Source organism: Lactuca saligna, chromosome 2 (genome assembly GCF_052625555.1).
Source record: "Lactuca saligna cultivar CGN05327 chromosome 2, ASM5262555v1, whole genome shotgun sequence".
Lineage (NCBI taxonomy): Eukaryota > Viridiplantae > Streptophyta > Magnoliopsida > Asterales > Asteraceae > Lactuca > Lactuca saligna.
Window position 1 is genome coordinate 13,452,626 of NC_136418.1, and position 72,089 is coordinate 13,524,714.

The window sequence follows — 72,089 nt, forward strand, 5'->3', positions numbered from 1 at the left end:
CACATGTAACGGATGGACAAACGAGAATATTAAGCAACTACTTAGGAAATTTGGGATGGTCCATGTGGAAAGTATGGGTAGATGTGCAGGTAGTATGGACATGTACTACTGAAAGTAGATGACCCATACTTGATGCAGGGAGTATTCTAGAGATTCTAAGAAGCAGACTGAGAGGTGAAGTCATGGTTCGAGTACCATGATTGGTAGCAGATTGAGAGTAATTTCATGGTTCTAGTACCATGATTGGTAGCAGGCTAAGAGGTGAAGTCATGGTTCAAGTACCATGATTGGTAGCAGATTGAGGGGTGATGTCATGGTTCGTGTACCCTATCGAGTAGCAGCTTAATTTTTGAAGCACCATGGTTCGAGTACCATGCTTTGTAGTGGATTGAGAAGAGATAACATGGTTCGAGCACCATGGTTTATAGCAGACCGAGAAGTGGCCACATTGTTCGAGTACCCTGACTGTGGTGGTTAGTGTTACTTGTTCTTCTAGTTATTCTTTTGTGTTTGGTTATACCGAGACTGGGTGCAATAGGGTATGAAGTCAGAGGGGGCATGTGGAATGAGTTCCAACGAAGCATCCCTTGTGAGGGAAGTTGAGTTAATTCCAAGGTATGTCAGATGAAGTTCCAAGACTCAAGGATGGGTAGAGATGGCATTTTTAGAAGATTGTGACCTGAGTTGGGCAATCAACTGATAATGGAGATGTCACTTTCGGTGACCTGAGTGGTGCCATTTCTGTTTCCTGTGGGAAACGTAAGAGGTATTAAGATTTCAATTTTGAGCTTGGGGGTAAACCTTGCGAGTAAGCATTGAAGGCGATCTCCCCCCAGATTTTATGGGCAGTATGTCTTCCGTAAGGCAATGATATAGCATGAGCAGGTTGTTAGTGGGTACTAAGATAGTCAAGGACTAGGGTGCACTCTATTTGAGTATAGTGGGGCATGTGCCAGTTGCAGCGGCAGGCGATCAAGAGAACTATATCGCGGCAGTGGCTCTTATTGTCTATGATGGGTATTGAGTGTGGTAATGAGGACTCCTCTCTTATGATAACTCGCATGATGGAACGTTGTTTGAGGAGTCGAGGATGAGGGATATGATAGCTTATCATTGTCATATTATGAGTCACCGTTCTACTAGACAGTTGAGATGTCCGATAATGGGATTGAATGAGATTATGTATGATTAGAGGGAATCATAATGAGAAGTTTGTGAGGATGTGATCTGAACTTCGGATATATGGAGTTGCGGGGTCTCTATCGAGGATAGCATCAAGCATTGACTGGTACCTTCGAAGAGTAAGTATGATGTTCCTGGTGGGAACAGTCTGTGGAATAGATTATTGATGCCCCAACTGGCAACTGTTCAAACCCTAAGTAGGGAAGAACCGGGTATTTTATTTGAGAGGATCAGAGACTTGCTCAATAACGGCTAGGGGGATTGATATAGAGACATGCACTATAGATTCATGAGACCAGGGTGATTGGTGGTCGAGGTGAATTGTAGAATGAGTTAATGCATGTTGTACATGTTCAAGAAAGGATGAGTGTCTACACGGCAGGTGGCCGTTGGTCAGAGGCCTTGTGGTAGGTAAAAAGCTTTTGTTGTAATGGTGAATTCGAAGTGGTTGGTTCATGAGAATACTTCAGAAGTTGACAAATTTTGGGTCGATGAATGGATTATTCTGTGATCTTTGGAAAGGGTCAACTTCGTATTTTGAGTCGTTGGCGATTTCTCCATATTTCAATTGGAAAATGGAGTATTCTGGGTTACAAGTAGCATGGAAGGAGCACCGGTTGCAAGATTCCAAGGAAGCAATACGAGTATGATGCCACGAGTATGAGATCAGTGGTAGAGTCAATACATTGCGAGGTGCGGTGATGGTGTACCGGGGTATCCGAGTATAAAGTCCTAAATCTCAGATTATTTTTAGTTATGAGTCTGAAATGGCAAGTGGGGTATGAAGTATTTACGGTTCTGATGGGAGCCCTTCGGCCAGTTGACATCAAACGAAATTATTTGAGAATGTGGACTGCAACACGAAAGGTGTTTTGTTGAGACAAATGTCGTCAGAAAGAGTGATGCATAAATTGGGTTAGTGTGTACACCTATCTATGGTTGGTCCGCAGGGCATAAGTTAATGATCACAGTGTGGCGATGACCTGAGGATGAGATCGTGAATTGATAAGAGCAAGTGCAGTAAGACTGCGGAGAACTGCAGTTTCAGCGAGTTAGTGAAAAGGGGTGTAGCGATGCTGCGGGGAGTTGTAGTACTCACTAGTCAGTGAAAGGTTGTTGTGATGTTGTGGGGAGTCGTAGTACTCACTAGTCAGTGAGAGGTTATTGTGATGTTGCAGGGAGCCGTAGTACTCAGTATTCAGTGAGAGGTTGTTGTGATGCTGTGGAGATCTATAGTACTCACTAGTCAGCGAGAGACTGTTGTGATGGAGTACTCTCTGTTCAGAGCATGACACTAAAGAGTTTTGGCCTTGTGTAGCTCTAATATTTGAGTTTTTGAGAGCCTGGTGGTCGAACCAGGGGTGAGACTGGGGTCTCCATTTTGATGGGAATTGTTATATTCTGAGTTGATTTATGGTTGTCATAATCAAAGGGAATTGAAGAAGTGGTGTACGCACGAGTTACGGGTCATAGCAATTAAACACATAACCAATCTACAGACAACAGATAGATCTTATAGATCACTAAGCATGACATCATCCTATCTACTAAGATACAGATCTAACAGATCATAGCAGCATAATAACATTCTACTAGGAGAGACATCCAACAAGGGCCGGCATTGGTGCCTTCGGCCCTTTATTATAGTGAGGAAAAACTCACCTCTTACTGACGTATCAAACAGAACCTCGGGTCGCTAGTCCATGAAAACCTTGAACTATCACAATAAATAAACCTCCAATTAATAACCGGATTATCACCTCAAATCTCTTAACTTATAATTTTCCATTAACGCTTCCTTAACTGGGCCAAATCCCAAGTCCAACCTTGATCCAAAAAGGCCCAAAATATACAAGGCCCAAAAGTGGTCCAATTTTCCAAATTGGGCCCAACTCCCTAACAGACCTCATCCTAAGGCCCAAATCCCTTAACCGGCCCATAAAACTTCTACTCATAAAGTCCATTAAGGGCTTAATCCCAAACCGACCCAAAGAGGGCCCAAAACCGAAGCCTAACTTTCAAAAACCCATAGAAAGTGTATGATAGGCCTACCTTGAGGCTACACGGGGTGTACATGATCCTTGAATGGACCGCGAATGGGGGCGTTGACTATGTATGTGGGGAGTACTCCATTTACACGAGGCGTACCCTCGCAAAGTTTTAAACTCTAATAAGTGCTTAATGGCATAAGCACTCAAGCCCAAATTCCAGATCCTTCAACCAAATGCATCTTAGAACTATAAAGTCTCAAACTTTAAGACTTTAGATGTCCAAAAATTCCTTAATACATGGTCTTAATCCATTAAGACCTTTCCACCATATTCATGGGACACTTCTAGCCATTGGGACTTCATTTTTATCACTTAGGACCCTTCCTAGGGCCTCAAAGGACAGCTTAAAACGTCCAATACATAACATGCACAATAATGGGATTTTTGGGACAAGAAGAGTGCCAAAATTTTAACAAAACAAGATCCACACAAACAAGCACAAAGGCAAAAGCTTTTTACCTCCTGGAGTTTCTAAATGGTAAGATGATCTCAGATCTACAAGCTTGCTTCACTCTCCAAACACCTTGGTATAACTTCTTCTTCTTTAGCCACATAAGAACACACTCTTAGCTTACACACACACACACAAACACACACACAAAAGAGAAGCTAGGGTTTCCAAGAAACGATCTAAGGACTTGGAGGCTGAAAGGATGGAGGTAAAGTGTCACACCCCAAAACCAAGAACAGCGGAAACGTTCTGGGGCGGAGGACATCATGTACAATATCACAACAATGTAAAGTAGTAAAGAAGAAACAACATCATCCATTGCATTAATAATATAATTATTATACAAATGTGTTCTGTCAAATTTTGATAAACACTAAAGCATAAATCAAAATGAAAGATGGGTCTTGAACAAGCTCCATCTTCCTTAGTCCTTGCATCGGTACCTGTCTATCATGACCTGAGGATACAAGAAATTTTGAAAGCGAGTATTAGCTTTAAAGCTGGTGAGATCATAAGTATTTAGTATCTTAATTTGTACGTAAGTATTTGTATGTAAGAATTTGTATATGAACTATAAGTATGAAGAGGTTTGTAAAGCAACTGTAAACGTTTGAAAAACCCTAGAAATCCCTATGATTCCTATTAGTAATAAAAGGAATCTTCTACCAAGACTTAACTATTCTCAATGTAGTTTTCTATCAAGACCTAACTATTCTGAATGTAGTATTCTACCAAGACCTAACAGTTTTGAATGTAGTCTTCTACCAAGACCTAACTGCATTAGTATCACCCTTTGGAACAAGGGCAACTAACAATGTTAACTGAAGACATCCGTAGATGTACATTTACCTTTGTTGGTAACTCTGACAACCTGATATTTCAACTCTTTATAATGGTCTGATAGGTCAAGTATTGTAACCATTTTTGAGTTAATAAAAAACGAACGTTGATAATAAAATGTCCAAAAAGTTTCTATTTAACTACCTACTATGTTTTATATCATTAAGCCAGGATCGTACGTAAAAAGAATGCCCAAACCCGACTTCGTATATTGAAATTAAGATTTTTCCAATTTCGGCATAGCAACAGTCAACCGAAAACTCGAATCAGAGATCGAGCGACCTTTGGCCAGAATGACCTAAACGAGAATCGAAGGTCTCGACAATGGTTATTGAGCGGTAAAAAGTCTGGCAAAAACCGACGTCAGATAAAGAAGTTATGAATTTCTAAAGAAATTCCTTAATCACGTCATTTTAATAAATAAATAATAAAAAAAATAATTTCGGAATTTGCCGACGGAATCTAAACGAAAGTTGTAGAGCGTAGTCTCACCCTCACGGGGATATAAAGAACGTCGAAAACGGAGTTCGTATGAAGAAGATATGAATTTTTTAAGTTTATTAAATAAGTTATATATTTATTTAATTATAAATTCTTGGTATTATCCGAAGGAGTCAGCACCTAGGGCCAAAGTACGCGCCGCGTACCCTCGTACGCCCCGCATACTCAAGGCCAAGGCCTCAGATCATCCACGTCCCGGTCTATGCGAAGCCTAGCCTGTCCCATCCGAAGTCCAAGGCAGTCGAGGACTCGGTCATGCGTGACGTACGCATACGCCCCGCGTACGGAGGCGGTTCCAGCATCCTATAAATAGGATACGAGGGTTCCCGAAAAATTTGCTCATTCTCTCTCACTTTTCTTGTGTTTTACCTCATTTTCCGTGCTCGCACTACCCCGAAGCCCTGGTCATTTTGTGCAAGTCCCGAAGGTCGATTTTACTCCCGAGATTCCCGACAATCCCGAGGAAAATCCGTTTCCCGAGACGAAACTCTGCCCGGTTTTCCATCTCGCTATCTTCAAACTTTCAAGTGAGTTCATACCCCTTAATTAAACCTTTTAATATTCTAAACGCTTTTATATGCTTTCTAGGGGGCGGGGGGGGGGGGGGGGGGGGGGGGGGAATACAAGTAAAATACACGACTACTATCGGGTGTTATATATAACGATTATTATACACTTTTATTAAGTGGAATCATCTGTGATTTAAAAACTTTATAGGGAACTCCCGTATACAAAAATATATTACAATAGATGCTATCTTTAAAAACTATAAATGGTTGTAATGCATGTATAAACTAAACATTTTCTTAGATTTAAAGTATTTTGTGTCTATCTTAGACGCTACGAAAATCTATGTTTTCATAACAAGTGATTCTTTTCTAGATATTCTAAAAACAAACGAGGCGCACTTTTAGAAAACTATAATAGATATAGTTTATGAGGACATTGCTAACTTTTACATACTAGAAACACGATTTTCGAGAAATCACTTTCATGTACGATAACAAACGAACATTTCAACACCTAAATCTGTTTTTATACTACGGTTCTGTGAGACATTTATTTCACGTACGTTCGAGTACACATTTTAAGTCCTGTATTACATACCAGAATCCCTTGGAGGGGGAGCATGGTGTTTGTGTATAGATCTATACGGGCTTGACAACCCGCTCCCTGACTGTTAGCTACAGTCCACCATTTGGGGTGACAAACGTCATAACATTCCAACGCTTGAAGAACGTTGTGTATAGGCAAATCCGAGTCAATAGTATGGTTATAAAGCTCACAGATGGTATTAAAAATACATTGATTTACGAGGTTTTCAAATGTATTGGTTACTTTTACACTTACAACATTTTGGAAACAAACTTTAGTTTGGAAGGAAGACTACTTTTATACTAGTAGAAAATACAGGATTTTCTAAACACAAACAAACAAGGACAAGATATTTCATTTCATACAAACATTGTCATTAAATACTTATGAAACTCACCAGCTTAAATGCTGATCTACTCTTTCAAAATTACTTGTATGTCCCAGGGATTCAGTAACTACAGGTATCATATTGCTTTTGATGAAGAGATGCTGCGGCGCCAGTTTAATCTCATATTTTGAGATCATATTTGTAATTGATTTTGAACATGTAACGTTTGACAAATGTAAAACTTTCAATTATATATATACGATGGTTGTATTGCTTTATTTATTATGTATTCACTTGTTACGGTACCACATGAAGTCATCCGCCCCCGAACGTTTCCGCCGTTCAGGTTTGGGGGTGTGACAGATTGGTATCAGAGCAATGTTTATAGTGAACTAAGTATATCGAACCACATAAGATATACAAACTATAAATGCTTAAGGGACTAATACTCTCTGACAAAACGATTTTATTTACACCTAAGCTGCGTTTCGTATAACTTAAAAATGTTAGTTCATTCAAGTACAAATACATGCATACAACACATTATTTTCATGCTTATTAACTATACAACAAGTATTTAGACAAGTTGGACACTACGATTAAGACTCGATATATGTAATTAGATTTGGGACAAATATAGCGTGATCAACTATATTTGTCCGAGATCGGACCAATGTATATCGAGGAACGTTCGTAGTGAGCAACGAGTCAAAACTTACCAAAAACATCACAAAGATCGAACACAAGAATTTAAATACTATAGGAGTATTTGGTGCATACGCTAGATTAATTAGTATTACATGTTTTAAGTTTTACTCAAATCTTATAACCCTATTCTCGTATAGTAAAATGGCTGGATTTCACCCGTATGGAGATCCCTACTACCCACAACAAGGCAACGAAGGATGGATTGAAGAGGATCCGGAGGAGGACGAGGAGCCCATTGAGTTGGATGGCGGGGACGACTTCGGGACAGACTCAGAACCGGAAATAGTCAACCCTCCACCCATTAGGAGGAACTTTCAAGGACCGACTCCCGTCTGGGGAAGTCACCTCGTCCACTGGAGCCAACAACAAAGTATACGCTCTCCCTATGGCATGTGCCGAGATTTCTACGATGTCTGAGGTGGAGGTTCAGCCGATCGGGCACTCCCGGTTATGGTGGGAAAACTCGCCAATCAGTCTTACCAATCGGGGGTTCAAGCAAACCGAATCCGAGAGGTAAACGTGGAAGTACAAATCCACACGGCCGATATCAACCGCCTAGAGATGTTGCAGAACGACATCCACATCCGCACCGAAGCATTCCAAGCACAAGCGAATGCAGCCTTCGCAGAATTGAGGGAACAACAAGCCGCCCTTGATAGGCATCTTATGGAGTCGAAGCAATCAGATGCAGAATCGAGCTCCAAGCGCAACACGCGTCGCAAGTAGTACTTGTGAAAATCCTCAAATTTTGTTATAACTTAGGACTTCGGCTAAAAGTCTTTAAATTCCTCGAACTTTGTAATCGGAGACCCTTATAAGGGTCAAATTTTTCATGATCGTTCTATCAACTTTTATATTAATATAAGTGACACTATTATTACTACGTTGAGTATTTCGTTCAAACCTTGAAGAGTCATCGAGAAACCAAATACTTGTTTCATACTTTCAGTCTTACAAATAACTTTCATTTTTATGCTATCATCTGTTGTTGAACCATGTCAATTTGGTTCATGAGACACATTCATTTGTCACTTATTCTTATCCATATCATCATCTTTTAAACGTATAGTTAAAGATGCCGCCACGCAGGAATACAAGGCGTAACCCTATCAATGAAACACCAATACCACCACCTTCACCTTCACCTCCTCAATTTGATGTCGTCATGTTCCAAGCAGCAGTCACCGCAGCGGTAGCAGCTGCCATGTCACAAATAAATAACTCGAGTACCAATGACTCGAGAACTGGCACACACCTTTCCAACCATGGCGAGAGTCATGGGCAACCCCGAGAATGCACTTATAAGGACTTTACTAATGCCAAACCCTGTATGTTTTATGGAACTGGAAGATGAATAAACTTACTATGAAGAACCGTTATCCTCTACCCCGCATTGACGATTTGTTTGATCAACTTCATTGAGCAAACTACTTCTCGAAGATAGATCTACGATCCAGATATCACCAATTACGAGTACTTGAGGGGTATATTCCTAAGACAGTCTTCCGAACTTGTTATGGGTACTACGAATTTGTCGTAATGCCATTTGGATTAACCAACGCACCAGCAGTATTTATGGACCTAATGAATAGGGTATGTTTTCCCTACTTAGATCAGTTCGTCATCGTCTTTATCGATGATATACTTATCTACTCCCGAAGTAAGGAAGAGCATAGTCAACACCTACAAAAAGTCCTAGAAACACTACGATCGGAGAAACTCTATGCGAAGTTCTCTAAATGCGAATTTTGGATTCGAAGAGTTGAATTTTTGGGCCACGTGGTTAGCGAGAAAGGGATACACGTGGACCCCTCCAAAATCAAGGCCATCGAGAACTGGTCGGCACCAAAGGCACCTACAGAAATTCATCAATTTCTAGGTCTCGCTGGCTACTATCGCAGATTTATAAAGAACTTCTCTAGCATTGCGAAACCTCTTACTACATTAACCCAGAAAGGCGTGGCCTTTGACTGGGAAGCAAAACAAGAGAAGGCGTTCCAAACACTGAAACAAGCCTTGTGCACCGCACCGATACTATCCCTCCCCGAAGGGATAGAAAACTTCGTAGTGTATTGCGATGCGTCAAATCAAGGACTTGGTTGTGTTCTTATGCAGAGAGGGAAAGTTATTGCTTATGCCTCCCGACAGCTTAAGACACACGAAGTGAACTATACGACACACGATCTTGAGTTAGGAGCAGTGGTATTTGCTCTGAAGATCTGGAGACACTACTTATACGGAACAAAGAGCACTATTTTCACCGATCACAAGAGCCTTCAACACATTTTTGATCAGAAGGAACTCAACATGCGGCAACGACGATGGGTTGAGTTTCTCAATGACTACGAATGCGAAATTCGTTATCATCCTGGAAAGGCCAACGTGGTAGCTGACGCCCTCAGTCGAAAGGAATACACTGGTCGGAGGGTCAGATCTCTGACTATGACTATCCATTCCCACTTATCCACACAAATTAAAGAGGCACAAATGGAAGCTTTGCGACCTGAAAATGTGGCGGGTGAATCCCTGCGGGGAATGGAAAAGAATCTAGAAGTCAAGGGTGGCGGAGCATATTAATTTATGGACCGAATCTGGACGCCAAGACATGGCGGGTTCAGAGACGTAGTAATGACTGAAGCACATAACACGAGGTATTCCGTTCACCCGGGTTCAGATAAGATGTATCTGAATCTTAAAAACTTGTACTGGTGGCCTAACATGAAAGCAGAAATTGCTACCTTCGTAAGTAAATGCCTTACTTGCGCTAAGGTTAAGGTCAAGTATCAGAAACCTTCAGGATTACTACAATAACCGGAGATACCAGAATGGAAATGGGAACGGATTACTATGGACTTCATAACCAAGTTGCCCAAGACGACGGGTGGACTCGATACCATATGGGTCATCGTCGACAGGTTGACCAAATCCGCGCATTTCCTACCCATCAAGGAGACTAACAAAATGGAAAAGCTTACAAGAACTTACTTAAGGGAAGTAGTGCGATTGCATGGTGTTCCGATATCCATTATCTCCGACCAAGATAGTAGATTCACTTCAAGATTTTGGCAGTCACTACAAGGTTCCCTGGGGACTAAGCTAGACATGAGTACAGCCTACCACCCACAAACAGACGGGCAGAGTGAGAGAACGATACAGACTTTAGAAGATATGCTGAGAGCCTGTGTGATTGACTTTGGAAAGGCATGGGATATCCATTTACCCCTTGTCGAATTTTCATACAACAATAGTTATCATACAAGCATAAAGGTTGCTCCGTTCGATGCCCTCTATGGTCGAAAGTGCAGATCCCCTCTGTGTTGGGCTGAAGTTGGCGATACCCAGTTAGCTAAAGGAAGAGTTCCTGAAAGCACTCTCACCGTTCCGGAAATCATACGAGAAACAACAGAGAAGATCGTTCAGATTCATGAACGATTGAAAGCCTCTAGAGACCGACAGAAAAGCTACGCTGACCAAAGGAGGAAACCTTTGGAATTCCAGGTAGGAGACCACGTTTTATTAAAGGTCTCACCGTGGAAGCGTTTAATACGCTTTGGAAAGCGTGGGAAACTAAATCCAAGATACATAGGGCCTTTCAAGATTCTTGCCAGAATTGGCCCTATGGCTTACAAGCTTAACCTACCGCGTGAACTTAGTAACATACATCCAACCTTCCACGTCTCAAACTTGAAAAAGTGTTTGTCCGATGAGACTCTTGTTATTCCACTCGACGAAATCGAGATCAACGAGAGCCTCAACTTTGTGGAAGAACCAGTAGAAATCATGGACCGAGAGGTCAAACAAACAAAACAAAGTCACATACCCATCGTGAAGGTTCGTTGGAACGCCAAGCAGGGACCTGAATTCACATGGGAACGCGAAGATCAGATGAAACAAAAATACCCTCATCTCTTTCATATTCACTAGTGTCTTTACAACTTTGAATTTCGGGACGAAATTCCCTCTAACGGGGGGATGATGTGAAAACCCGATATTTCAACTCTTTGTAATGGCCTGATAGTTCAACTATTGTAACCATTTTTGAGTTAATCAAAAATGAACATTAATATTAAAATGTCCAAAAAGTTTCTATTTAACTACCTACTATGTTTTATATCATTAAACCGGGATCGTACGTAAAAAGAATGCCCAAACCCGACTTCGTATATTGAAATTCAGATTTTTCCAATTTCGGCTTAGCAACAGTCAACTGAAAACTCGAATCAGAGATCGAGCGACCTTTGGCCGGAATGACCTAAACGAGAATTGAAGGTCTCGACAATGGTTATTCAGCGGTAAAAAGTCTGGCAAAAACCGACGTCAGATAAAGAAGTTATGAATTTCTAAAGAAATTCCTTAATCACGTCATTTTAATAAATAAATAATAAAAAAAAATTCGGAATTTGCCGACGGAATCTAAACGAAAGTTGTAGAGCGTAGTCTCACCTTCGCGGGGATATAAAGAACGTCGAAAATGGAGTTCGTATGAAGAAGATATAAATTTTTGAAGTTTATTAAATAAATTATATATTTATTTAATTATAAATTCTTGGTATTATCCGAAGGAGTCAGCACCTAGGGACGAAGTACGCGCCGCGTACCCTCGTACGCCCCGCGTACTCAAGGCCAAGGCCTCGGATCGTCCACGTCCCGGTCTATGCAAAGCCTAGCCTGTCCCATCCGAAGTCCGAGACAGTCGAGGACTCGGTCATGCGTGACGTACGCGTACGCCCCGCGTACGGAGGCAGTTCCAACATCCTATAAATAGGATGCGAGGGTTCCCGAAAAATTTGCTCATTCTCTCTCACTTTTCTTGCGTTTTACCTCATTTTCCGTGCTCGCACTACCCCGAAGCCCTGGTCATTTTGTGCAAGTCGCGAAGGTCGATTTTACTCCCGAGATTCCCGAGAATCCCGACGAAAATCCGTTTCCCGAGACGAAACTCTTCCCGCTTTTCCATCTCGCTATTTTCAAACTTTCAAGTGAGTTCATACCCCTTAATTAACCCTTTTAATATTCTAAACGCTTTTATATGCTTTCTAGAGGGGGGGGGGGGGAGGGGGGGAATACAACTAAAATACACGACTACTATCGGGTGTTATATATAACGATTATTATACACTTTTATTAAGTGGAATCATCTGTGATTTAAAAACTTTATAGGGAACTCCCGTATACAAAAATATATTACAATAGATGCTATCTTTAAAAACTATAAATGGTTGTAATGCATGTATAAACTAAACATTTTCTTAGATTTAAAGTATTTTGTGTCTATCTTAGACGCTACGAAAATCTATGTTTTCATAACAAGTGATTCTTTTCTAGATATTCTAAAAACAAACGAGGCGCACTTTTAGAAAACTATAATAGATATAGTTTATGAGGACATTGCTAACTTTTACATACTAGAAACACGATTTTCGAGAAATCACTTTCATGTACGATAACAAACGAACATTTCAACACCTAAATCTGTTTTTATACTACGGTTCTGTGAGACATTTATTTCACGTACGTTCGAGTACACATTTTAAGTCCTGTATTACATACCAGAATCCCTTGGAGGGGGAGCATGGTGTTTGTGTATAGATCTATACGGGCTTGACAACCCGCGCCCTGACTGTTAGCTACAGTCCACCATTTGGGGTGACAAACGTCATAACATTCCAACGCTTGAAGAACGTTGTGTATAGGCAAATCCGAGTCAATAGTATGGTTATAAAGCTCACAGATGGTATTAAAAATACATTGATTTACGAGGTTTTCAAATGTATTGGTTACTTTTACACTTACAACATTTTGGAAACAAACTTTAGTTTGGAAGGAAGACTACTTTTATACTAGTAGAAAATACAGGATTTTCTAAACACAAACAAACAAGGACAAGATATTTCATTTCATACAAACATTGTCATTAAATACTTATGAAACTCACCAGCTTAAATGCTGATCTACTCTTTCAAAATTACTTGTATGTCCCAGGGATTCAGTAACTACAGGTATCATATTGCTTTTGATGAAGAGATGCTGCGGCGCCAGTTTAATCTCATATTTTGAGATCATATTTGTAATTGATTTTGAACATGTAACATTTGACAAATGTAAAACTTTCAATTATATATACGATGGTTGTATTGCTTTCTTTACTCTGTATTCACTTGTTACGCTACCACATGAAGTCATCCGCCCCCGAACGTTTCCGCCGTTCAGGTTTGGGGGTGTGACAGTAACAGCTGGGTATAGGAATAGTCAGTCCCCAAAAGTGTACCTGTAATGGTATCAACCGTTGGCATCCGAGGACGTGCTTTTACCTCTGTGGCTAATAGAGATTCTTGGAATGGTCAGTCCCGCAATGTATCCTTGGGTACTAGGTTATTAAATCCAATCTATCTCGTCGATTATGTGATTGAATCACAAGGTAAAGATAAGAATGAGGATTATATAACAGAATCTATACATATAAAAATGTACTAGTAATTCCTGTAAGTGTACTCATGTACATGTGAACATGTGACCATATCTATGTAATAGTATGGTAAGGTACTATAATGTTCTAGTTGTAGTGTACGTGCTCTCTATCTAGCAAGTATAGTAATATACTGTAATGTTCTAGCTATAGTGTACGTGTTCTCTATCTAGTAAGTATAGTAATGTACTGTAATGTTATAGTTGTAGTGTACGTGCTCTGTATCTAGCAAGTATAGTAATGTACTGTAATGTTCTAGTTGTAGTGTACGTGCTCTCTATCTAGCAAGTATAGTAATGTACTCTAATGTTCTAGAAAGTATGACTCATGAATGAACTGACGCATTGTAAAGTATTGCATTCTAATAATAGTTCTAGTATCTTCCTAAACTACCTATATGGTAGCTTACTAGTAATATAATTGGTACGTATGAACATGGATGTATACCCTTGCTACCCAAGGGCATTGGATGAACTGGAAGGGCCTTTATGACTATATATGTACATATGATATATAACTAATATTTAAACGACCTTCGGACGGATACCCAATATCCCACCAGACCACATCTCAAGCGCGAAAAGGAAATAGGGTGGATAGCTTTCCTATGTCTTTTAAACATTTCTCATATAACTATACATATATAGGCATGCAATTTATAATATAAAAGCATAAAGTAAGTTTTGTAAAACCTTTAAACATAATTATTATCTCAAGAAAAGATCGACTTGATGTCAATCTATAAAACAAATTGAAGTAAAAACAGTTTGAAGTAAAACGTTTTGATAACAGCTTGGAGAAAAACAGATCGGAGTAAAATGGTTTGAAATAGGATCATACAGTGTGTAATGAACCGTTTAATAAGGATTTTTAACATATAAAACATTTAAGAAAATCATTTGAGGAACCTGTTTGGTAAGAATGGTTAAAGTGAAGTGAATCATTTGAATGCTGCATATTAATCACATGTGATTGATATAATAACTAGCATAATTCTACTTATTAATCACATGTGATTGATACAATAATTTGCATGATTCTACTTGTATCCCCCCCCCCCCCCAATAAAAATTTTAAAAACATTTAAAACATTAGTTAAGGGGTATGAACTCACCTGTAGTAAGTGGATCGGAAGGAAGTGTCGGATAAGTGCTTGGTGTCAAGTGAAGACTTAGACACGCACAAAGATCCTAATAACATATAAGGATATATGTATATACACAATTAGTCTTTAAACAACTAATAAACAAAGTTAAGACACTCTAGGACATGTTAAACACTTTATACAACTGTTATAAGTCTCAAGGGTTGCATCTAAGTGTTGTAGGGAAAGGCTAGTTTGTTTGGGGTTCAAGGGTAAACTCCCTTGGAGTTTATGGTTTCGATGGTCATGACACAAAGAGTTTATGGAAGTAAACTCTAGAGTTTACGGTCGTAAACTCTAGTCTTAATGACTAGGTGTTGTTTGGTGGTTTAGCATGCCTCTTGGAGCAATCTTGCTAAGTGGTTTAGCCTTTGGAAGGGACTACGGCAACAAAACACCTCCTTTGAGGAGTTTACGACCTAATGGCATTTTCCTTTGGTTTCAAAACCGTAAACCCATATGGAGGAGTGTATGGCCAAGATTTCAAGTCCCTGACACAATTAGGTAAGTGCATGTGCTAGTTTATAAGCCTAAGGAAGGAAAATAACCCATATGGACATACTTTTGAGTGTTTACGGTTTTTGGGAGATCCCAACGTAAAGACATATATTTGCGGGTATTTTGTGATTTTCAAGGCTTAGACACATCAAAGGAAGGTTTAATCATTTCTTGGAAGGCTTAAACAACAAACTAAGGCTTTGAGAAGGACTTATGCACACTTTGGTGCATTTTAGGGTGTTTACGGCCCAAGAACATTCTTGGACCGTGAACACTCATACACTTGTGTTCTTGACAAATTTCCTTGGTATAAACATGCATATCTAGCTTTAAATGACTCTAGGATAGAAGTACTTACATAAGGAAGCTTGAATTGAGCTAGTGTGTTCTTGGTGTTTTGGAAAATCTAAACAAAAACCGGAAATGAATGGATGAATAGATGCTCAAACACTAGATTAAGTGTTTTACTAACTTGAAAGGGTTAAAACACTTACATGATTGAAGATTTGGAATTTAATCTTGGATGATACTTGAGAGAAAACTTGGAGTTTACTCTTTTGGCTTTTTAGGGAGTAAACACAAATGACTAGTTACTTGGGAAGTAAACTCATACATAGGCATGAGTTTCTGGTTTTGATGATTTCTAAACCCAAAACATAAAAGTTTGGTCGGGTGTTTCTAATACGCGAAGTGTTTGCGGTTTTCAAAAATCAAAACTCGAGACGACACTTTCTTACACCCGTTCGCTTAAAAATAATATTAAAATAATCAAACGAACTTTATTTTTCTTAAAAATAAGAAATAATGACATTGACTTATGCTACGAAGTGGTTGACTTTTAGGGTTTGACCGAATGGAATTTTCGGGTTGTCACATCATCCCCCTGTTAAGGGAATTTCATCCCGAAATTAGAATTTAGGTAAGGAAGTAGGTATGAATGATCGAGTCGAGAGGAGGAAACTTCCTAATCGATTGGTTCTAGCGCTCCTAAGTGAAATCGGGTCCTCGGTTGGTATCCCAACGAACCTTCACTAACGGGCAATCGTGTTGCTTCGTCCGCTTGACCACTCGGTCGAGGGTCACTCCGGTTCTAATATGAAGGCGAGGGTCTCAACGAGTGGACTTACAAGAGTCCTATCAGAAAGGTATGGTTTCTAGGTCAAGATGCGAAAAGTAAAATGTACGTTACCGAGTTCGCGGAGTAGGTTTAGTTTGTGCGAGGTATAGGACCGATCCTGGTAAGAATCTCGGAGGTCCTACCTATCTTGGATTTAGCTTTCCACTCTTTACGAAGCGTATTAAGCCATTCCTAGAGTGAGACTTCCTAAAGAACTTGGTCTCTCACTTGGAATCTCCAAGGTTTCCTTTTCTTGTTTAACTTCCCAGTCAAGGGTCACTCCTTTCTGGGTCAAGGTCGTACGGTTTCCAGTGATTTGCGAGGGGTTCTGGATGAACTATGACAGTAGGTCTGTAAGACCTAGAATTTGGCGAATTTCTGTCGGCGTCTCTAGTGCCGATAACTGCTCATCAGCTTTGACAAATTGAAATAGTACTCAAAATTTCCCACATTACTAATAGTGTGTCATAGAAATTTAACTTTTCAATTTCCAAAACTCGTGCCTAGAGAACTTCGCTAAAAGTTCCTCTGTAGGAAATGTTTCCATGGGTTTTCTTCTTACTACGAGGGTAGATAAGTAAGTCATTACATGGAGAAATGACGAACTGATCCAAGTAAGAAAGACGTAACCCTATTCATTCAGCTCCTGAAAACTATTGGCGTATTGATCCTATCCGAAAGGTATCACTACGGACTCAAAGTGTCTGCATCGAGTTCAGGAGATAGTCTTCCGGACATCTTTCCCTAACACTCGAACCGGTGATATTCGGATCTCAGATCCATTCCTGGAAGTAATTCTTTCCTTGCGTTTGTTCAACCATTTCATCTATGCGAGGCAGAGATAACGATTTCTATAAAAATCTTGACAGAGTCCTCAATATCCGAGGCACATACGATGCAATCCGTCGATCTCTGGAAGAATATGACCAGGGTTCTCTAGGATGAGAAACCTGTTCTTCTAATTCTATTTCTGTGTGGTTCGCTAAGTTGTCCGGACTGTTCTTGTATCTCCGTAGGTGTTTAAACTATATGGTGATCTGTTTACGGGAGTCGTATTGGGTTCTAAGTTTGTTCTCATGACGATGCGATTACTCGTAGGCTTAAGCAGTTCTCCGTCCTGAAGTTCATATTAGAATTCATACGTGGTTTCACAATCACAACTACGGGTATACGAGTCGTATATAATTAAGATTGAAAAGGTAGTCGAATAACTGATTCTTCCCTAAGCTCACATCCCATCGGGGAAAAGAAGTTAAAGTGGAATCATCAATTCTAAACTTGTAGAAGCTTGATTATATATCACTCTTATGTATACCTTCCTCAGTGATAGATTCAATCGCATGAATCCTTGGATTAAACTTGACGTACTGCACGAGTGGTACTTTGGGGATTTCTTCGGAAAGAAATAACTAAGAGGTACTCCTGGCAAGAGCACTTCGGTGTTCTGATATGACGGCTTTGCTGGAAAAGTGATCTAGAAGAAAGAGATGTACGTATGAAGCTGTTTTTCGTGAGGATCAAATTGAATCGATTCGTATGATAATGTCAAAATCACACTGGAACTTAAAGACATTAGATTTGAACATAAGACGTTTACAGACAAAACACAACCGTGCAACCATGAACAGAGTTACAGTACTTTAGATTTACTACAAGACTATTGTTGCTACCAAGGTATACTACAAAAGACAAGTATGCGCAGCACGAGCATCCCCATACCGACGGGATCTCGCAAAAGATAAGACTTTAGTTGCACTAGTTTTGGATGGTTTATAAGTCTATTACAACAAAACGCCTTAAATACATTACTTGGGTCCGGAGTAGGTTCTCCTGCAGCTGTGATCCTAAGAATCTTCCCATCAGCGCCCGAGTTCTTTGCTATTGGGCAATCCTTCTTGAGGTGCCCAATTTCACCGCATTGGTGACATATCTGAGCAGCACCAACATTTGTGGTGGAAGTGAAGTGTCGAGTAGGAGTTAGGGGAAGTGTCGAGTAGGAGTTAGGGGACACAGTGGCTTTTGTTAATTTTCTCCTTTGAACAATTTCTATAATAGTGCCCTGCCTCACCACAACTATAACAAACTAGGCTAGCTCCAGTGGTGGTGGTAATTCTACAGAAACGAGCGATGTGCCCAATCTTGTTGCAATTGTTGCATTGCCTTGCTCGGCAAATTCCCGTATGGTGATAGTTGCACCGGTCATACTTCGAAAGTGTTTCCTCATATCGCTTGGCGGGTGTTGGGATGGCAGGGGTTGCCACTGGTTGTTGTGGCATGGCCATCCTCTGAAATCGGTTTCGTTCCACTTTGGCTTGACGTTTTCTTTTCTTGAACTCTGAGTTGTTGTTTTTGGTGGTGGCGACTGTTACCACTTGTTGATTTCCCAAATCATCACCACGATCGGAATTGTCAACTCCACTATCAGTCTTGTTTGCGTTGGCAGCGTTACGGTTTGCAAGGACAGCTGTCACGGAAGCCACCACGGCAGCTATAACTGTTGTTTGAAATGTAGCGGCGTCCATAGGAAAAGCAGAAGTTTCATTGTTCGGCTGGCTTTTTCCGGATGAAGACATGATTCTTTAATACGAAAGATAAGGATTTTTGTGAGCGATTCTGTTTGACTCTCGATGTACTTCGATTGCTCAAGTAAAGAGTAAGACTATGTTCTTGAAAGTTTGACCTACATCTCTATGATGCAGTCCTAGTACTGAGGGGAAGTGTGTTTATGAAGGGTTGACCTACATCCCTATGATGCAATCCTAGTGATAAGTGGAAGTAAGTTTGAACACTGGTCTTAAGACGTTTGACGTTCGAATCGAGGTATCGTGGGTTGGTGAATAACAAGATCCAACCACTGAAAGAGACTTGGAAATATCTCCGGAGATAAATCACTATAGTCCAATGACTTGGCTAAAGCATGTTTCAAATAGACTCCAATGAAAGTATGACGAGAGTACTTGAATAAAGGAATGACACAGAAGTTAGCCGACTGTCAATATCTTTGATATTCACGATGTAGAGATTCGGGAAAATGACCTTGTAAAGGTCTTACATCATATCCAGAGAAGATAGTTCTTGACAGCATAAAGACCTAACTAAAGTACTTACAGTACAAGATAATTTCATAGAAAATACCACATCTAGCATAGACAGAAAAACATTCCTTTTTAACAAGGAAAATAAAGTAAAACATTTATTACTGACGACGGTAATCCCTCTGGTGAACTCTTAGTTCAGCCAGTTGACGTTCTACATCGAGTAGGTGTCTTTCGTACACCCTCTGTCGTACTCGGAGTTCTATGACTTCGGCTTGGGATTCAGCTAGTGCCTGTAGCAGGGTTTCATGGTTTCTCTTGGATCTTTCACGAGCATCTTCTAGACGAATGGTGCAGAGGGTATGCATTCTCGCACTGGTGGCAACTTCAGTGATCTGATACAGGGTTGTCCTGCCTTGAATCTCATTTCGGGCCACTCTGCGGACCAGGATTGGCAAGCTTCTGTCTGCTGAGCCCCCGTTGCTCAGGTCATAAAAGTTTCAATCACCATCAAATGGCATGGGCTGATCTTGTCCTTGGCTCCATGTTTCCAAACATTCCACCCATGGAGGCGTCGGGCCATGAAAAGCCGGACAAGGGTTAGGAATTTGAACAGGAGCTGCCTGGGGTAGATCTTCAACCTCGGGTTCGGAATTAGCATCATCCAAAAGTTCTTCATCATGGTGATCATTCACGGGGATAGGATGATCATTTTCTGGCTCTTCTTCAAACCATCCAGCAATAACTTCGTTCGGAAGGAACAGGTTGTCGTGGGGATGGAGTCCAGCCATGTTATCTATGCGAGAATTAGGGTAAGAAAATAACTATTAGACGAACTATCTAGATAATTATTTAGAAAATCTTCATTAGTTACATTGCTATTTGTGAAGTGCATACCAGTTATATGTAATCGAAACAGGATAGGCCTTCGAATAAGTGACCTTAACTTCAAATTCACATAGAATTGGGGTAAAGTAAAATTTTCACAAATTCTAAGTCTATAACATCCTAATTACATTTAGCTTTAGTGTATCCACTTAGCAACTATCAACTTAGTAATGAAGAATCCCGTTTTAGTTCTCAAGTATAACGTACTTATAGTAACACCAAATACTCCTATAGTATTTTAAAGTTTTAATGTTATGTTCTATTGTTCTCATTGTGGTAGGGTTGGTAAGATTTTAGCATTGTTGCAACCACACAATTAAACTTAGGCACATGCTAGTCAACTCTCGGATAATATAGGTGATCAGGCTATATCTTCCCAGTTTTGACCATATGTCTCTAAGCCCACTTGTATTGCCCAACAATCGTAATTCTTTTGTACTGTCCTAGTAACACTGATTTTAGTATGAATGCAGCACGTATACTTACTCAAATATTTTATTATTTAAAGTATAAACTCTGGGTCAGAGTATTTTTAATCCCTTATGTATTTATAGCTAGTATATCTTTTATGGGTTGATATACTTAATTCACTATAAACAATGCTCTAATACCAATCTGTCACACCCCAAAACCAAGAACGACGGAAACGTTCTGGGGCGGAGGACATCATGTACAATATCACAACAATATAAAGTAGTAAACAAGCAACAACATCATCCATTGCATTAATAATATAATTATTATACAAATGTGTTCTATCAAATTTTGATAAACACTAAAGCATAAATCAAAATGAAAGATGGGTCTTGAACAAGCTCCATCTTCCTTAGTCCTTGCATCAGTACCTGTCTATGATGACCTGAGGATACAAGAAATTTTGAAAGCGAGTATCAGCTTTAAAGCTGGTGAGATCATAAGTATTTAGTGTCTTAATTTGTACGTAAGTATTTATATGTAAGAATTTGTATATGAACTGTAAGTATGAAGAGGTTTGTAAAACAACTGTAAACGTTTGAAAAAACCCTAGAAATCCCTATGATTCCTATTAGTAATAGAAGGAGTCTTCTACCAAGACTTAACTGTTCTCAATGTAGTTTTCTATCAAGACCTAACTATTTTGAATGTAGTCTTCTACCAAGACCTAACTGTTCTGAATGTAGTCTTCTACCAAGACCTAACTACAGTAGTATTACCCTTTGGAACAAGGGCAACTAACAATGTTAACTAAAGACATCCGTAGATGTACATTTACCTCTGTTGCTAACAGCTAGGTATAGGAATAGTCAGTCCCCAAAAGTATACCTGTAATGGTATCAACCGTTGACATCCGTGGACGTGCTTTTACCTCTGTAGCTAACAGAGATTCTAGGAATGGTCAGTCCCGCAACGTATCCTTGGGTACTAGGATATAAAATCCAATCTATCTCGTCGATTATGTGATTGAATCACAAGGTAAAGATAAGAATGAGGATTATATAACAGAATCTATACATATAAAAATGTACTAGTAATTCATGTAAGTGTACTCATGTACATGTGATCATGTGACCATATCTATGTAATAGTATGGTAAGGTACTATAATGTTCTAGCTGTAGTATACGTGCTCTCTATCTAGCAAGTATAGTAATATACTGTAATGTTCTAGCTGTAGTGTACGTGCTCTCTATCTAGTAAGTATAGTAATGTACTGTAATGTTATAGTTGTAGTATACGTGCTCTCTATCTAGAAAGTATAGTAATGTACTGTAATGTTCTAGTTGTAGTGTACGTGCTCTCTATCTAGCAAGTATAGTAATGTACTGTAATGTTCTAGAAAGTATGACTCATGAATGAACTGACTCATTGTATAGTATTGCATTCTAATAATAGTTCTAGTATCTTCCTAAACTACCCATATGGTAGCTTACTAGTAATATAACTGGTACGTATGAACATGGATGTATACCCTTGCTACCCAAGGGCATTGGATGAACTGGAAGGGCCTTTATGACTATATATGTACATATGATATATAACTAATATTTAAACGACCTTCGGACGGATACCCGATATCCCACCAGACCACATCTCAAGCGCGAAAAGGAAATAGGGTGGATAGCCTTCCTATATCTTTTAAACATTTCTCATATAACTATACATATATAGGCATGCAATTTATAATATAAAAGCATAAAGTAAGTTTTGTAAAACCTTTGAACATAATTATTATCTTAAGAAAAGATCGACTTGATGTCAATCTATAAAACAATTTGAAGTAAAAACAGTTTGAAGTAAAACGTTCTGATAACAGCTTGGAGTAAAACAGATCGGAGTAAAATGGTTTGAAATAGGATCATACAGTGTGTAATGAACCGTTTAATAAGGATTTTTAAACATATAAAACATTTAAGAAAATCATTTGAGGAACCTGTTTGGTAAGAATGGTTAAAGTGAAGTGAATCATTTGAATGTTGCATATTAATCACATGTGATTGATATAATAACTAGCATAATTCTACTTATTAATCACATGTGATTGATACAATAATTAGCATGATTCTACTTGTATCCCCCCCCCCTGCCCATAAAACATTTAAAAACATTTAAAACATTAGTTAAGGGGTATGAACTCACCTGTAGTAAGTGGATCGGAAGGAAGTGTCGGATAAGTGCTTGGTGTCAAGTGAAGACTTAGACACGCACAAAGATCCTAATAACATATAAGGATATATGTATATACACAATTAGTCTTTAAACAACTAATAAACAAAGTTAAGACACTCTAGGACATGTTAAACACTTTATACAAGTGTTATAAGTCTCAAGGGTTGCATCTAAGTGTTGTAGGGAAAGGCTAGTGTGTTTGTGGTTCAAGGGTAAACTCCCTTGGAGTTTACGGTTTTGATGGTCATGACACAAAGAGTTTACGGCAGTAAACTCTAGAGTTTACGGTCGTAAACTCTAGTCCTAATGACTAGGTGTTGTTTGGTGGTTTAGCACGCCTCTTGGAGCAATCTTCCTAAGTGGTTTAGCCTTTGGAAGGGACTAGGGCAACAAAACACCTCCTTTGAGGAGTTTATGGCCTAATGGCATTTTCCTTTGAGTTCAAAACCGTAAACCCATATGGAGGAGTGTATGGCCAAGATTTCAAGTCCCTAACACAATTAGCTACGTGCATGTGCTAGTTTATAAGCCTAAGGAAGGAAAATAACCCATATGGACATACTTTTGAGTGTTTACGGTTTTTGGGAGATCTCCAAACCGTAAACACATATATTTGTGGGTATTTGGTGATTTTCAGGGCTTAGACACATCAAAGGAAGGTTTAATCATTTCTTGGAAGGCTTAAACAACAAACTAAGGCTTTGAGAAGGACTTATGCACACTTTGGTGCATTTTAGGGTGTTTATGGCCCAAGAACATTCTTGGACCGTGAACACTCATACATTTGTGTTCTTGACAAATTTCCTTGGTATAAACATGCATAGCTAGCTTTAAATGACTCTAGGATAGAAGTGCTTACATAAGGAAGCTTGAATTGAGCTAGAAAGCCAAGAACACTTAGTATGTGTTCTTGGTGTTTTGGAAAATCTAAACAAAAATCGGAAATGAATGGATGAATAGATGCACAAACACTAGATTAAGTGTTTTACTAACTTGAAAGGGTTAAAACACTTACAAGATTGAAGATTTGGAATTTAATCTTGGATGATACTTGAGAGAAAACTTGGAGTTTACTCTTTTGGCTTTTTAGGGAGTAAACACAAATGACTAGTTACTTGGGGAGTAAACTCATACATAGGCATGAGTTTACGGTTTTGATGATTTCTAAACCCAAAACATAAAAGTTTGGTCGGGTGTTTCTAATACGCGAAGTGTTTGCGGTTTTCAAAAATCAAAACCCGGGACGACACTTTCTTACACCCGTTCGCTTAAAAATAATATTAAAATAATCAAACGAACTTTATTTTTCTTAAAAATAAGAAATAATGACATTGACTTGTGCTACGAAGTGGTTGACTTTTAGGGTTTGACCGAATGGAAATTTCAGGTTGTCACATAAAGGGTCCATAATGTGGTTTAAATACCCAGAAAACCCTAAAAGTTAGGGTTTCACTCGGACATACGCACACCCCGTGTACATACGCGTACACCCAACGTAGTAGTACGCCTAGCGTACTCATATGTATGTCTAGCATACTCCCACTCCGACCAAAATTACAAATTTACCCATCGGGCCTCTTAGGGCAAAACTCAACCAATATCAAGGACCAATCATGACATATTAATTTACTGAAGGAAGGATTTTAAAATACATGGAAACACGGGATGCTACACCATGTGTGGGTTCTTTTGATTCCATGCATAGGTTATGAACTTTTAGTGAGATTAATGGACTTAGGGTTTAAGATCTTGCATTATGGCGTTGTCTATGTGGTTTATGTTGTTGATTCTTCATGCTCCTAGTGTTTGTTAGTTTACTTTCGATTCATGTGAGTCTTCTCGCTATATTACTTATGTAATGATTGGATCATTTATGTGTTGGATGCATGTGTAATACTGTAACATGTTAGTATGTTAGCTAGACCAGTAGGGACTTGTTTATGGAATGTGATTGAGAATGTTGTTTGTTGCTTGTTGCTTGTCACTTGTTAACTAGTATGTTATGTGTCATAATGGGCTCATGACAAAGATCGAGGTAGGTTGTAAGTCAAAGAGTATTCAACGGGTTGATGACAAGATCGAGATGGGCTATTAGTCAAAGAGTGCTCATTTGGAATGATAGCAAGATCAGAATGAATCGTTAGATAATGAGGCCAATACTTGAATGTAAAGTTATCACTATGATGTCTATAGTATTTTGGGAAACTCATTAAGCTTTGTGCTTACAGTTGTAGATTAATGTTTTTCAGATACTTTCTCAGGGAAGGCTCCGGCTTGATCCATTGCACTTACATCATTATTGGCAATTTTTAGATTTCCGCATAAATATATCTAAAACTCTAATTTTTTTGTCACATCAACTTGTCGATTGAAAACATTGGATTTATGATTTGGAATTTAATGGAATGGATGTCATTGTTCTCTTTTAAAAACGGGGAAAATATGATGAATTTTTAGGACGTTAAACTAAAAGGTTTAATTATGTCGAATTAATAATAACTGTGACGTGATTTTGTGCATGAAAAAGTTTTGTATGAAATTCAAGTAATTTTTTTCGGTAGTAACCCCGCACTTAGTTTTCTTGAATTCTTGCACATCACAAAAAAGAGAGGTGTAAAAAAAACTTTATGGTTGTAAGCAACGATGATGAAGACGAAACTTAGTTGTCGTATTGGGCAACGGATGGTGGAGGCATTTGGTTGTCGAAGACGGTCTAATGTCCTTGTGGGTGCTCGATATTCTGAACAGAGCCATGGTAGGAGGTCGGTGTTGATGGTGTTAAACCTAATGATATGGTAGGACAAGGAAGGTGATGGCCTTGGTATTGTTAAGGCATGAAATTGATATACCTATTTTATAGGGTTATTAACTAATTCAATTTTTACTATAGTTATCAAACATTAAAATTCATATTATACCTTTGTCAAATTGATTGATCGAGAATAAGTCAAACTCACAAAATATTTGATCATAAAATCCTTTTTTAGAGCATGGATCATTCTTAGACGTAATATTTCTGGCCCACCCACGGTTTTAGTTTCTATAGGGGCGAACCTACTTGGTGTCTCATGTTAGTAAGGACAATCATTCCAGTTTACCACCAAATGCAAAATTTCGTGTAAATTTGTCAAAAACTATCACAAATCCATCAAAAATCTGTTACGAATCCGTTGGAAATTAATCTGAAAATCCTAAAAGTGTAAAGTTAATATAAGTATGTCCGTAAAACCCTTTTAGTGACAGATTTCATTGGAAAAATAATAGCACAACCCTTGAATAACTATACAGCCCTAATATTTATTTCTGCGTCCGCATGACTGTATATGATGGCAGTAAAGTAAACAATTAACTAGAGATGAAAATGGGAAGCAAAGCACATGAAGCAATGATGCAATAGCAAAGACTAAATCATGTTTCTCACTTTGTATATGAAAGCGATCCCATGTTGTCTTTTTGTAAATAAAAAAATAATAAGATGACGAGATGTTGCCAGGTGTTTGGGATGGAATAGAATATATACACACACCCCATCTCTCCCACCACTAACATCTCTCTATTTCTCTCTCTACACTCGCAAGTAAGTCGAAATTTTTTTATAGAGATTTCTTTTCCATAAATGGAAAGTAATAAACCTCCAAGACACGGCGGAGGAACGATGGTAGCCACCACCAAACCATCCAGATTTAACCGGATCTGTGTCTTCTGTGGAAGTAGCTCCGGCAAGAACCCCATCTACCGCCATGCCGCCGTCCAACTCGGCAACCAATTGGTACACACGTGTCTTCTTCTTATAACGTTAAAGAAATTACTTTTATTTCAGAGTTTTACTCTAACTAGGTTCATCAAGAACTTAACAGATACAGTTGGATTAAAAACAACTGATCATCGAGTCTTGACAATTAAATTACATGTCTAAGAGATAAACTTCTTAATGGATTACAATTGTTCTGTTAAGGGAAAATTTTGTTTAAATGATAGATTTATTATTAGTATTCTTTTTAAATGTTTTTTAATAATGGATTACTCGAAGTATATATTTTTCACTTTAACTCGAAAACAAGGATTTTTGCAATGAAAAAATCATTATATAATTGAAATTCAACGTGTGCGATAGTTAATAAATGGCTATGACCCTTATGGAAGTACATGCACTACTTTTGAACCCCATGCAAAGCGACAAATGGTCTATATTGGCTCTATATATAAATTTCTAACGATGGTATTTGATATTTTATATCAAAATAATCGTACAAAGGTTCATATTTACAAAATTATATGAATATATAAAATGATCATAGTCCATCTTTTATCTTTCAGGAAAGCAAAAGTATACATGTATAAATTTTGACATTGTATTCATGTTTTCCAATTACAATGGCTTCTTTGCGCGTTTTTATCAAGAAAGGAAATGATTTTCTTATAAAATATCAACGGTATGTTCGTCAACCAACTTCAAAACAGAACCTGAAATTAAAATAATAATAATAACAATAATAATAATGATAATAATAATAATAATAAATGATTTATTTGAGATTATAAGTTTAAAACTTTAATATTAAATGAAAATTTTCTAACTCAAAAATTAAATCCAATAGTTTTTAAAAGCTATTAATTTTTAACTGATATATTTATATTGATTTACACATTTCAAAAAATTTATGATTTTTTTGCCTAAACATTTTACAAAAATAACAGTTATAATTTTAGCTTTGAGTTAACTTTCCTAAACATACCTGGCCGGTATGATAATTACTAGGTCAACTATTTGTCATGTGTCTACATGGTGTAATGGATTTCATATTAACCGACATGGAAGGATAAATTTTAATATAAAAGTAAAAAGTGAGAACAAGTTTCATTTTTAGTGGCCTGGTTGAGCTTAAATATATCAAATCATATACTATAATTACTTTATAATAATCTTTTATAAATAAATAAATGCTACTAGTTCATTTGTAACACGTAAGTAAACTTTGGTTCACATGTTTTCATTATTTATATAATAATAATTTAATATACATATAAAAAAAGGACATGGATCAATTACTTCAGTCAATAAAGCTAAAGGCCTTGTTTAATTTATTTAAATACTTACAAAAGAAATCCCATTACAATTAAAACTTGTCTTTTCTATAAAAATATACAATACTTTTTGACACAGTCTAGGAAAGAACATTCAGCGGTTTTCAAACAAAGTCTAAAAGAATTACATTAATATAATTTCAACTCGATACCTTGAGGAGGTGTTAGGTGTATGATCTCATGTTTTGTGAAAGAGCCCACAATTTTAATTTTTCGATGATATGTTACTAATCTGTTATTAATATGTGGCTATCTATCGTTATATGTTACTAATCCATCTTTATCCATTTTTAATCTCTCGTTGATCTAAAATTTTAAGGAACCATTAATTTTACTAATCACATAGGGGTTTCAAAATCAACGGATTAACCGTGTTTACGATAATTAATCATTTTATAATTGTTTTAAACAAACCAAGCATGAGTCTCGACTCAGCTAGTTTGTAGCCCTGATGATACTCATCTAGTTTTTCATCATTTGGTATACAAACCGATGTCATTTTGGCTTTACATTTTGTTAGCAATGAATTTTGGACCTATTTAAAATAATGGTAACAATTGTGTTTTATAGAACTTTAAAAGTTTTTTTTTTTTCTGATAATTATTAATTTATTAAACTGTATAATTAAAATAATTTGGAAATTGCAGGTTGAAAGGAGGATTGATTTGGTATACGGTGGAGGAAGCATCGGGTTGATGGGTCTTGTTTCAAAAGCCGTTTTCGATGGTGGTTGCCATGTCATAGGGTACGAATAAATCACTAAAATATTAAAATAGGTCATATGATCATGACAGAAAATAAAATAATAAATTTGTAAAAATTACTTGTAAAACGAGTTTCATGAATTTATATTAATTTACAAAATCAGATTCTATGTTTATTTGTTATTTTCGTGGAATACCAAGAATTTGTAGAACAATAATATTTTTAAATTTTTTTGGGAATAATTTATTCATTTATATTTTATAAAATACTAATATTTTGCAATGTAGTAGATTTTTTCTGCTAAAAATGACCAGAAACATAATTTTTCAAAATAAAAAATTAGTGGTGATTTTTCAAAATCATGCATATTCCAAACTATGAGGAAAAGGACTGGTATTGTCGTTTCGTTGTGTCAATTTTGTAGCTATAGAATACGAATTTGTTTTTTGTTTAGTCATTGTTTCTAATTTTGCAACTTACCAATTTGTATCTATTTTAGAAAGAAAAAAATTGACAATTAGACCCTATTTCTGATTGATTGGTGCTTTTTATAATTCCACTTTTATGAGTGGGACTTGTCATGTAAATGGTTAATGGTTTGTGGATAATTCCATTCTTACAGAATTTGTTACTTTCAATGGATAATCGTTTTGTATTCATAATTTATGTACATGTATAAATTTCAAGCTTATTGTTTATTGTTGATGTTTAGGGTGATACCCAAAGTGTTGATGCCAAAAGAGGTAGAGTCTCTTGTTCATTAGTTAATTATTAATTTATTTATTTATTTGTTTTTGTATTAGACAATAAAAATACGATATGTTCAGATCATCGGAGAAACCATCGGTGAAGTTAAACCAGTGTTGAACATGCATCAAAGGAAAGCGGAGATGGCACGACAAGCTGATGCTTTTATAGCATTGCCAGGTATCAATTTTGTGTAGAATTTCATTTCGGAAATTATATATATATATATATATATATATATATATATATATATATATATATATATATAAACGTAGTAAAAATTGATGTATTTGCATCTTTATTTTCAATTCGATTACATAATATGAGAATTTGAAAACAAAAAAATAAATAAATAAAACACAAACAAAAACAAATGAGATAAAACTCAAGATGTGTTGTTGAATTTGTTCTTTCCATCGCTTATATTTTAATTGTATTTAATAAGTCGTTAATTTATTTGTATGCATTCTCATTACATTGACCATCTCATATGAGAGGTCGGGAGTTCAAGTCTCGGTGGAGACATAGGTGGTTAATTAAGAGTAGATTGGTTAGTTTGCCGTTTCAAAAAAATAAAAAAATAAAAAATAAAAAAAAAGATTGAATTTGAAATGGATAATTTGCAATATATGATCACAATGGAAAATAATATTAGCCTCAATAGATCTAAATGAATAAATTTTGCTATATTGAATATCACCGGTAGATGATTCTATTAATACTAATTACCCGATTGGAAATATATTAAATGATATAATAAAAACCTAAGAAAAGTTTAATAATATATTGAATATAATTTAATTTAGCAAAACCAAATTGCTTTATTTTATTAATCTAACTCACCAAAGGGTTTCTAATCTAGGGTTATTAGATGTTGTCATTTTTCTTTGAGGTTGAAAGTTCAAATATTATCTGAAACATAAATAAATTTATAAATAATTTAAACTTATATTATATTTTCCGTTAAAACAAAAAAAGGTGAAACTAACTCAAAACAATAAATATATCTCATTTATGACTTCGCAAATTAAGTGTATTAACTTACTATTGCCTAATTATCTTTTTTGTGTTTTTGTTGAGGCAATAAATTTAAAAAGATCCTTATATTTTTTACATTTTACAAATTCAACATTAAACACAAAAAAAATCAATAGGGGCAGGTGTCACTTATTATTAATATTGTATATCGGTAAATATTTTTATAGGTGGCTATGGTACACTTGAGGAACTTCTCGAAGTAATTACATGGGCACAACTTGGAATCCACCAAAAACCGGTGATTAATATTTTTCAATATGAATGATATTTTTTGTAGCACTAATCCTTTTTTATATGTTATAATATTATTTATTTAAGGATTTTCATCTTTTTATTACTGAGTAAAATATTTGGATAAGATAAAATTTGTGTGCATGAGTTTTTGCTTATATATATGACTATAATAGCCCAATTTAGCGCCGATACCATATTATATGATACCATATTCTAGCATAGTCTATACAAAGTACAATGGGCTATAACAAAAGGGGCCTAACATGGGCTATATATAATATAATAATGTACATTAAAGGTGAGGTGAGTTTGAGTCTACTAGATAATTAAGGTTGTTTGATATCATATTTAGAAACAACTGATTCAATCATGACTCCTTTTGACTCCTCAGATATGTGGTTTACTTGGTCAGATTCAATGTTGGTTCGATCAATATTTAACTATTAAACAGTTCTTAACATTTTTTTAAAGCATACCATTTTTCATGATCAATATTGTTAAAAAGATTTAAATGTTTACAGGTAGGGTTGTTGAATGTAGATGGATACTACAACTCTTTGTTGTCTTTCATAGACAAGGCTGTTGATGAAGGTTTCGTCTCCCCTGCTGCCCGTGGGATTATCGTTTCTGCCCAAACTGCCCATGAACTATTGTCCAAGCTTGAGGTATATAATCGTTTTCTTGAACAATTAAGCAAAACATTCTTTCAAAAAAAATAGAAAATATATAACTATACTTAATAATATCAAATGTAAGTAAAAGTATGGTAGTTTTTTATTACATCTTTTAATTCTTTATTCGAATAAAAATGTTTGTCATTTGAATATTTTATTATATATTTAACATTTATGTGAAAATAAAATTTAAATTTGAAGGAATACGACCCAGAGCAGAATGTGAGTGAAGTAAAACTGAGTTGGGAAATGGAGCAACAATTGGGTTATACTGCTAAATCAGAGATTGCACGTTGACTTAATCTCATCCCTACAAACTTCCAACTGAAAACCATTGACAACCGTTAGATTGAGTAGACCACCATAAGTTTGTTCTGATATATAACATAGGATCTTAACTCTCCTTGACTTTGAGGGAGGGTGTATGGATTTGTTTACTTCCATGTATATTTTGATTGTACCGGGTGTACTATTGCTAGGAAAACACGAAAAAGTAATATTGTGTTTTATGTAGTTTTTTTAATATATAATTAAACTGAAATATTTATTGATTTCTTATCTTGTAACTAGACTCACAATATGTTCTAATTTATAAATGTGTTTTTCCTATTCCTTATTCTTATTTAGTTAGTTAGAATCACACACAAATAATATAATTTATATAATCACATTCGCCAATATGTATATGTGTTATCCTTCCAACAATCTCAAACTCTAGGATACCGTCTCATCTCGGTTTCCCTTTAGTATCATATAAGATATAAATCAGGTGCACAATGTCTCAGCTGGTTGACACTGCCACTTGAAGCCCAATTTATATTTAAACTCAAACTCTCACGTTGGACCTTTTGAAACTCGAACCCTTATCTGTTTGTATGAAAAGAGCATGCGATGTTTCACTTGAATGATTTAGGTACCGATGAAACTGACACCAATCCCGAAAGGAGCCCAACAAGAACTGCGGTATTATACGTACTTGGTTCACCTTGCATGGAGTTATTACGCGAATCTATATAGTTATCGGCTTTGGAGGGCCCACCAACAAGTGCACCGGTTGCAACATTAGGGTTTGGTTCCTTGGATTCGAGCCACTTGTAACCATCTTTGCAACCGGTTTTCACATTAGCAGGTATCGAGGCTCCCCTATGGTGTACATATTGCGGGTATTTGTTACCGTATCCGACAAGATAACTCATCTTCATTGGATTGTCTCCCAATACGTAATCCGCCTAATGGAAAAATTGTTGATTATTAGTAGGGATAAATGCATAAAATAGCAATGTACTTTGTATTTATTTGTATATTATAGTATCCTAGTGTCATTTTTTTTTCTATCACAAAATTGTACTTTCAATTTTTTTTTCTTTGCTAAGACATTGTGTTTTCATATTTTCAAGAATATACCCAATATATAATTTCAACAATTTTTCTTATAAGGACATTTTACTTTGAAAAATATACCAAATTTTAGTAATGAATTCGTGGATTATTTGAAGGGATAAATGAATGAAATAAGAATGTACTTTCATTTATTTAAGTATTATAGCATCCTATTTTCTTTTATTAAGACATTGTTCTTTAGAAAATGTACCTAATATTGTAGTTTCAAACTCTTTTATCAGGGCATTACACTATGGAAAATCTAGTAAATTACCGCAATGAAAATTCCCCAATGTGAAATATGGTGATTATTATTAGCGCTAAGTGCAAGAAATAGCAATGTAGAATTTTATATAATAAATAAATAAATAAAAGTACAATATTATTTCTTGCGTTTAACCCTTATTAATACTATTATTATCAAAAACAACATCTCCCATAAGTTATTTGTTAAACAAGAAATGAATGGACAAAACAATACCTGTGACATGGCAAACATGCGGAGATCGGATGGTAAGAAGGAATCTGAATTACATTCGAGTTTTGAAGTATCCGATGAAATCATATAATCGCTAAATAAAACAGCTAAAAATGCAGAAGCTACAGGTTGTTGCAACGAATGCCACTTGCTCACCCATATTAGACCACCTGCATTATCAACAAACACAATGAAACACTTTGCATTGTTCTGTTCTGTTCTGTTCTTTTAAAATATGAAAAATACCTTTTGTTCTGCTTGATGTTGCGGATGAAGAATCTGGCAAAAGGCTGCACATGACTGCTTCAGCTGACTTTCTATACATATCCATGTTTTCTGTTTCTGCTACAACTTCAGGACCAAAGAAGCTTAACCTTGACAACAAAACCTAATATGCCCATTCAAATACTCAAATATTTATCGAGTTTCCTAATAGTTTCATAGGTTGCGTTTGTTACATAGGATATAACACGATTCCTTAATTTTGTCCTTATTAAGACATATTATTTTTTACCTAAGTGTCGAATATATTCATTAGACTATGTACTAAAAATCAAACCTAAGAATTTATTTTGTGACATAAGGGAATAATACATCAAGAAAAATCACCCCCAAAATGTAGCAAAAATGAAACCAATTAAACCCCATTTAGGTCTCCCAACTTTACCTAAGCTTTATTTAGTACAATCTTTAGCTTGTTATACTTTTTTTCATCCATTAAATTATTGGGAAGTCTTCGATAAAGTCTCAATATTTTGGTTCAGTTTACGGTTTAATCCCAACATTTATTTTTCGAATAGAAAAGTCTTGATTATATAATTTTATACGACAATCTGTCATTTTCTGTTGAAAAAAAATAAGAACTGTTTCATTAATTTGGACAAAAATATAAAATAATTGGGATTTTTCTTTAAAAAAAATAACCGTAAACTGGTCTAAAATATTGAGACTTTATTTGGAGATTTCCCTAAATTATTTGGATAAAGTTCAATCTAGATAAGCAATGCTTAAAAGATTGTTGAGAAAACGACACCATGCTTGTGCAAAAATAAGAAAAAAAAAAACACATAATGACAAATTTGTAAAACGTTACGACTTAAAGGGTCTTGCTTAAATCGTTTCTTTCTGCATTAAGTGAAAAAGAAACTAACACCTAAGTCTCTTAAGAGACAACAATTAATGTATCAGTTTCTTGAAGTTATCGATTTAAAAGAGAAAAAAAAAAAAAAAAAGAGAGAAATCTTACATGAGTTCCAGGAAGCTTGTCATCCCAACTAAACCAAGTAGGAGTTTCCCAATTAGCAAACTTTTCTCCATCTTCACCCGTTACAAATTCAAGATACTTTCTATCTTTACTTGCATAATAAAGCCAACTAGCTGCCCACAAAAGCTCATCACCAAAACCGGTTGAATTGTAATAATCTTCAACTTCAGGGATGCTTTCGCTATAACTCCCTCTATTCTCATTAGCAAAAGAAAACAAGTCCTCAGCATGACTCAACAGCAACTTTGAATATTTCAAATTGCTAGACTTGAACACTAGTGATGCGGAAGCCATGGCTGCTGCTGTTTCAGCCGCCACATCTGACCCTGGGGCTGAAGGGTTGACTTTTTTTATAGGTCTTTTTTCAGTCATGTCTTCAGGTCTATCCCAACATTTATGGTCCTTCACTGGATCGCCAACCTGGCAACAATAAGTGCCACGTCATCGTGTTTATAGGTTTTTTGGTTACATATTGTTTGTATTTTTTCATAAATAGATGTAAATTGGTTAATATTAGTTGTCTTTTATTCTAGTATGATGAGATTCGGAAAGGAAAGGAGAGGAATGGAATGGTTTATTCCATTGGAAAGGAATGGAATGGAATGGTTTATTCCGTTCGAATGAGAACAAGCTTTTATTTTGCATGGTGGAATGGGCCATTTTTCGACGAATGTGATTATTTTCATTAAATAATTTTTATTTCTTACTTTTAAGGTGTTTTTTTTTTCATTCCATAATGGTATGAAAAGTTGCAATAAAACCTATGTTTATTTATGTAATTTTTAGTGACATGTATCCTTTTTAAAAAAATTCCACGGTTATAATTAAATTAAAATATTATCTTTCTAAATGTAACTACAAAATATATTTATTGTTATAATCTTATTTGGGTTTCAATATTGTGCTTAATTTTTTATGTTTAGTAAATTAAATCTTTATAACATAAATTAATTATGAACAGAGAGTATAGTAAAAACTCTACACTTGAATAAACAATTCTCATTTTAAACATATTATCAAGTTATAAAACAATCAGTTAACACTTTAGTTACATAAAATATAAAAAAGAAAAAAAAAATCATATAAAACTTAATTCCACTCCTACACGCTACCGAAACATGATCATGGAAAGTAATTACTGATTCCATAACCTTTCTTACTTCATTACCATAACTATTTCATTTATCCTGTCATTCCATTCCATCCAATCAAACAGATCCAAAAATAAGTTGAATTATATAAAACAAAACTCATAAGCAATGATTTGGTTAACATCATCATGGAGTTTACCTGGATATAAAGCTCATTAGATGTAGGATGAGCATTAACAAGGTAATCAGTGATCCATTTAAGTGATTCTTTAGCAGGTTGCAATTGATCCACTACTTCCATTTGATCACCATATTCGAGTATGGCCCACGAAAGAACAGTAGCTGTAAATGCCATTGGGAATCCAAACTTCATATGGTCTCCTGCATCATACATTCCTTTCGAAAGATCAACACCTTCTTCATTCCCATCATTTAAAGCTGAATCTCCCCTCCATATTATCTTATTGTTCTCCAACTTTCCAGCTACAACACAATGGAAATATCATAATTCAGGATAAAGAGGGCATTCACGTCTTTTACACAAACAAGAGATCCAGTGTGAGTCCTTGTTTGCCCTTTTAGGAGACAGTTCTTAATATTGGAAGAACTAATACATAAAATGACCAAAAAGAACAGTAAAAACAAGAGTAATCTTCTTAAACAAGAGCAAAAATCTCTTGAATTGGGTTAAAGAAGAATCAAAAAAAGTAACTTTAGCTGCTATGCAATTCAGAAGTGGTTTTTTGACGTCTAAATTACTCTCAATCCAAAGTTAAAAAGCGATCATCGTAACATTTAGATAAATTGTCCCAAAACACATGTACAACGAATGCTTATGATTCAAAGATTACATGTAAGCTTGATCATAAATGGAAGATAAACTTGAAATAAATCGAGCTAAACATCAAATTAAAGAGATAAATTACGACTAATGTAACGGGTAGCCTTACATTTTTGGACATCGAAGAACTGCATAGCGATCTTTAGAGCATCGCCATATTTCTTAGAGACGATACCTGTTCCATACACAAATTTCTTGGTGTAAGTAAGCACTACAGCGAACGCAACCACCCCCAATGCTATCATCAAAATGAACAATAAAAAGCCTCGAGATTTCTTTCGTTCGCCTATTTTTCCCGTCATCTTTGCCGCGATTAGTCCTCAGATTTGAACAAAATCGATTCTTGAATTGATTGAAATTAGAAATGGCCGATGGAAATCTGTCAAATTGAGCAATTAATTCAACAATGTTTACGACAAAATTGTAGGCATTCACTGGATTTGATCTTTGTATTTTTGACAACGTTGAACAATGAATGTTTTTCTTGTTCATTTTCCACTTTCCGCGCCAATACCGAACTCAGATAACTTTTCTCCTGATGTTGAATTTGTTTTTCTTCTTTTGACCGGCTATTATAAGGTATTGATTATATTTTTGTTCTTTGTGTCACATTAATATACTAAACAATTATTAAATTTCATTAAATGAGTATTATATGTTGTAACCATTTAGTTGGATATGTGGATTTGTAAAAACAAAAAATAAAAGATATTTAATTTCCCTAAGGTATTTTACATAGGAGTTATTTACAACAAATTTTTTAATACATAGTAATTTACACTTTAGATGGTTGTGCAATATGAAGAAAAAAACACATATAAGTATTATTCATGACCAAAAATTGTTGTGTAAGATTTGTTTATAACACAAGATTGTTAAGGGTGAGCATGAGACAACTCATTACATGAGCCGAACAACGGGTTATGATGTGTGAGAGTAAGCACGGAGATGACCGCAACCCGTTATAATGTATCGACGATCAAACCACGTCTGACAAGATCCAAATCTTAATCATATGATTTTACGAGCAAACGATCCTACCTCTAAAAAAATAATATGGATCATATTAGGATCAAGTTTTGTATAATATCGTATTTCATAATATTGTATTTCAGATTGGGATCCGATCCAATCCTATAATTCCATCAAAATTTTAATTCAAGAATTACCTAATAGTTTTGTACATATTACTTTAACCTTTTTGAATCATAAGGATTAAAGGGTAAGGTAAACACGCGTGCACACACACACACACAAAAACTTTCTCACTTCAAGTACTTGAGAAACCCGTCATACCCTCAAAAATCAAACTAAGAATCAAAAGAAAAAAAAAATAAAAAAATAAAATAAAATCAAGAAGCAACTCAAAATTCAAATGGAATATTAGGAAGAAACTAGTAAGATTCAAGCTTATGAATATAAAAAGGTAAGGTTGTGCTCTACCAGATGCTAACTAGTTCCACATGGTCAAACTAGTTCCATATGGTCGATTGTACATAAATTATCCAGTTGGACATATTGACTATTGGTTGGTATATGTGTCGCTAACTAGTTCCATATGGTCAAACTAGTTCCACATGGTCGATTGTACATAAATTATCCAGGTGGACATATTGACTATTGGTTGGTATATGTGTCTGCAAAATTTCGCCATTTATTATATTAGAATAGATCATATAGCATCCGGTATCACTAATGTTTGAACTTTAAATAACTTCTTAATAATCAACAGGGGGATGGTGATGTATTTTTTTTTTGTTTTAAGTTTATAAATATATAATATTGGTAGGATACTAGGATCATGATCCGATCTTACAATCATGATATTGAAAAGCAAAAAAGGATTATATATAGGATATTGATCTTGACAAGATTACCCAACTCATTAGTCATGCATCGAACACTAGAAATTTTCATGAGAAATGTTCATTGTCCCCAAACAAAATAAACACGCAGCACAGAAAAAAACGAAACACAATCTTGATTTTTTTTTACTTGTGTAACATCCCAATAATTAAGACTAAAAATTTCAATTTTTAAATTAATATCCAAAATAACATCATAAAAATCATGATGAATCAAAATGTATCATTAACATCCAAATACATCAGGGTAATATATAAATGCAGAATAATGTGGTGTGTGCACTGCAATCATCTTGAGCTTTTACCCTTCGAAACCAGAAGTACCTGAACCATAAACTTAAAACCATAAGCACATAGCTTAGTGAGTTCCCTAGAATACGATATATACCATAGAAACATACTGTCAAGCATATCTGGGTGCTTACATACCCCTTCGGTCTATTTCAACTAGATACTATCAAGCATATATGGGTGCTTGCCTACCCTTCGGTCTATTTCAACCGGATACTGTTAAGCATGTCTCGGTGCTTGCAATCCCCTTCAGTCTATTTCAACCAGAGATCGGGTCTATTTCACCCCTACTACTACCACATAATATTATAACCAAGGTTGTAGAACTCGTTACTCGGTATCTGTTCGGCCGACTACCGAGTAGCGAGTACTCAGGAGTATTCGGGGAGTACTCGGATTCGGTAATTCATGTTGAAATATTTGTAGGGAACTTATATATGTCAAAATCACAAGTTAAAATCTTATTCTGATTGAACTATATAACAAAATTAGATACATGTGGATACACAAAAACTGAAAAACACAAAATGGTCTCACTTCATGAATACTTACTAAAAATTTAAGATATATATATATATATATATATATATATATATATATATATATATATATATATATAGTAATAATCACATGTGTTTGTGTTAAATAATTAATCGTTAAGTATATTATACATATTAATCACTGAGTTGATCGGGTTTTACAACACTACTCAGTTTAGTAAGGGGCCGATCGGGGAGTACTCGGGGTTCTGTAACTCGCCTCGGTAGGGGGCCGACTAGCGAGTACTCGGAGGAGTAATTGGTCAACTTGGTGAGTTTTACAATAATGATTATAACAGGAATCACAGAGTCATCAAGAAAATACAGGCATAACTAAGAATTGTCATAAATATAATCATCACACTACATCATAAACTGGTGGGCCGACATTGATGCCTTCGACCCATGGATACAGTGAAGGAAATTCACATCTAGCTGCTGAATCTCTCAAATAAATCTCGATCTGCTGGTCTAGAAAATCCCCACGCTAACATCATCAAACAATATCCAACTAATAATTGGATCTCAACCCATGATCAAGAATCTAAGCTACTTGTAACGACCATAGAATTCAAGCCAATTTAAACTTTTCAAAAACAACCCAATTTCATAAAGTTAGTACAAAAAGGTTTTCAATACACTTATTATCAGAGTATTTTCCCATAACCACATCATAAACACATAAAACATGAAGAGCGGTACGATCACACCTTTGCCTTGTCACGATCTCCTGAAGTACCTGAAACATTTAAAACCACAACTGTAAGCCCGAAAGCTTAGTGAGATACCCCCAAAATACCAACCACATATACCATACACATAACATGCCATATCATAACAGAACATAGAACAACCATGCACTTCGGGTCTACTGTGTGACTGGTCCGCCGCACCGGGCCTTCAACCCACGGGCCTTCAGTCCACCTGGTCCACCCTCCGAGTCTAGCCATATCCATCGAGTCTGCAGTGTGGTTGGTTCGCCCGCACCGGGCCTTCAACCCACGTAGTCCACTCTCTGAGTCTACATTATGACTAGTCCACCCACACCGGGCCTTCATTCGGCTTGGTCCACTCTCCGAGCCTCGGCACATCTGGTCCGCCCTCGTGGGGCCTACAGCCTATCCGGACCGCTCGCTGAGCCTTCAGGATATCCAGTCCGCCCTGGGTATGTTGGCCTACAGCACAAAGCAGGACCCACCTCAACCCAACCCCAGTCAACCAACCATGTGCACATAAACATATAACCACTTAACAATTAATCATCAGTCAACCGATCTAGCAGATCACATACACAGCATACTCTAAACAAGATACCGACCTAACCGGTCACTAACATATACTATCCTAACGACCAGGATGCAAACATAGCAAGCAATAACACAACAACAATACCCGGATTACAGTCCAATAAAGGGTCGGCCTTGGTGTCTTAGACCCTGTCGATATAGTGAGGATAACTCACCTCGCAACTGCCGAAACTCTGAACTGAAAAGCAGACTCCCGAATCACCGACTCATCGAAAATCCCGAACTAGCCAACATAGCAGAAATAACCATTAGATAAATCACAATACCAAAGGGCTTCTAGCCCAGCGGTATCCGGTGTTGCCCTCCCTCCTTGAGGTTGAGGGTTCAAGTCCCGTTGTGGACATAGGTGGATTTAAGGTGTAGTTTAGGAGTAGGTTAGATTTGCCATTTCAAAAAAAAATCACAATATCCTTCCAAGGGTAAATTGACCAATTTACCCTTAACTCAATCTGATCTATGACTAAGGCCCACAACACTTCATCAAGTCCATCATCCTCTTATTGGGCCAAGGCCCAAAGTCAAATTCTTATACAAAGCCCAATATTGGCCCAATTTGCTAAATTGGGCCCACCTCTACAAACGGGCCTAGATCCAAGGTCCATAATAATTACTGGACCCAAAATACTCCATCCATACCATACAGTCAAGGCCCAAGCTTTATTAGTCCATAGACAGCCCAATCAAATAAGTCCCAAAAATCATGATCCATACAGACAGATTACGCGGGGCGTACATCAATGTACGCTAAGCGTACATGCAGAATGGTAAGTACGCGGGGCGTACATCAGTTTACGCGGGGCGTAACCTCGCTGATCAACAAATCCACATAAGTTCTTAATGGCTCAAGCTCTTAAGCCCAAACTTCAGATCCATAAGCCAAATATGTCTAGGATCCATAAAGTCTCAAACTTTATCACCTGGGACATCCAAAAAGCTCTTAATCCAAGGTCTTAATCCATTAAGACCTACTTATATCACATATGAGACAACCAAAGCCCTTGGGACCTCATTTTTCTTACTCAAGACCTCTCCTAAGGTCTGAAAGGACAGCTAATCTCAACCAACTTGACTCATGCATCAAGATGAGGTTTTTGGGACAAGAATGGTGTCAAAACTTAACAACATATAGATCTACACAATATGATTGTCAAGCTAGAGACTTTTTACTTCAAAAGGGCTCTAGAAGATGATGCCTTTCCAGATCTACAAGCTCCAGCCACTCAACTTCTTCTTTGGCAACTCCTTCTTTCTTCTTCTTGACTCTCCTTTGCTAAAACAAGCTTTCCAAGGTCAAACACACCCAACAAAGGAGGTGGAACAGTTATCTAGGGCTTCTGAGGATGAGAGAGCGTTTATGGAGGCTAGGGTGAGAGCCATTATGTTCCTTATATAATGGATGGCCCTAAATTTAGGGTTTTGAGACTCTGAGCGTACACTGGGCGTACTCCTTGTATGCTAGGCGTACGCCTTGAACATGCGCGTCTAACTTTCCCCATTACGCTGGGCATAACCCAGCTTACGCTAGGCGTACCCACTCGTGTTCCAACATGCTTGCATGGTCTTCCATGCAAATTGTTTCTATAAGGGCCATTCTTGCCAAGTCTTCAAAGTGTCGTAACTCCTTCATTCTTGACCCGATTCTAATGAACTTTATATCCACGGAAAGGTGGCAAGAAGATCTTTGCTTCTAGCAGTACACCCCGATCCAAAACCTTCCCGAATAATAACCCATCGCTCATGCAAGACCGAAACGCCCTTACTTTTGATCTCAGGAAACCCATCAATATATATTTTAAGAACGGGGTGTTACACTACTTGTCCAATATCCATGGTAAAAGACCATTTTACCCTTTATCTCACTTGGCCAAAAACCAAAGCCAAACCTATTTCTCAAAAGGCCTAAATTCCTAAATGGCATCCCAAGGCCCAACTTTTAAATTAGGCTCAAAATCATCATGGACCTAAAACCAAGAAATCTCATATTCTGTCTATGGCCCAAAGTCAGAAGTCTAATGGCCCAATAATGCCCAAACTCTAAAAAGCCCAAAATAGACACCCTGGGGAGTACACCCTGTGTACTCGCCCATGAAGTACCACATACAAGCAACGATGCATGATACATGCATTACGCTAAGCGTGCTCCTATGTACGCCCAACATACTCATCAGAGCCCAAAAATCCATATTAAGCTCTTATTGGGTTAAGTCAAGTTTTCGAAACACAAATATGATCCCTAGATAAGGTCTTAAACAATAAAGTTGCCAACTTTGCTTCCTTGCATGCCTTAAGGGACCCAAAACATGTTTTTATTATTCTAAACCAATAATATGAACAAAAAATTAGTCATAACTCATTCAATCCCATCAAGATGACATTTTTATGCACCAACAACCTCAAACTTCTAAGATCGTACATTTTAAGCGCTTTGAGTAACTTATACTCGCAAGGATGACTCTAGGGACAACAATAAACCCAAAACATACCCTAGACTAGATATAATACACAAAGTTATCAAGCTAGAAACTTTATGCCTCGTGGAAGTTAATGACGATGATTAGAGCTTGGATCCACAAGCTCCAAGCCAAGAAATGCTTCCAACAAGAACTCCTTTACTAAGGCCCACCAAAATCACAACAAAAACCTCAAAATGCTCAAATGGAAACTAAGGTTTCGAATCTAGGGTTAAATGGGATGGAGGTTGAAGATAAGGGGGATTGGAGTTGAGTTAAGATCATTAAATAGGGTCCAAGACCCTAAATTATGGTTTACATGAGTTTTCAGTATGCCCGGCATACACCCAATACACCCAGCATACTCCATGAAATGCTATACTAGGCTTAGCCTTAAAGTCACCAACTTTCGAAAGCCATAACTTCTTCGTTCTAATTCTAATTTTGATGATCCTTATATCCATGGAAAGGTAATGAGAAGCTCTACACTTATATCAACTCTCCTTAACTTCAAATTTTTTGAACTAAAATCCAAAATTCATATAAAATCCAAACTACCAATTTATGATTATACCCTTGGGCTCTAATTCACCAATAAAACTCCCAGGTCATCTAACTTACATTACCCACACCCAAAGGGATCTAAATCTTTCTTTCTCAAAGGCCTTAAGCCTTTTGATAACCAATCTTCGGGTCATGGCCACAAATTAGGAAATGATTCGGAATAAGGTGTTTCAACTCTCTCCTAATTAAATTAGATTTCGTCCTCGAAATCACCCTTACCACCCCCTAGAAACCAACACTCCGAATAAAACCTCTGAATGTTGAACAAATCATTGATCCTTCAATCGCTGAACCAGTACATTATTGTTGTAATTCTGAAACCCCATAACTTACCTGACCTCCACACAGGTAGAAACTTTATGAAACATAATTACAAGAGCCTCTTTCTACCATCAATACTGAAAACATCCTTTTAAACCTTAACCCTCCAACTGATACCCTTGGCATACATATTCCTTAATACTAAACTTGTTGAAGTAAGGATCTTGCATATATACCCACACTGACATAACCATACAAGCCTTACCTATGGGTCTGACCCAGTCTGTACCAACGAATAGGCCATGCCCACAGGTATTATTCAAACAAGAGCTACACAGGCCTATCCTCATCTTGGACCCAAGGGTCCTCATCCAATAATAGGTAAATACTCTCTAACAATATTGTCCGCCTTGCCATAGGTATGAACTGATCCTCCTTCATACCAACGACCACCCCAACGATGGTCTACCGTAATCTAGAGAATACTATGATCACATCGCAGACTTATAACATTTTCCACAGTTGTCTATTAACTTGGTGAATGTTATGGCTACCCCTAGTCTTACAACACATCCATTGCTACCATAGTGTTGGTTTATTAAATAGATTGTGTCCAGTTTTGTTATGTATCTAGTTAGTGATAAGTTTTTGGTAAAACAAATAAAGTAGAAAACAATTTCTAAGTTCGCATGCAACCTACTTTGGATCTATGTTTTAACTATTGAACATATAAATTTGAATTGCAAAACAAGAACCCTAAGAGAGGATGCTATTTTTCAAATTAACCAATTAGGGTTATAGAGTTACATACCTGTCAATTCTTATAGTAAACAATTGGTAATCCTCTGATCTTGATCTTTTTGGAAGGTTAGCACCACATATGCAATGCCTCTAATGGAATCACACCCATGAGCTAAGAATAAGGAAACTTATGAGGATAGAGGCCAAGTTATGCAATTTTGGGCCTAGGGTTTCTTCAAAGGAAGGAGTGCCGATTTTGGGAGCCAGAGGCCTCCTTATATAGCTGAGGTGGCTAGGGTTTAGGGAAAACCCTAATGTTCCTTTGCTTAGGGCCTAAGCTTATCCAAAGGCCTTATCCAAGCCCCTTGGACGAAATCATTAGGGTTTTCCCTATAGATATCGTCCACCCCTTGCAAGGAGGTTCTGGAACCTTCTATCCGACTATTTACTAATTGCAAACAAGGCCCTATACTTTATAGTTAATACAATTAACCCTAAAATCAATTCTAATTATTTTCTGGCTAACTATTACTTAAAAATTAAGGTTTCTTATTAATGTATTAATCTTTTGATGTATTAATAAATCCTTTATATTAATTTATTAATCTTATAATAAATTAATATCTCTCAGTTCATAAATTCCTTGTCCAATTGCTAGGTTTGATGGCAACCCAAAATAACTGTGTTGCTATCAATTAAAATACATACCAATTATAGTTATAAGCTTAGACACCTAATCCAACAGTCTCCCACTTGGATAAGTATGTAACTATAATTGCTATTATGACTTCTAAATTGACCAGCAAATTGTAGCTTCCAAAAGCTATTGTTGAACTCTTACCCAATCAGTCACGTGTCCTAAGATAAGTGATCATATTATCCTTCGTTCTGAAAGATATCCCTAAACATAAGACATGGAATGTAATCAATCTCTTTGTCCATAATCTATGTTTCCTGATTTCTGATTTGTAATGATATAGAACTTCTAATTGAACATATCAATTTAGTCCTGGTTGGGCCCATCACATAAGTCAGGCACCAAATCATCGAGGGGACCACAAATATCGTTTTTCCCATTAGGGAAAATGGGGCGAATAAACTTTGACTCATATGCTAGAATCTTTTACTAATCATATCGTATATGGAAATTGTTTTTATAACACCAAGTTACTGATGCGTTTTCGTATCATTAATGCATGTCTGAATTGTAAATTACAACTCATATTTCTCCATTTCAAGATTATAAGATATTATCATCTCAGTATTACTTGTGATGAATTCCATGAAGTAATACTTTGAGCGAGGGTTTATCCAATACTTAAATCTCCATTTCTAAGTACATATAAACATTGCGGCAATTCTATTACTTTTTCTAACACCCTTAAACAATCTACAATCCTATTCATGACAGTCTTAAATCACTACTTACTCCTAAAAGTACAAGCGACTTTGGAGCTTGAATAATCATATTATTTGGGAAGTAAGACAAGCAAAATATGAAACATAATAATAATAAATTGACAAAAGGCAGTAAACAAACTCATAAACAATACTTTATTATTTAATCACCAAAAGTCAAGTACATTTACTTTGTAACAAGTTTAAGAATAAAACTAATCTAACCAATAGAAGTAATATCATCTCTCAGTCCAATGCCCCGAGCATGCTGAATATGCTTAACCATACTCATACCTTTGCTGAGGGGATCTGTTGGGTTATCCTCAGATGATAACCTCTATACAACAAGATGGCCTTCTTTTAATATATGTATTATGAAATGGTACTTTCTGTCGATATGTCTGGTTTTACCATGATCTCTAGGTTCCTTTGTTAAGGTAACCACCCCTTCATTGTTGTAAAATATTCCCATGGGCTCCTGGATGGTTGGAAAAACTCGGAGATCTCCGATGATATTCCTTAATGAAGTTGCTACTTTCGACGCTTCACTCGCTTCTATGTACTCTGATTCACAAGTAGAATTATCCACTGTATGTTTCTTGGAACATTTCCAAGTTACTGCTCCTCCATTGAGTAGAAATACCCAACCAGGTTATGAACGGTAGTTGTCTCTATCTATTTGAAAGCTAGCATCACTGTAACCATCTTTTCTCAAAGTATCATTACCACCAAGTAGAAGGACCCAATCCTTTGTCCTTCACAAATAATTGATTATATTCTTGACCATTCTCCAATGAGCTCTACCAATATTTCCCTTATAGTGACTGACCATGCTCAAAGAAAAGGCCACATCAGGGCGAGTACATGTCATAGCTTAGATGATCGATCTGACAGCGAAATCATAAGGTACAAGACTCATGTCAACTATTTCCTAATATGTACTCGGGCATTGATTCTTACTCAATTTTGTATTCCTTTGGATAGGTAGCTCTCCCTTCTTGGAGTTTTCCATACTAAACCTCTTTAGTACCTTATCCAAGTATCTTCTCTGACCAAGTCCAGTTGTTCTCTTCTTTTTATCTCTCAATATTCTAATCCCAAGAATATAGGCAGCTTCTCCAAGGTCTTTCATGGCAAAACACTTTCCAAGCCAAGACTTAACATTTTTCAAGGTTGGAATGTCATTACTAATGAGTAATATCTCATCGACATATAACACCAGAAAAGTTACTATATTGAGACTCTCTCACTAGCCTTGATATACACGCAAAACTCATCTTCACTCCTAGAGAAACCAAACTATTTGACCTTTTCATGGAAGTAAAGACTCCAATTACGAGATGCTTGTTTTAATCCATAAATGGATTTCTCAAGTTTGCACACTCTATTAAGAAACTTTGCATCAACAAAACCCTCTGGTTGATTCATGTAAACATCCTCAGCCAACTTCCCGTTAAGGAAAGCAGTCTTAACATCCATCTTCTAGATTTCATAGTCATGAAAAGCAGCTATGGTGAGCAATATCCTAATAGACTTAATCTTAGCTACTGGCGAGAAGGTCTCATCATAACCAACCCGTGGGGTTTAAGTGAAACCTTTTGCAACCAGTCGAGCCTTGAATATGTGGACATTTCCATCCATGTCTGTCTTATTTTTGAAGATCCATTTACACCCAACTGTCTTACGATCTGGTGCATTATCAACCAAATTCCATACTTAGGAGTCACACATTGACTTTATCTTACTGTCCATTGCCTCTTTCCACTTGGAGCTGCAACAACCTAATTTTTTAAAAGAAAATTTCCACTTTTAATTAACCAAACATTTCCATAAAATGTGTAGTACTATAAATAATTGTTTCCTAAATTCATAATTCATAACATTATCATTTTATTACAAATATCAGAGTGTCCTCTCAATCAATTTCCATAGAGAGAGTGCAGGTCGCGCCATCAAGCATTGCCCTTGCCTTTGGAATCATATGTACCTTAAACAAAATCCACAAACTCTAAGCTAACGCTTAGTGAATTCCCTAGAGCATACCCCACACATAATCCACATAATACATATCACATTAGCTATAAAGCTACATACATCACATAAGCCATGTATACAACATATAAGGATGTCGTAGGCTCGTCCCCAGGGTCTTACTCCAGGATGTCATGGGCTCCCCACGTGGTCTTACACCTAAGTATCATGGGGTCTCCCATGATCTTAATAGGAAATCCATGGGCTTTCCACATGGTCTTACATCCATTTGCCATGGGCTCTTCGATGGTCTTTAGTAGGAAAGTCGTGGGCTCTTTACATGGTCTTATGTCTGGGTGCCATGGGCTCTCCCATGGTCTTCCAGAAAAACATAAAAAATATACAATTAGCATAGTTCCTAGCTCATAATCAACTATCATGCCTTGAATATTGCTTCATCTAGTGTACCATATATCATAGAATAGGCTAGCCTTGGTGCCTTAGACCAATTGGTATGGTGAGAAGACTCACCTCTCGTTAATGTAGAACTGACCGACTAAGATTAGCTAATCCTCCACGTGTTGCTCCAAATCAGCTGCCTATAATCATCATGTGATTAACTCGTCAAAATCCCGTACATGCACATAAAGTCAAACATGGTCAACAATCCATGTTGACCTCTATTCGACGAGTGCATCTAGCAACTCGCCGAGTTAACTGAATAACTCTTCAACTCGCTGAGTTACCTGTGTAACTCTTCGAGTTCCTCGATGACCTAAGAAAACTCAATCAAGCGGAAAACTCTACTCAGGTCAAAAAATCAAACCGAAAACTCATTTGAACGAAATCCTAGTTCTCCACTGAAAACACCCTAGATCCCGAAAATGGGAAAACCCCATTAGACTCGTCGAGTCAGATAAGAAACTCGATGAGTTCCTTCAGTCCCTCTCATGCTCAGTCCTTTTCAGTGGAATCTAAGGTCCCAAACTCCAGATCTAAGTCCTCTTGGCACAGACACCACGTAAAGTTGCAAACTTTACGTGCATGCAAGGCCTTTCAAGGCTATGACGTCAAAACTAAGCTGTTAACAAGGGTTTTTACTAAAGGAAAGGGTTAAAATCAACAAAGTGGGTAACTTTATGCCGTTGAGGACCTAGAGGGGTCCAGGTCTGGAACCATATCCTTATGAGAGGTCCAGATCCAAGTTTGACTCCCTTTTTGCCCCAAAATAGTTATCTACTTTCAAGAAAAGAGATCTAAGAATCTACAACTCAAGGTAATGACTTTCTACCTTAAAATGGTGTCCAATACAGTGTAGATTCCGGATCTACTACTTTCCTTCTTGCTCCTTCTTATAAAACCCTTCTCCAACACACCAAGTTTGTTAATCAAAGCTCTTACTCTCACTTAAGGGGGTTCACAGCCAAAAACGGTTTTCTTTGGGGTAATAAGGTGCTAAGGGAGGCCACAAGGGCATGTTATGATCCTTATATACGGTGCAAACCCTTAGATTATGGTTTTCTCTCTTCATCTCCTACTCGTCGATTCGGTCCTTCCGACTCGTCGAGTAGGTCCTGACCCCCACGTCTATAAGTTGGCATCCAACTTGCATAGTCTATGTGCAAGACCCAAAAAAAATCATGTAAATTACTTAATACCTGAAACAGGTGTTACAAATCTACCCCACTTGGACTAGACTTCGTCCTTGAAGTCTGCTACCCCAAACAAATATGGGTAGTGATCTCGCATCTCGTCCTCCGGCTCCTAAGTCCACTCGGACCCCTTACGGTGTTGCTAATGCACCTTCACTAGCTTCAATTCCTTTTTTCGAAGAACCTTAGTATTCCTATCTAAGATTGCAATTGGACTCTCAATGTAGTTCATCCTCTCATCCACCTAAATGTCGTCCAACGAAACGACTGTAGCCTTGTCAGTGACACACTTTTGAAGCTGTGACATGTGGAAGGTGTTATGGATCTTGCTAAGCTCATCCGGCAGATCCAAACGATATACCACCTTGCCTACCTAGGTCATGATCCTAAACGGGCCTATATATTTGTTGGAATAGTGTCTAAGGCTGCAACTATATAAGGCAAGTACTTGACCCGATTGTGCATGGTCCTTTTGGGTTGCCTTCACCATAGCAACTTGACAGGATGATTTATTATGATGGAATAGATATTATTAATATATTATGAGAATAATATAAGGAGTAATAATATTTTTATTTGATTAATATAAGTCATAGATTAATTAGTATTAATTTGGTGACTTAAAGAGATTAGTTAAATAAGAGGGTATAAACTGTCGATTGTTTGATAGTTACACTTTGGGCTGTAAATCCTTATGGGATAGGGTTTGGACGATTTCTAGGGCTAGTTTAAGCCTCAAATCATCCAAGGCATATCTAAGGAAAGGATTAGGATTGCTTAGAGTCTAAGTTATCCAATCAGGGTTTAAGGGTGAAACCCTAGGAGCCTTACAAGTATAAATAGACCCCTTGGGATAGGGAAATCGGCACCTCTTCTACAGTAAGGAAACCCTGGTCGATTTCCTTCTCTCTCCTCTCTCTCAAATCATTCTCTTTGCTAGTTGGTGTTTGTAAGCCATTAGAGGAGTGACAATTGTGACTATAAAGCTCCAAGAACAAGAAGATCAAACAAGTGTTTCAAGGTAAGCTTCTAACTCTGGTTTTGTATTGTTCTTATACCTAATTAGCCATTAGAAGTCTTGGATTCAATGCATGTTTAATTAGAGAAACCTAGATCAAAGCATTAGGGTTTGTATGTGCACATAGGAATGTTCATATTACCAAAACCCATCAGTGGTATCAAAGCCTAGATTGGTTTCTATTAAATTGTTGCTTGATTGTTTGAATCTTACCTGCAAATTTCAAAATTTGTGATTCTGAGTCATGGTCTCGGCGAGTCCCATAGTGGACTCGGTGAGTTGGCCTGACTCGGCGAGTCTAGAGTGGGTACTCGGCGAGTCCGAGCGTCAGGAAGAGCCAAAATCGGGATTTTTTCATATTTATCTTATGGAAACTTACCTTTATCATATTAGATTAACCCAAATCCGATTTTATGATATATATATATATATATATATATATATATATATATATATATATATATATATGACTATATTTTTTATCTAATTGAAGATATTTATCAATTAATAAAATATTTAATTTCCTTATATGATAATTATTAATTATTTTGATTAAATTGTTAAATTGTTTTTCAAGAAATCAAATATGGATAATTATGTAATTAATTGTTAATTTGAATTATTTGTTGTTTGATCCTTTATGTTTTAAATGTTTAAAAAACTTGCCCTCAAGTTTTGAAATTTATGTTTTGTGATTAAAAGTTTAATTTAGACAATTTAAATTTCAAACCCTAGAATTTTACAAGTTTAAAATCCAACCCTATACTAATATAATATTATAAGATTAATATCTATATATGTGTAACTTAAATGCTAGTCTTACCGTTAGTAGGCCTCATTCACGAAGCTGGTCTATAAGGTAGGTATAAGGTTGCGTCCTATAAAATGGCACTTAATGGGTGTACACTCACACCCACCACTTGCTTGATCGGTGGAGGGTCGTTAGCCGAAAGGGTAGGATAGGGCAACCTCATCCTCTCATTAAAAGTATAATATGAAAATACAAAGTAACTACATGTTTTCTTAAAATTTCCAAATCTTAGTTACTTTAGGAAAAGTGAATTGATGCAATCCCATGAAATTACACTTTGCACCTTGCTAATAAGTTAGTGGAGCGTCTGTGGTTTACCGGCACACTAATTGGTTCTAAGTGAAGGTGGCAAAGGGTGATTCATTGTTTATCATAGTTCGATGGAGCGTGTGTGGTTTACCGGCACATCGAATAGGTGATCGTTACAATGAAGGCACCATGTGAATTTGCATGGTAATTCACACCCGCTTTGTGATCCTCGGTATCCCAGTCACAAACAAGAGGGCATATCGAGATTTAAACATGCCATTGAAAAGTTTCAATGAATCTCATCCAAACCTAGGAATTCTCAATACATTTAGGACTTAAATTTATGTTGGTGGAGAATTACTGAATCGTCATTCACTTACCTTCAAATTGTTTGCATATTAGATTACGACATCCCTTTTCTAAGGTGTAAATATTGTTATTGGATCCTAGCCCTAATTTTTCTTATTGGGTGATAATTAGGGATTCATATTCTAATCTATCTTTGTCCTTTCTATTTGCAGATGTCGAACGCTAACAACGCTGCTGCGAGTTCATTCACTTTGATGAGCCTTTGTCAAAAGGTCACCTTCGATGGGATGAACTTTATCGAATGGATAAGATACATTTGCACGATTGCTCGCTATGAGGATAAGGAGTATATCCTCGATGAGAAGCTCACGAAAATCAACCCTGAAATTGCTACTCCTGCCGAAATGACCGCCTTTGAAACTCACGAGCGTGATGCAACGAAGGTACATTGCATCATGATCGCCACAATGAACTTCGAATTCGAAAAATCCTACGAGGACATGTATCCGTACGAAATGCACCAAGACTTGTTGGAGAGATACCACCAAAACGCGAGACAAGAGCGTTATGAGATTTTCACTAACATGATTTCCGTAAAATGGGTCATAGAGAGTCTCTTACCATGCACCTGCAAAAGATGCAAAGGTATGTCGACCGTCTTCGCAAGTTAAATGTTGACTTTAGGGAAGACTTGGCGATCGACATGGTGCTTTACTCTTTGCCTCCAAGTTACAATCAATTTAGGATGACCTATCACATGAACAAAGAAGAGGTCACCCTAAGCAAACTCCAAGGTCTCTTGAGGGTCGCTGAGAGCAACTTCAAGGACAAGTCTGTTGCACCAACTCCCAATCCGCCCGCCACTCCTGTCTTGGCAACTGGACAAGGAAAGGGAAAGAAGAGGAAGGCTTCGTCTAAAAACTATCGCAAGGTTAAAGCCCGAGATGGTGCCTCTTCTAGTGGGACCAAAGTTGATCCCGTTAAGCCCTGCCCTAACCCAAAGGAGGCAGAGTGCCACCATTGCCACAAGATAGGACATTGGAAAAGAAGCTGCCCAGAGTACCTGCAAGGCATCAAGGAAGGCAAGATCAAGCCATTTTTCCTAGGTATATACACAATTAAATCTAACGATTCATCTCATGACATTTCTTGGGTTCTTGATACCGTTTGTGGTTACCACATTTGTTCTAATGTGCAGGGACTAAGAAGAAATAGAGATGTGGAGCATGGAAGAATAAATCTAATCATGGGGAACAGAAGATCGTCGTTTGTGACCAAGATTGGAGTGTATTCTTTAGTGCTTAGGAATGGTTTAGCTTTAGATTTAAACAATTGTTGCTATTCGGCAGAAATGGCTATAAACGTCATTTCATTTCATGGTTTGTTTAGACAAGGTTTTAGATTTTCTTTTAATAATGAGAATGGTTCTATTTTAGCTTATCTGAATGGTGTCTTTTATTTTGAAGCAATATCGTGTAATGGAATTTATGAAACTGTTATGCTTGTTGATAACTTAGGAAATGATGTTTTATGCATGGATTCTTCCAATAGTATGGATAAGGCATCCTTGTGGCATTGTCGTCTTGGACATGTCAACAAGAAATGCATAGCCCAACTCCAAAAGGATGGAGTGTTGGAGTCATTCGACCTTAGCGAAGATGACACATGCGAGTCTTGTTTATTTGGCAAGATGACTAAGTCACCCTTTGCTGGTACGTGCGAAAGGGGTGAGGGTCTATTGGACCTCATACATACCGATGTGTGTGGACCGTTTAGATCTACCACGAAGGATGGAAATCGCTTCTACGTGACTTTTACCGATGACTATAGTAGATATGGGTATATCTACTTAATTAAGCAAAAGTCATAAACTTTTGAAAAGTTCAAAGAGTTCAAGAATGAAGTGGAGAATCAATTGGGCAGGAAGATCAAGATGCTTCGATCCGATCGAGGAGGAGAATACCTAAGTCTTGAATTCCACGATTATCTCAAGGAGTGTGGAATAGTTTCACAATTGACGCCACCTAAGACACCGCAATTGAATGGTGTGGCAGAAATGCGTAATCGAACCTTGTTGGACATGGTTCGCTCTATGATGAGTCGTGCTTTGCTATCTATCTCTTTTTGGGGGTATGCCTTAGAGACTGCCGCCCATATCCTTAACCGAGTCCCTACTAAGAAGGTTGCCAAAACACCTCATGAGATGTGGACGGGGAAAGCTCCTTCGTTAGCACATATCAAGGTTTGGGGTTGTGAGGCTTTCGTAAGACGAGATACTCACGACAAGCTCGAACCTCGTAGTGAGCGATGTATTTTCATCAGCTACCCACAGAAATCCTTTGGATATCTCTTCTATAGACCGAAGGAAAATGTTGTCTTTGTTGTGAGGAGAGGAGTTTTCCAAGAGGGAGAACTCATAGGCCAAGTAGATAGTGGGAGGCAAATCAAGCTTGAAGAGATTCAAGAGTCGATAGATGAAGGAACCTCTACCGTTGGTGCTCAACTCAAGGAGGAAACTCTGGTTGAACCGATTGACATATCATTACCTCTTAGACGTTCCGAAAGAGTTAGAGTTCAACCCCAGTTGTATGGTTTTCATATTACTACCGAAGGGGACACGTATATTAGTGATGGTACACTAATAAATCTAGATGAACCTAATAGCTATAAGGAAGCCATGGCAGGCCCGAAGTCTGCGAAATGGAAAGAGGCAATGGACTGCGAGATCCAGTCATTGAATGACAACCAAGTTTGGAATTTGGTTGATTATGTGCCCGAACGTAAGACCATTGGGTGCAAATGGATCTTCAAGAAGAAGACTGACGTGGATGGACACGTACACACATATAAGGGGCGATTGGTTGCGAAGGGCTTTACTCAAACTCCTGGAGTTGACTATGATGAGACCTTCTCACCAGTTGCAAAGATAAAATCTATTAGAGTGATGCTAGCAATTGCCGCATTTCATGATTATGAGATTTGGCAAATGGATGTCAAAACCACTTTCCTTAACGGAGAGTTGGCTGAGGATGTTTACATGGCTCAGCCAGAGGGGTTTGTGGATCCGAAGCATCCGAATAGAGTGTGTAAGCTTGAGAAGTCCATTTATGGACTTAAGCAATCATCTCGCTGATGGAATGTTTGCTTCGATGAGAAAGTCAAAGAGTTTGGATTTGTATGAAGCGAAGATGAATCATGTGTATATGTCAAAGCCAGTGGGAGTATAGTTAGCTTTCTCGTTTTGTATGTCGATGACATATTACTCATAGGAAACAACATCCTGACTCTGCAGGAGGTTAAGACCTGGCTCGGGAAGTGCTTCGCTATGAAGGACCTCGGAGAGGCTTCCTATATGTTGGGAATAAGGATAGTAAGAGAGAGAAGTAAGAGACTAATAGGACTTAGTCAGAACACTTACTTAGAGAAGGTACTAAAACGTTTTAGTATGGAAAACTCGAAGAAGGGAGAATTACCGATACAAAGTAATGCCAAGTTGAGTAAGACTCAAAGTCCGAGTACCGAAGCTGAGATAGCTGAAATGAGCCGAGTTCCATACGCTTCCGCAGTTGGCTCAATTATGTACGCTATGACTTGTATTCGCCCTGATGTAGCCTTTGCTTTGAGCATGGTTAGTCGATATCAAGGGAACCCTGGCAGAGCCCATTGGATTGCGGTGAAGAATATCCCTAAGTACCTTCGGAGGACGAAGGAATGGTTCTTAGTCCTCGGAGGGAGTGATGACTTGAAGGTACGAGGGTATAGTGATGCCATTTTTCAAACTGACAGGGACAACTACCGTTCGCAGTCAGGCTAGGTCTTTACCCTGAATGGAGGTGCTGTGACTTGGAAAAGTTCCAAACAGGAAACCGTAGCTGATTCAACTTGCGAATCAAAGTACATTGCAGCGAGCAAAGCGTCGAAAGAGGCAATATGGCTGAAGAACTTCATTGGTGATATTGGAGTTGTACCTACCATAAAGGAGCCCATGGAGATTTTCTGTGATAATGAAGGAGCGGTTGCCTTGACCAAGGAACCGAGAGATCATGGTAGATCACGACATATCAACAGAAAATATCACTTTATTAGACATCGTGTAGAAGAAGGACAACTCGTAGTGAAGAGGATATCATCAGAAGATAACCCCGCAGATCCGCTCACGAAGCGACTGAGTAGGGCTAAGCACTTGCAGCATGCTGGGAGTATTGGGCTGAAGGATGATATTAGCATATTAGATAGTGTTAGAAACGTGTAATAGATAAATGTAATTAACATTTGATGATTAAATAAAGGAGTTTTATTTATAAGTAATGTTACTGTCTTATGTTAATTGTTTAACTATTGTTTCACTTTGCATGTTTTGACTTCCAGAATAATTGAGTTTATTAAGAATAATCGAATTATTCAAATTGTCTATGTTGGAAGTAGATATGAATAAAGATTGTCATGAATAGGTGTGTAAATTGTCTAAATGGTATTAGACATAGCAAAACATTGCTGCAACGTTCATGAGTGCTTATGAACTAGTTTTGAGCATTGGAACAAACCCGCGCTTGCTGGAATCACCTTATGGAATGTGATAAAAAGGGTGATCGCAAGACGATAATATCATACAGTCTTAAAACCTAGATATATGGTTTGGTATTTGTTAATTGATTGTACATTGATAATGCGAAAACGCATTGGTAACTCGGTGTTATAAAACGCATTGTTGTGTATAGTTGGTTAATGAATAAGTAAATGCATATAAGTCGAAGTTTATCTGTAACTTTTATCCTAAGAAGGAAAAAGCGATATCTCGGCCGCTCGATGATTTGATTTGACTTATGTGTTGGGCCTGTTAGAACTGAATTGATGTGTTTGATTAAGTTCTATGTCAAATAAATCGGAGATCGAGAAACCAAATGTTAGACAAATTATTCCATAGAATTGTCAACATGATATCTGACAGAGGACTGTACGATCCCTTATCTAAAGGACAAGATTGATTAGATCAGAGTTTGACAGCGTCTTTGAGAGGTACGATTGCAAATCGGATTGTACTTGTGTATATAGTTAATACACTTATCCAAGTGGGAGACTGTTGGAATAGTGTCTAAGGCTGCAACTATATAAGGCAAGTATTTGACCCGATTGTGCATGGTCCTTTTGGGTTGCCTTCACCATAGCAACTTGACAGGATGATTTATTATAAGATAATAGATATTATTAATATATCATGAGAATAATATAAGGAGTAATAATATTGTTATTTGATTAATATAATTCATAGATTAATTAGTATTAATTTGGTGACTTAAAGAGATTAATTAAATAAGAGGGTATAAACTGTCAATTGTTTGATAGTTACACTTTGGGCTGTAAATCGTTATGGGATAGGGGTTGGACGATTTCTAGGGCTAGGATAAGCCTCAAATCATCCAATGCATATCTAAGAAAAGGATTAGGATTGCTTAGAGTCTAAGTTATCCAATCAGGGTTTACGGGTGAAACCCTAGGAGCCTTACAAGTATAAATAGACCCCTTGGGATAGGGAAATTGGCACCTCTTCTACAGCAAGGAAACCCTGGCTGATTTCCTTCTCTCTCCTCTCTCTCAAATCATTCTTTTTGCTAGTTGGTGTTTGTAAGCCATTAGAGGAGTGACAATTGTGACTCTAAAGCTCCAAGAACAAGAAGATCAAACAAGTGTTTCAAGGTAAGCTTCTAACTCTGGTTTTGTATTGTTCTTATACCTAATTAGCCATTAGAAGTCTTGGATTCAATGCATGTTTAATTAGAGAAACCTGGATCCAAGCATTAGGGTCTGTATGTGCACATAGGAATGTTCATATGACCAAAACCCATCAATATTGTGGTCCTAGCTTACAATTCTTTTGAAACCTGACGAATGCCTTCCATAGTGACACTTTCAGTAGCACAAAATCCCCCACATGGAACTCAAGATCCGATCACCGCCGGTCAGCATAACTTTTCTGACGGCTCTGTGCGACCCGCAACCGGTCGCGCACCTGCTGAATCGACCTGATAGTCTTGAGCACTACCACTGTGCTCCCCATAACCCGGTATCCAACCTCTCCCTAACAAACAGGGGTCCTACATTTCCTATCGTACAACATCTCAAATGACGGTCGGTTGATACTGACGTGGTAACTGTTATTGTATGAAAACTCAGCCAGTGGGAGGTACGTATCCCACCTCCCTCCAAAATCCAACACGCATGCTCAAAGCATATCATCAAGTGTTTGGATCATCCTCTCACTTTGGGCATCTGTCTGGGGGTGGTACGCCGTACTAAAATGCAGTTGAGTGCCCAGTTCCTCGTGGAACTTCTTCCAAAACCTAGATGTAAAGCGAACATCCCTGTTAGAGACTACTGACACTGGAACCCCATGCCTAGCCACCGCTTCTCACACATAAATGTCTGCTATCTTTTCAGCGGATACACTCTCTGAGATCGGGATGAAGTGGGAACTCTTTGTCAATCTGTCCACAATCACCCATATGGCATCCACACCCCTCGCTGTCATTGGTAACTTCGTGATGAAGTCCATAGTGATCTCTTCCCACTTCCACATGGGAATGGATAGTGGCTGAACCTTGCCATGAGGTCGTTGATGCTCGACCTTGACCTTCCTAGAGGTCAAGCACCGTTCCACATACCAAGCGATCTCCTGCTTCATGTTGGGCCACCAATAAATCAGTCTCAAATCTCTATACATTTTTTTAGCACTTGGGTGTATAGAGAACTTAGACTTGTGTGCCTCCTCCAATATCTTCTGCCTCACCACTCCAATCACCGATACCCACACCCGGCCACACTATGTCAGAAGACCTTAGCTATCCTTAACAAACAAAGGATAATGTCCCCGAATTCGCTCAACCTTACAATTTTGTTTTTTCACACCCTCAACATGGGCCTCCTTGATCATATCTAGCAATGGAGAGATTATCGTCATCCTCAGACAAACATTCCCAATCGGGGAACCCGCCTCCTTGCTGCTCAAAACATCTCCCACCACGTTGGCCTTCCCAAGATGGTACAAGATCTCACAATCGTAATCTTTAAACACATCCAACCACCTCTACTGCCTCATGTTGAGGTTCTACTGATCCATCAAATACTTCAAACTCTTGTGATCAGTATAAATAGTGCACTGCACCCGAAATAGATAGTGCCTCCAAATCTTGAGGGCAAACACCGCTGCTCCCAATTCCAGGTCGTGAGTTAGGTAATTCACCTCGTGAGGCTTCAACTGCCTCGAGGTGTAAGCTATCACATGCCCTCTCTACACCTGCACCACACCTAACACTGAAATCGATGCATCACAGTACACCACCAAATCGTCCAACCCCTCAGGTAGTTCTTGAATCGAAGCCTCGCATAGTCTCTGTCTTAGTGTCTCAAACGCCATCTGCTGATCCATGCCCCACCGAAATGTCACATTCTTTTTGGTCAAGCGGGTCAAAGAAACTGCAATCTTAGAGAAATCCTGGATGAACCTCGGATAATAGACTCCTAAACCCAAAAAGATACGGATCTCGGATGGGTTCGTCGGTACTTCCCACCGCATCACAACCTCGACCTTGGCTGGATCAACCAAAATGCCCTCTCGATTAATGATGTGCCCCAGAAAATGTACCTATCGCATCCATAAATCACACTTGGAGAACTTTTATTAAAGCTTCTCTACCCTCAGAGTCTCCAATACCTCCCTCTGATGATGCTCATGTTGATCCTTGGTCTTAGATTAAACCAAGATATCATCAATAAAAATAATCATAGAACATTCCAACGTCGGTCTATACACTCTATTCATGAGATCCATGAATGTTATTAGGGCATTGGTGAGCCCAAATGGCATCACCACAAACTCATAGTGCCCATACCGAGTCCTGAAAGTTTTCTTCGGTATATCCTCATCCCGAATCCTCATCTGATGGTATCTCGATCGAAGATCAATTTTGGAAAACCAAGACAAGCCCTACAGCTTATCAAACAAATCATCGATCCTTGGTAAAGGATAACGGTTCCTCACATTTAGTTTGTCCAGTTCCCGGTATTCAATGCAAATCCAGTACGATCTATCCTTGTTTTTCACAAAAAGGATCAGAGCTCCTGACGGGGAACTAATCGGACGGATAAACCCTCGGTCTAGCAGCTCCTGGAGCTGTGTAGATAGCTCCTGCATCTCAGGTGGTGCTAGCCGGTACGGTGCCTTTGCTATCGGGGTGGCACCCGACATCAAATCAATACAAAACTCCACTTGCCTCTCCGGAGGCACTCCCGGTAACTTCGTGGGAAAGACATCCCAAAACTCCTATACCACCAGCACACTACCCACATCTGTCGTGTTCTCGGTCCTCCTATCCAAGATATGTGACAAAAATCCCATACAACCCTACTGCTGAAATCTTCGAGCCCTCGTTGTCGAACAGAGGATCGGCCCCTACGAGGCCCTCTCTCCATGAATAATCAGTTCTCTGACTTCGGTTTTGATCCCTTACCAACTGGCGCTTGCAGTGGATCATGGCCCCATTGGTCCCCAACCAGTCCATTCCGATAATCACCTCCAGCCCTCGTAGTAGTATCGGGACTAGATCAACCCGAAACCTCTCTCGAAGTACATTCAAGACATAGTCCCGATACACCCTCGCGACACCCGCCGTGTAATCATCTGCAATCTCTACCTCGAGCGAGGAATCCAAAGTTCTCGGCACATCCCGTAACTTCTTACTAAGTGCAAGAGACACAAACGATATGGTAGCTCCTGATTTGAACAAAACATGTGTCAGCATACCATTGACCAAAGAGGTCCTTATACATACGCACAATGTACACATAATCAATGCAATTAAATACAGAGTAGAGAAGGATAAACACGAACCAGCCACAACGTATGGCATTGCTCGAGCCTCCTTGGTAGTCTTCTGGAATGTACGACTCTTCACCGCTCGAGCATCCGCCTTAGTAGGGCGGCCATCATTAATCCTCATTGTGGCGGGCGCAGGCACCGTCACTGCTCTTCCCCCTCCTTGCAACCTCAGGCATCCAGCCCGTTTGTAGCCACTCTGGTTGCAATGAAAATAAATCAAGCCCTTCTTGGGGCAATCCCTGATCATGTGTCCCGACTGGCCACATGCATAGCATCCTGAGCCTGCCGCCCGACAAGCCCCACTATGCGGTTTACCACACTTAGCACACCGGCCACGACTCTGTTGGCCCTTACTAGATGAATTTGAGGTCTTACGCATTTTAGCCTAACCTACTGCTGTCTAGGCCTGTTCAGGCTTCCTCTTGGTGCGGAAGTCCAACTCCATCTCCCGTTTACGAACCTTCTCCACCATTTCGTTCAGGGTTTTGCACCCTGCGAAGCTCAAAAACTCACGAATATCATCCCTCAACATGCAATGATACCGTGTCCTCCTCATGTCCTTATTGGTAGCATAATGTGGCATCAAAAATGCTCGTTCCCGAAACTAAGTGGCATTCTCCGCCGTAGTCTCGGTTGTCTGTTGTACGTCATGAAACTCCCTCATAAGTTGTTGCACCTCAATTGGTGGTGCAAACTCCAAATCAAACCACCGAAAAAACTCGGCCCATGTCATTTCAGCCACACCGGTTGCTCCCACCTAGCTAGTAACTTCGCCCCACCAGTCTCGGGCTCTACCTCTCAACGTACATGAAGCAAAACTCACCTTTTTTGCATCTAGGTGAGAACTCGTGTGCTGGGCGATCTCGATATCCACCACCTAGCGTCGAATCACAATGGGGTCCATGACCCCGAAAAACTCTAACGCTCTGCACGCCTTGAACTCCCAGAATATGGGAGCTCAGGCCCCAACCTGGCCTGCAGCAATCTCGAACCTAAATGCCTTGAGCCTTTCCTCCACAATTTCCATACTACCCTCCTTGACTGTCCCAAAGATAACTAGGGTAGCGTCAAGGATGCCCCTGGTAACCTCTACTGCAATAAGCTCATGCAGCCTCCCGTCGATGACCTCGATAGTGTTACTCAACCCAACCCCAGATCCAGATCCCGATCCTGATCCCCCCATCCCAAATTGTGTCATCACCATAATGAACTGCAATGTCGTAAACCATAATGATTAGTATGCCCAAATAGGGGGATCTTTCCACACCGATCCTTCTTAGAGCTTTCAGATCAAACATTGGTTTGGGTACACTACTACCTTCCACACATACCTGTACCTTCTCCAAAGCTCTACCTGATAACGTAGATTCGTCCCAAAACAAATCATATCCCATAGACTACCTCATATCTCAAATCCTAGGCAATCCTAAGATATGCTCTATTCTTTTCAATACCATCAATCATAACAGGTTGCCTTATGCATGCAAATTATACACAAAAGAGGATCAAATAGACTTTCAAATAATAGATTCTACCCTAGGACCACAACCCGACAAGGAATAGGAAAGAAGGTCAAATCAATCATTCTAAGGCTATAAGCTCCTAACCGTATACAATTTAAGATCATACACATAGCAAGATCCATACGATTATCGTAACTCAAATATCAGTATAATATGGCTAACATTTGGGGAAACTACTTACTTGGCTCGGCCGATTACGCATACACTCTCCTTTTTCCATTTGTTAAAAATGTTAACTTCAATTTTATTTTTGAAATCAATTTTACTATTTCCCTAGTTTGAGTCCCGACACACCCGAGGGTGTGCCTGAATCCCTCAAACTAAGGCTCTGATACCAACTTCTAATAGCCCGATTTTTGAAAAGAAATTTTTTATTTTTAATTAACCAAACATTTCCATAAAATGTGTAGTACTATAAATCATTGTTTCCGAAATTCATAACGTTATCATTTTATTACAAATATCAGAGTGTCCCCTTAAACAATTGCCATAGAGAGAGTGCACGTCGCACCATCAAGCCTTACCCTTGCCTTTGGGATCAGATGTAACTAAAACAAATTCCACAAAGTGTAAGCTAACGCTTAGTGAGTTCCCCAAAGCATACCCCACACATAATCAACATAATACATATCATATTAGTTATAAACCTACATACATCACATAAGCCATGCATCCAACATATAGAGATTCCTTAGGATCTTCCCAAAGGTCTTACTCCAGGATGACATGGGCTCCCTACGTGGTCTTACACTTAAGTGCCATGGTCTCTCCCATGGTCTTTAATAGGAAAGCCATGGGCTCTCCACATGGTCTTACATCCGGTTTCCATGGGCTCTCCCATGGTCTTTAGTAGGTAAGCCATGGGCTCTTGGCATTGTCTTATATCCGGGTGCCATGGGCTCTCCCATGCTCTTCCAAACAAACCTAAAAAAATATAAAATTATCATACTTCCTAGCCCATAATCAACTTTCATGCCTTGAATATAGATTCAACTAGTGTACTACATATCATAGAATGGGCTGGCCTTGGTGCCTTAGACTCATTGGTATGGTGAGAAGACTCACCTCTCGTGAATGTAGAACTAACTGGCTAAGATTAGCTAATCCTCCACATGATGCTCCATATTAGATTCCTGTAATCATCATGTAATTAACTCGTCAAAATCCCATAGATGCCCCTAAAGTCAACCCTAGTGAACCCTGGTCAACAGTCCTTGTTGACCTCTACTTGACAAGTGCATTCAGTAACTCGCCGAGTTGAATGAGTAGCTTTTCAACTCGTCGAGTTACCTATGTAACTCATCGAGTTCGTCTATGACCTAAAACCCAAAAACTCAATCAATCCGTAAACTTTACTCAGACCAAAAACTCATACCAAAAACTCAGACCGAAAACTCATTTGACCGAAATCCTAGTTCTCCATCGAAAACACCCTAGATCCCAAAAATGGGAAAAACCCACTCGACTCGCCGAGTCAGATAAGGATCTCGATGAGTTTCTTCAGTCCCTCTGATGTTCAACCATTTTAGTGGAATTTAGGTCCGAAACTCCAGATCCAAGTCCTCTTGGCACAGATACCATTGCGGTCCTAGTGAGGTCCTGATTTGGAACCATATCCTTAGGATAGGTCCAAATCCAAGTTTGACTCTCTTGTTGCCCCAAAATGGTCATCAACTTTCAAGAGAATAGATCTAAGAATCTACAGCTCATGGTAATGACTTTCTACCTTAAAATGGTGGCCAATACAGTATAGGTGTCGGATCTATCGCTTTCCTTCTAGTTCCTTCTTCTAAAACCCTTCTCTAACACACCAAGTTTGTTAATCAAAGCTTTTACTCTCACTTAAGGGGGTTCATGACCAAAAACGGTTTTCTTTGGGGTAATAAGGTGATAAGGGAGGCCACAAAGGGCAGGTTATGATCCTTAAATAGCGTGTAATCCCTCAAATTATGGTTTTCTCTTTTCAGCTCCTACTCGCCATGTCTGGCATTCCGACTCGTCGAGTAGGTCCTGACCCCTGCGTCCATGAGATGGCCTCTACTTGACAAGTTGGGGTATCCAACTCGCTGATTTCATGCACAACACTTAAAAAAAATCATGTAAATTACTTAATACCTAAAACAGGTGTTACAGAAGCCTCTAGGCATGCCATTGCTTCCTTGTAAGTAACAGGTTCATCTAAATTTACCAGTATCCTATCGCTGATGAATGTGTCACCGTTTGAAGTAATATGAAAACCATATAACTTAGGTGGCACACTAACCCTGGTTGATCTTCAAAGAGGTAATGAGTTATCAACTGGCTCAATGGTAACTCTTTCCTGTAGTTGAGTGCTAGTGTCATCTACGGTTCCTTCAATGGCAAACTCTTGAATTTCTTCAAGGTGAATGGTGCTCCCACTATCCTCTTGGAATATGAGCTCTCTTTCCATAAAGACCCCTCTTCGTGCAACAAAAACCTTGTTTTATTAGGTCTGTAGAATGAATATCCAAAAGACTGTTTTGGGTAACCAATGAAAACACATTTCTCACTTCTAGCTGCTAGCTTGTCGTGAGTCTCTCGTCTTACAAAAGTTTCACAACTCCAGACTTTAATATGTGCTAACGAAAGAACTTTCCATATCCACATCTCGTGAGGTGCTTTGGCAACCTTATTTTTAGGGACTATATTGAGGATGTGTGCATCTGTCTCAAAGGCATACCCCCATAAATGAATAGGAAGTGAACCACGACTCATCAAAGAATGAACCATGTCTACCAAGGTTCGATTATGTCGCTCAGCCACACCATTTAACTGTTGTTTCCTAGGAGGAGTTAATTGTGAAACTATTCCACATTCCTTTAGATAGTCGTTGATCTCGATACTAAGATACTCTCCACCTCTATCGGACTTAAGTACCTTTATCTTCCTGACCAATAGATTCTCGACCTCATGTTCAAACTCTTCGAACTTTTTAACAGTTTCTGACTTATGTTTGATCAAGTAGATATAGCCATATCTACTATAATCATCAGTGAAAATCACATAGAATTGATTAGCATCCCTTGTGGTTAATTTGGAGGGCCCACACACATCATTATGTATGAGGTTTAACAAACCTTCACCTCTTTCACATGATCTTGTCAAAGGTGATTTTGTCATCTTTCCCAAAAGACAAGAGTCACACATATCATCTGGTTTTAGGTCAAACGATTCCAACACTCCATCCTTTTGGAGTTGGGTTATGCGTTTTTTTATTAATGTGTCCAAGACGACAATGCCACAAGCATACCTTATCTACACTATTAGACAAGTCAATATTAAACACATTATTACCTAAGTTGTCAACACAAGTTACTGTTTCATACATACCATCACAAGGTAAAGCTTCAAACACAAAATTCTTATAAACATAAATTGAACCATTTAAATCATTGAACGGGTACTTAAAACCTTGTTTGAACAATGCATGAAATGAAATAATGTTTCTCTTCGTCTCAGGCGAATTGAAACAATTCAATAAATCTAATCTAACATCATTATTAAGAAAAAGTTGATAAACTCCGATCTTGGTAACTGGTGAAGACTTTCTGTTTCCCATGATCAAGTTTATCCTCCCTCGCTCCACCTCCTCACTTTCTTTTAGCCCCTGCAAATTAGAACAGATGTGAAAACCACATCCTATATCAAGGATCCATGAATGAGAAGATAATCAGGTATAAGAACAAATAGTGTAAATACCTGCTGAAGATGGCTTCACTTTGCAATCTTTGATATCCTACATATAGTTTGGGCAGCTTCATTTATAGTGTCCTTTATCATTGCAATAAAATCAATCGGTGTCTTTTGGGCCAGAAACGTGGGGAATCACAACATTGGGCATGACCTTTAGGCCATTGCAAGGTTAACTGACTTGGGCCTTGCCCTTCCAATTTTGCTAAGGAGGACCTTTCCTCTTTTTCCCTATTCCCTCTCTAATAGCCAAGACAGGGGAACTAGTCGAAGTGGAGGCTATACTTTTACCCTTCATTCCTGCCTCTGTTGTCTGCAACAAGTTCTGCAATTGGGCCAATATCTTTTTTGTGTTGTTCAAATGGTAAGTTAGGATGAACTGACCATAACAATCAGGCAATGACTTCAAGACCATGTTGATGGCCTTTTCGGGATTGGCTTTGGTTTCATCAATCTCTTTGAGCTCCTTTTCAGGGATATACTCCCTGTCCTCAAAACGAAGCGCCATTTTGATATTTCACATCTAATCGTTATAGTTAAAGCCAACCATAACGACTTTGGAGCAAATTTTGATCAAAAGGAAGTTGTGGTTGGAGGAAGATGAAGTAGAAGTGTTTCCTTGAGTAGTCATCTGAAAAGAAAGGTAATTTTAGTTAGATTTCAAGATACCTCAATATAATAACCCAAAGATACAATATTAAGGTTAGGATCCAACTATGAGGATTCACAACTCAGAAGTGTGATGCCAAGATCCAAGTGTGAATTTCACAAAGGTAAGTGAATGATGATTCACTAATTCCACCAAAAGACCCAAATGAAGTGAAATTCCTAATTTTGTTGAGATACATTGAAACTATTCAATGGAATGTTTTAATCTCAAATTACGCTCTTTTATTTATGATTGGGATACCGAGGATCACAAACAAGATAAGAATAATCATGCAAATGTACTTGGTAACCTCATTGTCTTTATCATTATCTATTGATGTGCCGGTAAACCACAAACGCTCCATCAACAATGATAATCATGATAAACCCATTACAAGTTTTTATTAGTGCCTATTAGTGAGCTGGTTAACTATACATGCTCCACTAACTAACAATAAAGCATAATATGCAATTTCATGGGTTAGCATACTATTCATATTTTTTCCTAAAGTTACTAGAGTTTGGATTGTATAAAATAATGTTCGAGTACTTCTTGAATAACATTATACTTTTAATGTGATTAAGTTGTCCTATCAAATCCGTTCTGCTAACGACCCTCCACTAATCAAGGAAGTGGTGGGTGAGAGTGGACACCCATTCAACTACCATTTTATAGGCAGTTTCCTTATACCCCCTTATAGACTAGCTTCGTAAATGGGGGCATAGTAATGATTTGACTGACCAATTCTTATATATATATATATATATATATATATATATATATATATATATATATATATATATATATATATATATATATATATCTTTATATATATATATATATATATATATATATATATATAGGGAAAGGTTATTTGGAAAACAAAAAAACCCTAAAAATCATAAAAATGCATAAAAAAATACCTAGAGATCACAAAACTTTTTTTTCACATTTTTTAAGAAAAAATCGCTGAAAAAAATTTGAAAAAAAAAAACTTTTTTTTACAAAAAAAAATTATTTTTTATTTAGCGAACTTTTATAAAAAGCTGCGATTTTTTATAAAAAAAATTCAAAAAAAAGTTTTGTGATCTCTAAGTATTTTTTTTATGCACTTTTATGATTTTTAGGGTTTTTTTTTAGGGTTTTTTGTTTTCCATAGAACCTAAACCTATATATATATATATATATATATATATATATATATATATATATATATATATATATATATATATATATATATATATATATATATATATATATATATATGTTTTAAACCTTTTTATAAATGTAGGGTTTATATAAAATTTCAAAAATCATAGCATTAATTTTTAATTTTAAATTTAACCAAAATTAGATTTAACAATTATCTATTAATTAACTTTTAATCAATTTATTAAATCTTGGGAGGATTATCTAATTAAATTAAACAATTAATTTAATCTTAATCCTAAACCCTCTAAATTTCGAAAATTTAGGGTAAAGGATAATTATCAAATTAATCCAATTAAGCAACAGTTATCCAAACAAGAAATTCTAAAAATGATAAGGGCATTTTGAGAGTCTAGGGAGGTGGCTAGGGTTTTTCAAAACCCCAACCTTCATTTTTTATTACGACTTATGGAGGCTAGGGTTTTTGAAAATCCTTCAAGTCCAAACCCTAAAAACGATAACCTTGGCCTTTAGGATTTAATAGTTATAAACCCTAATTTGCAATTCAACTATTATAACAATACAATTTAAAAAAAAAAAAAAAAAAAAAAAAAAATTAATGGCTTTGATACCACTTATAGGTTTTTGGTAAAACAAATAAACTAGAAAATAGTTCCTAAGTTCGCATGAAACCTACTTTGGATCTATGTTTTAACTATTAAACATATAACTTTGAAATGCAAAACAATAACCCTAGGAGATGAGGCTATTTTTGAAATTAACTAATTAGGGTTTTAGAGTTGCATTGCCTTCAATTCTTATAGTAAACAATTGGTAATCCTTTGATCTTGATCTTCTTGGAAGCTTATCACCACAAATGTAATGCCTCTAATGGAATCACACCCAAGAGCTAGCAAGAAGGAAACTTATGAGAAGAGAGGCTAGGGTATGCAATTTTCGGTCTAGGGTTTCTTCAAAGGAAGGAGTGTCGATTTTGGGAGCCAGAGGCCTCCTTGCATAGCTGAGGTGGCTAGGGTTTAGGGAAAACCCTAATCCAAGCCCCTTAGACGAAATCATTAGGGTTTCCCCTATAGATATCGTCCACCCTCTTGCAGGGAGGTTCTGGAACCTTCCATCCAACTATTTAATAATTGAAAACAAGTCCCTACACTTTATAATTAATAAAATTAAACCTAAAATCAATTATAATTAATTTCTGGCTAACTATTAGATTATGGTTTCTTATTAATGTATTAATCTTTTAACGTATTAATAAATCATTTATTTTAATTTATTAATCTTATAAAAAATTAATATCTGTCCGTTCATAAATTCCTTGTCCAGTTGCTAGGTTTGATGGCAACCCAAAAGGATTGTGTTGTTATCAATTCAAATACATACCAATTATAGTTATAGTCTTAGACACCTAATCCAACAGTCTCCAACTTGGATAAGTTTGTAACTATAATTACTAATATGTCTTCAAAATCGACCAGTAAATTGTAGCTTCCAAAAGCTACTGCCGAACTCTGACCCAATCAATCACGTGTCCTAAGATAAGTGATCATATAATCCTTCGTCCTGAAAGATAACCCTGGACATAAGACATGAAATGTAATCAATCTCTTTGTCCAGAATCTATGTTTCTCAATTTCTGATTTGTAATGTTATAGAAGTTCTAATTGAACAAATCAATTTAGACCTGGTTGGGCCCATCACATAAGTCAAGCACCAAATCATCGAGGGGACCATAAATATCGTTTTTCCCATTAGGGAAAAAGGAGCGCATAAACATTGACTCATATTCTTGCATCTTTTACTCATCAAATCATACATGAAAATTTGTTTTATAACACCAAGTTACTGATGCGTTTTCGTATCGCCAACGCACGACCGACTTGTAAATTACAACTCATATTTCTCCGTTTCAAGATTATAACATATTATCATCTCAGTATTACTCATGATAAATTCCATGAACTAATACTCTGAGCGAAGGTTTATACAATACTCAAATCTTCATTTATAAGTACACATGCACATTATAACAATTTTATTTCTATGTCTAACACCCTTAGATAATCTGCAATCGTATTCATGAATGTCTTAATTCACTACTTACTCCCAAAAGTACAAGCGACTGTGGAGCTTGAATAATCATATTATTTCGGAAGTAAAACATGCAATATATGAAACATAATAATAAACAATTGACAAAAGGTAGTAAACAAACTCATCAACAATACTTTATTATTTAATCACAAAAAGTCAAGTACATTTACTTTGTAACAAGTTTCAGAATAAAACTAATCTAACCACTAAAAGTAATATCATCTCTCAGTCCAATGCCCCGAGCATGCTCAATATGTTGAACCCTACTCAAACCTTTGGTGAGGGGGTCTGTTGGTTTATCCTCAGATAATAACCTCTTTACTACAAGATGGCCTTCTTCTAATCTATGTCTTATGAAATGGTACTTTCTATCGATATGTCTGGTTTTACCATTATCTCTAGGTTACTTTGTTAACGTAACCACCCTTTCATTATTGTAAAATATTTCCACGGGCTCCTGGATGGTTGGAACAACTCCGAGATCTCCGATGAAGTTCCTTAACGAAGCTGCATCTTTCGACGCTCCCCTCACGGCTATGTACTCTGATTCACAAGTAGAATCAACCACCGGATGTTGCTTGGAACATTTCCAAGTAACTACTCCTTCATTCAGTAGAAATACCCAGCCAGATTATGAACAGGAGTTGTCTCTATCTGTTTGAAAGTTGGCATAACTGTAACCATCTTTTCTCAAAGTATCATTACCACCAAGTAGAAGGACCCAATCCTTTTTCCTTCACAAATAATTGATTATATTCTTTACCGTTATCCAATGAGATCTACCAATATTTTCCTTATAGCGATTGACCATGCTCAAAGCAAAGGCAACATCAGGGCGAGTACATGTCATAGCGTACATTATCGATCTGAGAGTAAAAAGCATAAGTTACACGACTCATGTCATCTATTTCCTAATCTGTACTCGGGCATTGATTCTTACTCAATTTTGTATTCCTTTGGATAGGTAGCTCTCCCTTCTTGGAGTTTTCCATACTAAACCTCGTTAGTACCTTGTCCAAGTATGTTCTTTGACCAAGTTTGTAACATCCCGAAATCCAGGTAAAGCTAATCAACCCTTCTTCTTTTTCCATGTTGTCAGTTAAGTCCCTTTAGTAAAGAGTTAAGCTTGTGAGTATGTTGGGTGTACAGAGGAGTACGTTGCGCATACTCGCGCATTTAATTTAGATGCGGATTCAATTGGGTACGCTGGGCATACCCAGAGTTACGTTAGGTGTAGCGAGCCGAAGTGCAAACCCTAATTTGGGGCTTGAGCACTATAAAAGGAATGTTATGGCCTTGACCTTAGCGTCCATTCCAGAGACTGAAACCCTAAAAGAGATTCCCCCTTCGTTTCTAGCTAGTGTGTTGGTATTTTAAGCTTCTAAGTGTCATTTCAAGGTGGTGGAGAAAAAGAAGAGGTCATTTTGGAGGCTACAAGTTCGTGGGAAAGAGTAGATCTGAGCATTTTAGAGGTTGGAGCTTCTTCCTAAGGTAAAAAGCTCAGAACTTGCATTGTCTTTTGTGTTGTGTGCTTCTTGGAGCAATTTCTTGGGTTTTAGGTCCCAAGATGGAGACTTTATGAGCAAATGGTCTCCATTGGCCTAGATCTATCATATTTCAGGACTATAAGAGTTGTATGTTCATAAAAATGCAATCTTGGATGTACACATTGAGCCATGCATGAGATCTAGACTTTTGGAGGAAAAAGGAAAGGTGTTAGAGAGTGTAGGGACCTCTACAGCCATGCCAAGGCTTAAAGGTTCCAACTTTATGGGATAAGAGGCTTAAGGAGAGACATATTTGGAAGTTGAAGGACTGTCTTAACCGTTTAAGACCAAAATCCATGGAATGGCAGAAACTGAGACTTACGTTGGGCGTAACTCTCAGTACACGCATCGTAAGGGGTTGAGACCCCGATTGTGGTTTGCCGGCATACACCCCGCGTACAGAGAAGGTACGCAACGCGTACTGCTCCCCTGTTGACTTTCTTTGACTTTTAGGGTGTTGGTCAACCTTTGGACTTTTGGGTTAGAGATGGATAAAATGGTCTTTTACCCTTCTGTGGAAATCGTAGAGTTGAATTAATCTAGCCTTTGAGAACTGTTATTTCTTTGAGAGTATTACTATGTGTTTAGGTGGGGACTAGACCAGTGCGATCGAG

The 72,089-nt window shown here is 37.6% G+C and overlaps 2 protein-coding genes across 2 annotated transcripts; one reads left to right on the forward strand and one right to left on the reverse strand.

Annotated features, from left to right (window-relative positions):
• The first annotated feature begins 26,482 nt into the window (after window positions 1-26,482).
• On the forward strand, window positions 26,483-32,041 carry LOC145030713 (cytokinin riboside 5'-monophosphate phosphoribohydrolase LOG7-like). Its single transcript, XM_078979112.1, has 7 exons — window positions 26,483-26,718; window positions 28,682-28,779; window positions 29,452-29,482; window positions 29,567-29,666; window positions 30,692-30,762; window positions 31,280-31,423; window positions 31,634-32,041. The coding sequence occupies exons 1-7, from the start codon at window positions 26,566-26,568 to the stop codon at window positions 31,727-31,729; spliced, it is 693 nt and encodes a 230-aa protein (XP_078835238.1). The 5' UTR covers window positions 26,483-26,565; the 3' UTR covers window positions 31,730-32,041.
• Window positions 32,042-32,074: 33 nt separating this feature from the next.
• On the reverse strand, window positions 32,075-37,008 carry LOC145030712 (endoglucanase 2-like). Its single transcript, XM_078979111.1, has 6 exons — window positions 36,596-37,008; window positions 35,845-36,128; window positions 34,537-34,974; window positions 33,537-33,678; window positions 33,294-33,460; window positions 32,075-32,661 (listed from the first exon to the last, which is right to left on the reverse strand). The coding sequence occupies exons 1-6, from the start codon at window positions 36,786-36,788 to the stop codon at window positions 32,329-32,331; spliced, it is 1,557 nt and encodes a 518-aa protein (XP_078835237.1). The 5' UTR covers window positions 36,789-37,008; the 3' UTR covers window positions 32,075-32,328.
• Window positions 37,009-72,089: the final 35,081 nt, after the last annotated feature.

Coding starts and splice junctions, on each gene's coding strand:
- LOC145030713 (XM_078979112.1), top strand. CDS start 26,566: ATGGAAAGTAATAAACCTCCAAGACACGGCGGAGGAACGATGGTAGCC. Junction 26,719..28,681: donor TCCAACTCGGCAACCAATTG/GTACACACGTGT, acceptor TGGAAATTGCAG/GTTGAAAGGAGGATTGATTT. Junction 30,763..31,279: donor TTGGAATCCACCAAAAACCG/GTGATTAATATT, acceptor AAATGTTTACAG/GTAGGGTTGTTGAATGTAGA.
- LOC145030712 (XM_078979111.1), bottom strand. CDS start 36,788: ATGACGGGAAAAATAGGCGAACGAAAGAAATCTCGAGGCTTTTTATTG. Junction 33,679..34,536: donor ACAAGCTTCCTGGAACTCAT/GTAAGATTTCTC, acceptor TGGGCATATTAG/GTTTTGTTGTCAAGGTTAAG. Junction 32,662..33,293: donor GCATGTTTGCCATGTCACAG/GTATTGTTTTGT, acceptor TTTTTCCATTAG/GCGGATTACGTATTGGGAGA.